Source organism: Mytilus edulis, chromosome 6 (assembly GCF_963676685.1).
Source record: "Mytilus edulis chromosome 6, xbMytEdul2.2, whole genome shotgun sequence".
Classification (NCBI taxonomy): Eukaryota; Metazoa; Mollusca; class Bivalvia; order Mytilida; family Mytilidae; genus Mytilus; species Mytilus edulis.
In genome coordinates, this window is record NC_092349.1 from 66,872,038 (window position 1) to 66,944,126 (window position 72,089).

At 32.8% G+C, this 72,089-nt stretch overlaps 2 protein-coding genes across 3 annotated transcripts in view; both read right to left on the reverse strand.

Annotated features, from left to right (window-relative positions):
• Nucleotides 1-3,370: 3,370 nt before the first annotated feature.
• LOC139526555 (uncharacterized) lies at nt 3,371-58,648 on the reverse strand. Its single transcript, XM_071321715.1, has 6 exons — nt 58,594-58,648; nt 46,707-48,826; nt 43,069-43,199; nt 26,726-26,822; nt 18,789-18,953; nt 3,371-3,603 (listed from the first exon to the last, which is right to left on the reverse strand). The coding sequence occupies exons 2-6, from the start codon at nt 48,820-48,822 to the stop codon at nt 3,371-3,373; spliced, it is 2,742 nt and encodes a 913-aa protein (XP_071177816.1). The 5' UTR covers nt 48,823-48,826; nt 58,594-58,648.
• A 4,397-nt stretch (nt 58,649-63,045) lies between these two features.
• The window catches only part of LOC139528204 (eukaryotic translation initiation factor 3 subunit C-like), a 25,206-nt gene continuing 16,162 nt past the window's right edge, over nt 63,046-72,089 (reverse strand). The window contains exons 18-24 of one of the 2 annotated variants that reach the window (XM_071324080.1): nt 71,167-71,320; nt 70,507-70,700; nt 69,507-69,710; nt 68,895-69,057; nt 65,217-65,330; nt 64,809-64,850; nt 63,046-63,868 (exon numbers count right to left, since the gene is read on the reverse strand). In XM_071324080.1, coding sequence (XP_071180181.1) covers nt 63,831-63,868; nt 64,809-64,850; nt 65,217-65,330; nt 68,895-69,057; nt 69,507-69,710; nt 70,507-70,700; nt 71,167-71,320 — 909 coding nt within the window. In that variant the 3' untranslated portion in view covers nt 63,046-63,830. The remainder of the gene's footprint in view (nt 63,869-64,808; nt 64,851-65,216; nt 65,331-68,894; nt 69,058-69,506; nt 69,711-70,506; nt 70,701-71,166; nt 71,321-72,089) is intronic. The other variant, XM_071324082.1, reaches the window with a different exon arrangement.

Consider the following 72,089-nt stretch of genomic DNA (forward strand, 5'->3'; position numbering starts at 1 on the left):
TGTCTTCTCTACCTTTTCATCAATGTCGATTTCTGCCTGAGGAAATGTCTGTACCAAGTAAAAAATATGACAGTTGTTTTCTATTCGTTAGTAAGGCGTTTGAAACATTGAAACAATAAATTGACATTAGTAATTTTTTTTCTATTTTTTTTTATGATAAAAATATTTTGAGAAAGTAATACCATGAATAATACTGACATTGACATGATTTTCTCGATAACACCTAATTAACAGAATTTTGCCAACCCGATTAACAGACCAACCGCCCATATAGCCGCATACTCAATATGGATTAACCGATCAATCTCTCGGTTAGCCGAGTGACGGCCGAGTTCCGTTTGTATTACGCAAAACCAAACTTATGAAATATAACGAACAATTTTATGAACGTTTCATCATGTGTGCTTCTTCCTTTGAATGTGATTTTTTTGTTTTACGTCACATTTTCATTCTTGTCGACCAAACAACATTAATAATAGGAATAGTTTATCTTATTTAATGCTAGAAACATGAATGCATAAAGGTATTTGACGTTTTATGCGTGCATTGGCACTCACACCACATCTTCCTATATCTATAACAGCATACCTGTAATGACCTTAAGTTGTCTAGTTTACTCGAAGACTTGAAACCTCAATAAGTTTAGGTGTTATGTAATTTCTATTTCTGTTTTTGTCCTCGATTAGCTGAGTCCAACAAATCTTACCCAAACAATAAGAAAATAATGTTTTTAACAAACGATTAGGAAATGTGGGGATTGGTGAAATAAATAATTTATTTCGGATTTTATTGTTTCGGGTACTATGCTATGTTTTCTTGATTTTCTGTATTATATTTTTAATAGAATGATTTGTCAACTAACTAAAAACATAGAGAAAAGAGAAAAGTCATCAATATTCAAAAGTAGTAAAAAATATGTGAAGCCACAAAAAGTAAAGGATACAGTTCCGTTAGTTTTACGACAAACCAAACCTGTGAAATATCATGAATGATTTTATAAGATTTTTATCATGTCTGCTACTTCCTTCTTATGTGACTTTTTCAATCTACGTCAAATTTGCATTCTGGTCGACCAAAGAACACGACTTACAGACGTTAAGAATAGGAACAGTTAAATATCTGATTTATTTGATAGAAAAACGAATGCGTAAAATTCAATATATATTTGATTTTGTATGTGTGCAAACCCACATACCTGCAATGACCTTTGAAAGTTGTCTCGTTTACTTGAAACATCAATAAGTAAAGGTTTTATTTAATTCCTTGTTTCTGTTTTAGCCCTGTTATTGCTGTGTCGATCGTCTGAATATGACATCGACGTTTTGGGACTAGGTTCCAAAAGAGCATACCCGGAACAATCAGAAAATAAAACATAAAACTAGAACATACCCGCGAAATCGCGGACTTTTACAGCTTGTAAACTGTTTTAGGATGAATTTTTGTGACAGATTTTATGTCTGGAGAATTTCAGAAAAGGTATCAAAGCCCTCCCCCGTTTTTCCCAAGTCCGTTATTTGTTTCCGTTCTATTAAATTACATTATTTTCGTATTTTTGGCGTCAGACCACAATTATTTTTCCCGTTTGCTACAATGCATTTTTTGATAAAAGTCAAATTAAATTTAAAAATTTGCTCCGCTTCAAACATGAAATAAATGTAACTGCTTATAGACCATTATTATTCTAAAAAAATATGCTGCTAGGAAAATCCATCAGTGTTTTTTTTCTTTCTTTTGAGAGCACTATTAACATGCCAATAGTAGGATTTGAATCTTGCATAAATGACTAAGGCTAATGTTTACCCTACTTTCATTTTGGCCAAATCACTACTTTCAATTTCATCAATTAATTTTTGTAAATATAATTAATGTTTTACATATTTCAATATATATGCAACTGATATGACCCCTTTGATAGTAAACATTTCAAAGAAAACAGTAGACAAAATACCTAAAATGCATAACCCTATATAATAATTGGGAACTATATTCCACGACCAAAGGGAATAAGTTGTGGTCTGAAGCCTTCTGTATACTATGAACAAAAAGTCTATTTGCTTTTAACTATCAATTCCAAGTGTCTTCTCCACGCCAATCACTGCTTCAATTATATAGAGAGTCTCTATAGATAATAGTAGTATTATCATGTAGATAAACGCGAAAATAATTGTTCTCTCCCTGAAAATCATGTGCAAGTTTAAACCGAGAGTCTTATCTATGACTAAAAGTCTGTCTGATGACGGAAACAATATCCGGGCGCCTTTTTTTTCGTTTTTTCTCCCAAAATAACTAAATTTGAATAATCGAAAGAATGGATGACAAATGCGACTATGCATGGTATATATTGGACACAGATGCATGATGATTAATTTATTGTAGAAGGAAGAGAAGCGACACACAAAATGAGGTCTTAATTCTCTTTTGATAGTAAAGATATATTTTTTAAACAAACTATTTTGAAATTTGTTAATTGGTGAAATAATAAATATATATTAGAAATGTAAACGATTTCGTTCAATATGCGTGACATTGTATTTCTATCCATCTTAATATGATTCAAACTGATACTAAGGGCCGTCTCAATTTTGCAGTGAGGTGAAAGTTGTTTAGGTCCGTTCTGAAGGCCTTACTGTGACTTTGAGATGAAATCCAGCAAAGAAAACGAAATTTCTTTGCAGTTTTCTGGTGTTGTTTTTTTCTGTGAATTTACTGATTTTGTGTCAATGATGGATACCCCATATCATTTGATTTTCTATTTTTCAAATCCGATTGATGTTTTCAAGTTAAAATGTACATGCACTTCGAATTTTGTTTGCAGGATATATGTGCTAAGATGTGATTCAGTATCCGAACGAAAGAAGAGTTAGTTCTCATGCGTATACCCCAGTTTTTGTTTTCTATGTTGTTTAGTGGGTACTATTATTTGTCTGTTATTCTTTTTCAGTTTTAGCCATGGCGTTGTTAGTTTATTTTCGATTAATGAGTTTGACTGTTCTTCTGGTATCTTTCGCCCCTCTTTTTTTAACCATAATTTTGAAAATATCTGGAGTTTTTTGTTGAAAGGCACTTTATCGCATAATTATGGCTTAATGAGTGATATATTGTTAAGTATATATAACTAAACTATGTAATTATATGTTGGTTTATTAGAGGCATTTCTGTAATTAATTTAAGTTCCTGTGTTTTGAGTAACTTTACTGGGTCATTAAACATTGAACATATACAAGTTTAAATTACACTCAATTGGGAATATTTTTTGGGCAATTATAAGCCTAGATATAAAAGTGTTTCAATGCATCTATTTTTAATTCCATATTTTGTTTAATAGAATAAAACAACTATAATAAGATAAAATAACCACTTTAAGGTAAATCTACAAGTTTCCTTTGCGAATCATCATGGTTGTTGTTTTAACATTGCCATAGAAATTCTTCCAGCTCACCCAAGATATTCCATATACACCGAATCCTTTAAATTTACCATTTAGGTTAGAATTATAACAATTATGATACCACCATCCTGCTCTGAGTGACAATGCACAGTTTTTGATATTGCTCTTATCCTTTGTATCGAATATCTTACCATTATGCTGGGACAGACTATCACCTAAATATTACAAAACTGAACATTAATCTACATGCGAAAAAATTAGGCAATGTCAGGAAATAAATAGCATATGACAAATGTAACACATACATTCACGATATCAACAAAGGTTTTAAAATTCAAACCAAGTCAAACGAATCTGATACACAAAATGTTTTATCTGAAATTTTATTAATATATTTGAAATAAATTATCAGATTTTTAGAGATCATTTACATTGTAACTGTCTGCCAAGGTCTTAGTAATAAATCACCCACGACTTAACAGAATGAGTAAATGTGAAGATCTTGACACATATGTATGATCTATCTATATATATTAAGTAGTTTATATGTTTAACACTTCTTCTGTTTTTTTTTTTTTTTTTCTCTATATACCGTAAACATTAATTTTATAGACTAGACTTGAGTTTAATCAAAAGAGAGCAACAAAAATTTGTTCTGTATATATAGCATAAACCTTTACAATTATTCTTGATTAAGAAGTTTGAAAATATCAAAAGGGAGTTTAATTTTCTGGGTACCACCTGCAATCTAAAGGTTTGTTAATTAGCACTTCAGAAACCCCTACTTGATATTTCTTCGCATAATAAAAAAGCATCCTTCGTTTGTGTACAAATATTTTGATATATGCCAAACTACTGAAAAAAGAAGGTCTGCTTCTTATTTTTGTTTTCGCAATATTAACACATATACACGATTCAAAACTAGATTTATGTCAAACGTGTTTATTTCGACTTTCCTATTGAAAACATATTCTCTTCCATATATCAACTAATACGTATACTTTACGCACAAGCATATTCACACTATATGGAAATTGTTGACAGGGATGTGATCTTTGCACAAATTTTGTTCGAAGGAGTAACACGGAAGAATGACTCAAATAAACACTAGATTTGTTTAAGTCACCTTCATGAATTGGTTAACCGATACGATATGTCTGTATTCACACACTACTAGTGACATGATTAGCGTCTTAAACAAGATAATCTTTAGATTTACGATTTTATTCTATTCCTTATTTATCTAATTTTATTATAACATTTTGACTGCATGGAGAGTCGAATGACAGGTGATGACACGAACCATGTACTGCCAACAATTCTCGCTCACTTTGGAGTTCACGTGATTTTCTCTCCTTCGTATATTTATTTTCGCTTGATTTGGATATTGTTTTGATGGATTTGATAATTGAATTTGTCAATCACTTGATGTCGAATTGCACTGTTTTATAATAACAATCTGTTTATCCTCACATTGAGGTAAATTGTGGCAATGTACATGAACCCATGTGCTAACATCAAATGTCAAATACACTTTGATACAAAGAAATCGACTGAGGTAGAAACTTCTATGTATCTTTTGACATAAATGCACATTAACATTTGACAGGACATCATAAATTCCTACTCAGACCTGTCTTTCTTTTTCGGAATAACCTGTAGTGGATAACAAACTAATATGAAGTCGTAGCCCTGCAAGAACCACTAACCTCAATAATTTGTAAACATAACAAAATCACATATGCGAAAGTTCATTTACATATTTAATTGGAATGATCACTTTAAGGACATCTGGTCAATCGTGAAATCTTTTCTTCTTTACCCTATGTTATTAGCGGTGCAATCAGATGAATCAACTCGCGAAGACAGTACGAAGGAAGCATGAACGTTTATCTAGCAATTTAAATAGCAATTTCAAGTTCGAACTCAAAATATCAAGTATAGAGAACAAGTCAAAAGCTACCAGTTTGATCAAATCATCCATTCTCCTAATGTCACTGACCCAATAGGACTGTAAAAGGCAATATTAAAAACTCCTTCTATCTCTTGCCTTCCGTAGTGTCACAGTTGTGTCTCGATACTGTATCCACTCCGTGCATGTTTGCATGATTCCTCCAAGGTCCAGGAGTCAGTTTGCGCTGAGTGTCTTCTCGGTAAAGGAGCCAAGCGACGTCTTTGCATAAGATAATGTAGAAACGCACTATATTCAATTAAATTTCGTATATAAATTATCAATTACAATCTACATAGCGGTCGTCAGAACTGGAAACCTCTGGGCAAAAATGCCAACAGCATTCTAAACAGTTTGTGTCTACATGTTTAACCCTTGAAACACTGTATATACATTGTTCAATTGTAAGGCTTTTCTGTTAATAAGGTGTCATTCGAAACGTGCACAGAAAAAGTATTATACCCAATACTAAAGTGTTTTTTGATTAATCATTTATTGCACCTTTGATGTCAATAGTTTACTAAATCAAAAGGTTCAATTAAGTATTCCTTTAGAATATTTATTGATTGTAGAAGGGGAAATATTCCATAAAGTTTATCATAACGTTAATTGTATTTATATTAACAGTTCTACTAGTACAATTTTATACCGGAATACGGTACCTTTCTCAACCTAAACTATACATGTTACAGTTACATGTCAGTTACATGTCAGTTACATGTCAGTTACATGTCAGTTAACTGCTAGTAGTCTGTTGTTATTTATGTATTATTGTCATTTTATTTATTTTCTTTTGTTACATCTTTTGACATCAGACTCGGACTTCTCTTGAACTGAATTTTAATGTACGTATTGTTATTCTTTTACTTTTCTACATTGGCTAGAGGTATAGGGGGAGGGTTGAGATCTCATAAACATGTTTAACCCCGCCGCAATTTTGCGCCTGTCCCAAGTCAGGAGCCTCTGGCCTTTGTTAGTCTTGTATGATTTTAAATTTTAGTTTCTTGTGTATAATTCGGAGTTTAGTATGACGTCCATTATCACTGTACTATTATGCATATTTTAGGGGCCAGCTGAAGGACACCTACGGGTGCGGGAATTCTCGCTACATTGAAGACCCATTGGTTGCCTTCGGCTGTTGTTTGCTCTATGGTCGGGTGGTTGTCGCTTTGACATATTCACCATTTCCTTTCTCAATTTTATATATGATTTTTTTTAACAGCTTCATTGAACCGCGAAATTGATGGTGATCGTTGCTACGTACTGATAGCATGACTCTTCATCCGATAATAAAAATTTGATATTTTGTTTTTTTTTACCCAACTAAATTATATAAGAAGTCTTAGATGATGAGGTAAGAATGTTTGTTTTTCACATATTACGAGTACAATCTCATTTTTTAACAGTAAATGTTAATTTTGATGGTCAAGCCAAAGATCGGAAGTTCATCGAAAGTACACGTGGTCTTCAAATTATACAGGTATGCCGTATAGCTGCATCTGTTCGATCTCCTGTTTGTAATAACTTTGCATTGTGAACAGTAATAAACATATTTAATAACAATACTAATTCAGTGTAGCAATACAAAAAACATGACAAAAAATTATAAAAGAGTAAAATTGCGAATTTCAGTTGCTGCACATCAACTGAATTCACACATGTGCAGTCATGAATTAACGAGGTTCCGCCTGCATTTCAATTAAAAGAATTCGAAATATTCCCATGTTTTAAGTATTATTCTCTTCTTGTTTTTGTTATGCCTCTGATGTTATCTACTAGTATGCTAATGATGTCCCTAATTGTAGTAATTCCACCAGTACTGTATGTTAGTAACCTGTAACCTAGAACTTCCAGTGATTGCTGAGAAAGACTGGCTGACAACCAAGAATAGAATGGTGACGTCTGGAGAGACAGGTGGCATTCAGGGAAGACTGAAACAATGTGTGAAGGGTTGGCAGCCCAACACACTGTTCCTGCGAACGAACACTATACCAAGATACAACACAGAATAACGAGCAATACCCCCAGAGTCTTCCGAGAGGGGGAGGATGAACATCCAATTGAGCAGGACAAAACTTTAAAACAACGGCAGACGCCAAGTGTCTTTGTAGGAAGGTTTACAAGAACTTAAAAAATTTGAAGATACACCAGGCAAGAACTAAGTGTGGATCTATGAAGCAGCAGAGGGAACGAACAGTTAACACTGATGAGACGAAGGAGGAGCACAGCCAGTAAGCACATCACATGTACAGTGCTGCGGACCTCTTACCAAATAAAGCTACTTAGATAAACAACGAGGAGGAGCACGGGAATCAAACCAACAGAAAACATCGACAGTACCTTCAACAGGCAGAAGGAAAAAAGCTACAATGACCACCAACAGATGATAGGAGATAGCAGATCTTTGATGAAGATCTAGACAGGATCTTAGATAACACACTAACTGGAAATGAACAGAGAAAGATGTCAGTATTGTCAACAATTGTTTATGCAGTATGACAAGAACGATTTGGAGTTAGTAAAACCAAAACAAGAGAAGGCACTCCAAAAATAAACGTCGTCAACAAGAAATAAAAACACTCAGAACCGAAATAAATGATGTCACAAAGCACAAAGCAGTAAAGAAGAGCAAACGAGGAGAAAATAAAATGGTGCATTGAGCTTAGATTAATATTGAGGGAGAGAAGAAACAACCTACAAAGATTAGAAAGAATCAGGAAAGCAAGCAGAGAAAGAAGGAAGAAAAGAGCACTGTTTGTTGCCAACCCATACAAGTTTACAAAAGCATCACTGGACGAAACATAGGCGGGATCAGTAAAATCACAAAAGAGGAAGTGGAAAAACCAATGAATATTAAGGAACCATCATGGAAAGAAGTGTCAGGTGTAATGAAGAAATCTAGGTATGCATCATCACCAGGACCATATGACATTCCGTATAAGTTAAATAAGAATTGCCCAATTATTTTGAAACACATGTGGAGGCTACTGAAAGTGGTGTGATGGAAAAGGAAGATACCATCAGATTGGTAGAAAGCAGAGGAGTGTTTAGTTCCAAAAAAAGAAAAATCAAAAGACATCACACAATTTCGAACAATATCTCTTCTAAATTAATGTAGAAGGAAAGATCTTTTTCTCTACTATCATGGCTCGTAGGATGACATCATATATAAAGGCAACAGTAGTATACCGCTGTTCAAAACTCAAAATTCCTTAGACAAATAACAAAATAGGGGTTACAAACTAAAACTGAGGGAAACGCATTAAATATAAGAGAACAACGACACAACATTAAAATGTAACACACACACAGAGAAACTGCAGACTAAGCATTAGAAAAAATCCTTTGAGAATAACAAATATAACATCAAAACCAAATACATGAATTTGGGATAGATAAGTACCGCGACACGTCTTATAGTAATGGGTATTCACACTCAAAGAAAGAGAAAACAAACGACACAACGGAAACCCAACGTTAAAATGTAACACACACAGAAACGAACTATAATATAACAATGGTCATATTCCTGACTTGGTACAGGACATTTGTAAAGGATAAAAATGGTTGGTTGAACCTGGTTTTGTGTCATGCCAAACCTCCCTCTTTTATAGCCATGTGAAATATAACATTAAAATGACAACACAACAGTACAGGACTACAATATAAATAAATAGAACACAATTGACAAAGAAACGCACGAATAATTGCTAACAAAAGGCAACAAGTTTAAAAAAATTTAATACGCCAGAAGTACATTTTGTCCACACAAGACTCACCAGTGACGGTGAGATACAAAAGTTCGAAAGCCGAAACAAGTACAAAGTTGAACAGCATCGAGGACCAAAAGTTAAAAAAAAAGCCGTGTCTTAAACGGCCAGGGTTTTCTGTTACGTACCAGAACATCCGTATTATTTAGAACAATTTATACTTTTGCAAACAGTAAATTTTATAAAATGCCCATACAAAAGATGTAAATGATAAAACTGAAGTATTAGCTAATTACAGGAAACAACCGAACTACATTACATAACCCGACAAAATGCAACACATCCTAATAAGTTTAAACCTCAACGCCAAGTGAAGTCATATTAGAAATTGTAAAAAATGACAAAAAAAATGACGTCACATTTGAATTAGTAAAACAGATCATATATGACAGATAACAACTATGAAAACACTTCAGTATCAAGATGTTCAGAGTGCATTGGACATACAAGCATCATTTCACAACTGATTCAAGGGGCAAAAGCTAACAAGAAAGATCGTACAGTAGTATGGCTAGATTTGGCCAATGCCTATGGTACTGTTCCTTACATGCTGATACATCAGTAGTCTGTTTCCCGACCGTTATTGAAATTATTGACAATATTTGTATATTCCGAAGGCATACTGAATGTTTTACGGAGGGGACCAACCTAAAACAGCAGTCACTAGATCTTTACCATTCCAGACCACTTTCAGAAAGTGATACGAGGTTATCTCGGTGGGATTGGGCTGCGGTTTACAACAAGTACATTTACAACAACATGGCAAAAACTACAAAAAGGAATAGTTACTGGATGAACCATCTCAGTTACCTTGTCACGGGAATGAATATGATAATTAATCTGAAGAGATAAAAACTAAAGGCCGTATAACGTCAACTAACATTAAGCAACCACCAAATAAAGGGTTCATGGACGATGTAATCATCACTACAGATACCTATGTCCGAAAAAGTCAGTAACATGGCCAAGGATGGCTTTCAAGCAAAATAAGTCGAGAGCTCTAATAATAAAAAAAGGGAACGAATCACATGATGCCTAGTGGTCTTCGTTGAGGACATTGATGGTGTTTGCAGTAAATCCACCAGTACTGTATGTAAGTAACTGATTTCATTTGTGAAGATTTTAAAAATATCAATGACCTTATCTTTCTTGTCAGACATGTAAAATGTTTTACAGATGGAAAGGAAAATTAAAGTTAAAAAAATTGAGAATGGAAATGGGGAATGTGCCAAAGAGACAACAACCCGACCATAGAAAAAAACAACAACAGAAGGTCACCAACAGGTCTTCAATGTAGCGAAAAATTCCCGCACCCGGAGGCGTCCTTCAGCTGGTCCCTAAACAAATATATACTAGTTCAGTGATAATGAACGCCATACTAATTTCCAAATTGTACACAAGAAACTAAAATTAAAATAATACAAGACTAACAAAGGCCAGAGGCTCCTGACTTGGGACAGGCGCAAAAATGAGGCGGGGTTAAACATGTTTGTGAGAATACACAATAGATTGTTCATATCAAAATAAGCTTCATCTTCAAATTGCCGCTTACTTAACTTTCAAGACTAAGTATATACTTATCAATTCTAAAGAAATGCTAAAAGCTGGTCAAGTTTATGTCAATAATGAATATGATATGAACAGGGGAAAAACGAAGTGTTTATTATCCTTATGCTGCTAACAATGGAAGAACAAACTGCTTGGTACTATTTGCCATTGATTAAGTAATTCATTAAAGGCTAATACATAATGTATTAATTTCCATTTAAACATCTTAAATTAGTTGTTGTTTTACATTGTCATTTCGGGGCCTTTTATAGCTGGCTTTGTGGTATGGGTTTTTCTCGTTGTTGAATGCCGTACGGTGACCTATAGTTGTTAATATCTGTGTCATTTGGTTGCATGTGGAGATTTGTCTCATTGGCAATCATGCCACATTCTTTTTGTTATGTACACAAAGTCTATGAAAACATGTTTTAAATACAAAACTGTATGTCATCATCAAACCCTTGTGTTTCAACTTTGCTTCATTTATATCACCATACTGTAAGGCAATTTTAACCTATGAATGTGAAGTCTGGTGTATGTTTTCTGTTAACTCAGTTGCATGCAAGAAAAATTATCAATATATTTTAGATGATACAATGATACATCTGAAAAATCAAATTTATGAAATATGGTCTAGAAATCCAGTTATCTTGCGTTGACTTTTGAACTAGGGAGATACCCAATGTATTTTTATATTATATTAGAAATGTTAAAATATTATCATCGACTAGATAATTCTCAGAACATGTTTTATATAATGTATATGTATGTAGAAAGTACGTCACAATAATAAAGTGAATACATGGTTCTCACGTATAAATCGTATTTTACAAAAGGTGGGCATACAAACATGTAAGTTAAAAACCAGTATATGTTCTTTCACAAAAGGAGTAGGTTCAGTAAGACCCCTTTTTGGCCCCAAAAAATAGCAGTTTTACAAAATTGTTAAAATGTAAACCTTTAGTTATTTATTGGACAGTAGAATGCTTCTGCTACATAAATATGGGCTGTTTTTGACAATACAATGCACATATATCCGGTACTAGCACCATTAAGTCATGCTAAATTACTGAAATCCTCATAATTCTAGCATTTTAGTTAAATTTTAGACGGTTTTCGTGTAAAACGAAAGTGGCCGCATTCGTGTTCATCCTTTATATTGAAATGTAAGTTGTATTTTATGATATTACATAACATATATAAAGGTTGAGGATGAACACGGATGCGGCCACTTTTATTTTTACCAAAAACCATCTGAAAAGTGACATTTTTCGGCATATTAGGTAGATTTTTCATATTTGAGCTTGAATCGGATCGTTTTTAATGACTAAATCTGTTAAAATCTTTCACATAAACTAATTAATTCAAATAAAATAGACACTTAAGTGTTTAAAAAGTGGTCAAAATCTTCCGTCAGATGAACCTGAAATTTGAGGCCAAAATCGGTCCTTACCGGACCTACTCCTTTATCAAAGATAAGCTATATAAAAATTATCTCCATTTCTGGAAGGAAATTAGAAATTAAGTATTGCAATCAAATCAAGGTAAACGTATTACATATTTTTTCTTTAAAACGCTATTTTGCTTTGAAAAATATTTGGATCTAAAAGATTTTAGATTAAAGCAATCAATCTGTTATATAGAATAAGCGTGCATCAATTAAGGATCGAGACTGATAGATATGTTAAAATTATATGTTGATAATAAAATGTGCTTTTTACTGAAATTTCTTTAATTTGATGTAATTTAGACAACTTTTGAAAGTTTTCATGGCTCTTTACACAAGAATAATTCAATGTATATTAATTTTAGGAAAGTATTTATCTCAGTATCTAGAGATAAGAAGTTCAAAGATAATAAATGCAATTAGCCAGAAATATACATATTTTGAGTAGTACTTAGTATATGATTTTGAATGGTATATTTTAAAGCTGTTCATTGTATTACCTGGTTCTGTCCTGAATTTTTAAAGCATTTTTAATAGTGTTAAACGGTGTTGTTTTCTTATATGTCTCTAATTTATGTCTAATCTCATGTACTTGTTGTAATGTGATGAAGGCTCTTTATATGAAGTCCTTGGTCCATTTAAAGGAAATTGAGGTCAAGGTCAAAGGTCAAGGTCATGTAATAATTTTTTTTAATTTTGGTTGTTATCGTTATTCCAAAGAAACTGTGACAGTAAATGATATGATGTGTATGCCAAATAACTGTTTACAAAAAGGCGCAACTTCAACCTATTTAAGTCGAAAAGTTTTAGTTAACCCTTATAGGAGTTTATCCCCTTTTGTATTTGAAATCAGTATTTCTCCACAACCATATAAGTGATTGACCTTGGGTCTTTTGATTTTAGATCACTGACCTATGACCTCAAAATTGAGATCAAGGTCAAAGGTCAATTTGACGTTTTAGATTTTGACCTTTGCTAAAAATTCTTTCTGGTTCATTATAAAACAATCAAGTCTTCTGCATAAACCTATTAATCTTATTTTTTCCATATCGGTTTGATTCACCACATTACATCAACACGGAGTGACATTTTCTAACATCATTTTTTCAATTTCTTTCTTATTATCGAGGTGGAAAGACCTTCAATTGTTCTCTGAAGAATTGGTTTTTAATTTGGTTTATAATTGTTTCGACAGCTGCATTTCATTGCTCGTTTGAAAAGTTCTTCTCTTAATGATCCATAACGACTTTCGGGTTTTTGTTTCTGTGTCTCGTAGAGAATTTTTTAGCTTAGCAGTCAGATAGCGTTCAGACCATAGCCGTTATAAAAGTCATTATTGAAATTATTTTGATAGATAACGCTGTCTTCTTCTTTCGATCAGTTTCGTTGGCAGTTCTTGTCTTACCAAAAATATTACTCTGGAATTAATTCAACACTTTTTATATATATGCAAAATTTGGTTTTGAACTTTTGAAAGTTTTTTACGGATTACTTAACATTACGGCTTCTCGAAAAAAGGAAATCTACAAGTCGGTTTTCACCGGATTCAATTGAAATCAGCAGACAAGAAAGTGACTGTTCGTCTTGGACAGTTAAGAAGTTCAAGGACAAACTGACAAATATTGGAATACACATTACTTCAAACTTAAGTAAAACAGTGTTACAACAAATTTATTTTGATAATCTCAAATCAATTTCCGAACCTGAACAATTGTCAAATGAAGACCAGGAAGTCTCGCCAATTTCACCAAATGTGACCAGTAATACGTCTAACGAACTTCCACTTCTGATCGGAAATTTAACAGAAGTTGTTATAGTATTAAGGGATTCAATGAATTATAACACCAATAGGAATAATTCTAATACTTCTTCATCAGCGGATTTTTTCCGGTAATATACAAGATACAAGACGAAATAGATTTCAACAAGTGCACACAGCAGATGATCATGTGTTTACATTATACAAATGGTACGGTGAAAGCGATTTCGGGATAAATCCCATCCTTAACACTTCTACAGCTACTATTAACGGAGTGACATCATCGTCTGTTCCCGTTTTGGATATCATTTCACCAGCACTTAAAAAGCAAATTATTGAAGGTAGGGACGTTAATCTAGCCGGATTACTTATGAAAGATTATGAATCCGTTCAGGCAGCTAGTACTTTGCTTACTAGCAGTGGTCTTGAAATTAATTTGCAAGGGAAAAAGGATATCTGGCTTCACAGAACGCTCACTATTAAAGAATTCGTATGCGCTTTTGGCAAATATAAGCGCGTCATGTGTAGGGTTTGTCCTCAACGCAGCGAAGAATTAAATTGTTACTTAGCTTACATTTTACAGATTGAATCTAGCTACGGTGAAAAAAAAAAATTACGAATAGCATAAGCTTTTTGCTGCCAAAGCTGCAAGTGCACTTCGCGATTTCAAAGTTAAATTTGACTGGGGAGTAAAAGACAATGACATTCTTACGCATTTAGCTCCTCATGCAAGGCCGGAAGTTTGTAGACTTTGTTACGCAATTGATCACGGAACAAATTGTTCGCCCTCTTTCTTCTCAATCAGTAGAACGTCGTACTTATCCTAAGAATAGACTATATTCCGATTGCGTCGATAGGAGGGTCAAAACACGAATTTTGCATGATGGGAAAGAGGTCTGCAATAACTATAACACGACAAGGTGTGCAAGACCGGGTTGTTCTTTGGCTCATATTTTCAGTTCTTGTTTCGGTTTTACATTCCGCCTTTAATTGTAACAAAGATAGTCAAAGGAATAAATCTTCCAAAGGGTCGACTTCAAGCAACGAAGATAAAAAATTACTAGTAACAATTCCTGTTATCGAAAATTCACCTATCAATGTTAATTTGTTACATGATTTATTGCAAACGCATCCAGATATAAATTTTGTTAATTATCTTTGTGGTGGGATTAACCAGGGTTTTGACACTATGATTAAATGTACTGATTTACCGACACTTGAATGTAAGAATAACTTTTCAGCTCTCTCTCAACGTTTATCCGTGCAGGAGCTTATTAACAAAGAATGTGAAAAAGGTTTCTTGTCAGGTCCGTATAAAATTCCACCGTTTAACTATTATCGAGTCAGCCCTTTGGGACTTGCTGTGGGAAAATACTACTGACAAAAGCGGCTTATATTGGATTTATCAGCCCCACATGACGATGATGATAATTGTAGTATTAACGACTAAATCAGTAAGGAAGATTGTTCAATGACGTATGTCAGAATAGACGATGTGATAAAAGTTATACGAAAATTAGGTCGTTTTTCATTGTGTTCAAAGTTTGATATAGAGGCCACTTTCAAACAATTAGGTATTAGAAAGGACCAGTGGCATTTATTTTGTATTAAATGGTGTAAAGAATTGTTTTCTTTAATAGACTAGCGTTTGGTTGTAGAAGCTCTCCAATTATTTTTGATAACTTATCCAGAGCGATTTATTGGATTGCTACTAATATCTACAAAATTAAATATATATATTTCATCTTTTAGACGATTTCTTGACTATAGATAAACCCGATTCTTGCGCAGAGAGAACTATGGCATTAATGACTTCTCTTTTTAAAAGACTTAATATTCCACTGGCTCAACACAAAAGGTTGTAGGCCCTTGTACAGTTATTGAATATTTGGGTATTATACTTGATAGGGAAAAGATGGAGACCCGCTTACCTTTAGATAAAACAAGTCGCATCAGTGAATTTTTCAAGAAGTTTTTAAACAGACAATCTTATTCTAAACGTGAACTTCTACAATTGTTAGGGCATTTAAATTTTGCTATGCGGGTTATAATTCCGGGTCGTTCTTTTGTCTCATACCTAATATATTTATCAACAACAGTCAAGGATCTTAAAGACAAGATATATTTGACCGATGAATATCGTACCGATTTGCTGGAATGGCATTAATATGTTATGATTCTGACTATACTAGTGTTAGGGAAATCGAACTATATACAGATGCGACTTTTACCATTGGTTATGGTGGCTATTTCTAGGGGAAATGAATTTGTTCTCCTTGGCCGGATGATTTAAATTCTCCATGCGAAAAGAAATTTTCCATGGCTTTTCTAGAACTCTATCCTATAGTCGTTGGTGAGGTCATGCATGGACAACTAAAATAATCTTATTTCGATGTGACAATGAAGCCACCGTACATATTGTTAATAAAGGTCGTTCCAGATGTTTATTGATAATGAAACTTATGAGAACTCTTACTTTTTATGCCTGTATAAATAATGTTTGTTTTCACACCGAACACGTTCCTGGAGTTCAGAATAATATCAGTGACTCTCTTTCTCGTTCACAGTTAGAACGTTAAAGATACTTAATTGCACCTTTAGCGGACAAAGTACATCACAAGTGCCCGCCAGTCTCACGAGTAATGTGGCATTAAAGTCTACAGTGTCGGATTTATGGCGACATGTGTTATCAACTAGACAATCTCAGACGTATAAAGTTTGATATCGAGCTTATACTGCATTTCTGGCTAATAACTGGGTTGTCTGGATAGGTAAACCCATGCCTCCGATTTCTGATGATATTTTGATTTATTTTGTCGCACATTGTTATTAAAACTTGAGACTTTTACATACAACCATTAAATTGTATTTATGTGGAATTCGGTTTTATTATATCCAAAGTAACTGTGACCATCCGTTTGATTAATACAAATGAATCGACACTCCATAGACTCAATACGATAATGCGCGCCGTCAAACGTATACAAGGAGAGCATAATCAAAAACCACGTCTTCCTATTACTTTTCAGGTACTTGGGAGCATTTGCAATTCTCTAAGAGCAGGTGTTTTCTCTACCTTTACTGATTGTATGTTAGAAACGATCTGTGCAGTAGCCTTTTTTGGATTTCTTAGATGTGGTGAATTTACAGTTTCAAAAAATTTTGATTCTACTGTAAATCTTAGTATAACGGATGTTGCGATTCTCGATTCTTATGCTATTTTACACCTTAAACCTCAAATAGATCCTTTCCGTAAAGGTGTCAGTATACAGCTTCACAAGTCCGATAATACCATTTGTCCTTTCCGTAAAGGTGTCAGTATACAGCTTCACAAGTCCGATAATACCATTTGTCCTTTCTCTGCTGTCCAAAAGTATATTGCAAGTAGGAAGGGTAGAGAAGCATTTTTTTATTTTTCAGAGCCATTGTTTTTCAAAGAGAATTGTAACGCTTTAGACCGGGACGTTTTTTTCTCAGAAGTCTAAGACATTTACTAGATATTTGTGGGTACAACTCAAGCTTATACAATTGTCATTCCTTTAGAATTGGCGCCAGTACATCGGCAGGATCTGTTTATATTCAAGATCATCTTATCAAAACACTTGATCGGTGGACATCAGACAGTTATTATCGTTATATTCGTATTTCCAAGGACACTATTGAAAAATACCTGAGTCATATTTGATATGTGAACATTATCGAACTTGAATGGATTACGAAGAACAATGAACTTTAATGTGAACTTGTTGACCATTTTTGAACTTTTATGCCAATTAACTTTACTTGTTATGAAGTATTCAGCCATACGAAGAGTTGCTGTTTTTTCTTGCGATACACTTGGACCTATCTTTATACAATATCGTTTAGCAGAAGAAACAATGTATTTAACTTTAAGCCCTATCTATAGTGACAATTATTTTAATTCAAATTTACCGATTTCATAGAATATTCAGCCGTTCGAAGAGTTACTGTTTTCGCCTAATACATGTGGATTTATATTTTACTGAATTTACAGAACTTGTGTTATTGAGTATTTTGCCCAAAAAAAACGCAATTCAGAGCCTGCTTGGAATGTGAAAAGAAACACTTGTGGTCCTTATAATTTAGACGTGTGACGAGTTGCTGTTTTAATTTTCTAGATACATTCAACCTTTACAATTATGTTTTGTGCATCATATTTGTATATATTCATTCTGTTTCTCTCTCTCTCTCTCTCTCTCTAATACTTTTTAAGCACATACGACTTGAAGGCAACCTTTATACCCCATTTTGAATTCCACCTCACTTAAAATCTTACCACTTGGGGGATTACTCAGCTCATATGTTTTTTTAATTTTTCATATATTCTGAGCAATGGCGATTCATTGCATTTTTTATCACTGGTAGTCTTTAAAATGAAAATTTTTTATCCCCCAAGTTCTATCAATTTACAACTCACATTTCATAAGTTATACTGCAGTTGATAGGACAGGTCACGTCGAATTTCCTGTCAACCACTGTTTCGCAAGCATCAATAGTTCGCGCAAACTACGCTTTACAACAGCTCAGGATTCAGGGAATTCGACGGGAAAATATTTTCATAATTAGCAACAAAAAAATATAAAATTAGCTGAAATGATTTCCAAAGGGCAATACTTATATAATTTTATTTTTGTAATAAATTTGATATTTCTGTTATATTTGTCAGTTTTCTCTGTTGAAATGTATTCGTTTTCAGTCAGGCACTTTGTCTCTATTATAACACCACCAGCCACTTAATTACAGACTACATTACTTAACTTGGTATAGGTCATTAAGGTAAATTACAAGTGTATACCAGTTGTAACCTACAGACGATAATCAATAAGTCCTTTACTATGTTACAACGTAGTTAATTTACAGTATACCTTCATGGAGAAACTGTGATTATAAATGTAAAATAATACCTGCATTTCCACTGTAACCACTGACTCTTAATTTGTAATGACTTGAAGTGTCGCCAATATTGAAGTGTTTGTATTTAGAATATGCATGGTTTTCATGAAAATCTCCTAAGTCAACACGCAGAGTATATTCCCCACTTGATGTTAGACGATGTAACATTTTGTTACCTGAAAAATAAAAGAAAAAGGATTATCAAAATGATGTTTGGTGTATTCAGATATAAGAAGACGCGTTATGAGTGCCAATAAAACGACTCTCCATCAAAGTCACAATTTGTAGAATTAACTTTTATATCGTTCCTTTTCGAAATATGATCTTTAAATCGTCCACAGATGCAGAGCTTATGAAATGTCACTACTGTACCCCAATTTTTATAATGTGGTAATAAGCTGTAATATATATATATATATATACAACTCGTCTAAACATCAACCCAACAATGTTAGATCTGTAAATTTGCTTTCGCAAATTTTTGGTTCTTCCCTCGCCGGGATTCGAACCCATGCTACTGTGATATCGTGACACCAAATCGCCTGCACTGCAGCCGTCCCGCTAGACCACACGACCACCTGGGCTCTCAAAAAAAAGAGCTTTCGGTGGGCATGTGTTACCTTTCCACGTCAGTTTTAATCTAGCGGCGTACTACAGTACATGATATATAAGGCATGAAGATGTTATTGTTACAGATCAGCTAAATTATCTATAGTAAAGGATCCTACAAGTTAATGTAAGATACAGTCACAGAAAATAATTATATTCATAAGTACGTCTGAGTCAGTGACAACCCTACAACAGATGTATCCATCGGATCGCCATCAATGATGGTGATACATGGCTGTGTACATAATGTATATACAACTCGTCTAAACATCAACCCAACAATGTTAGATCTGTAAATTTGCTTTCGCAAATTTTTGGTTCTTCCCTTGCCGGGATTCGAACCCATGCTACTGTGATATCGTGACACCAAATCGCCTGCACTGCAGCCGTCCCGCTAGACCACACGACCACCTGGGCTCTCAAAAAAAAGAGCTTTCGGTGGGCATGTGTTACCTTTCCACGTCAGTTTTAATCTAGCGGCGTACTACAGTACATGATATATAAGGCATGAAGATGTTATTGTTACAGATCAGCTAAATTATCTATAGTAAAGGATCCTACAAGTTAATGTAAGATACAGTCACAGAAAATAATTATATTCATAAGTACGTCTGAGTCAGTGACAACCCTACAACAGATGTATCCATCGGATCGCCATCAATGATGGTGATACATGGCTGTGTACATAATGTATATACAACTCGTCTAAACATCAACCCAACAATGTTAGATCTGTAAATTTGCTTTCGCAAATTTTTGGTTCTTCCCTCGCCGGGATTCGAACCCATGCTACTGTGATATCGTGACACCAAATCGCCTGCACTGCAGCCGTCCCGCTAGACCACACGACCACCTGGGCTCTCAAAAAAAAGAGCTTTCGGTGGGCATGTGTTACCTTTCCACGTCAGTTTTAATCTAGCGGCGTACTACAGTACATGATATATAAGGCATAAAGATGTTATTGTTACAGATCAGCTAAATTATCTATAGTAAAGGATCCTACAAGTTAATGTAAGATACAGTCACAGAAAATAATTATATTCATAAGTACGTCTGAGTCAGTGACAACCCTACAACAGATGTATCCATCGGATCGCCATCAATGATGGTGATACATGGCTGTGTACATAATGTATATACAACTCGTCTAAACATCAACCCAACAATGTTAGATCTGTAAATTTGCTTTCGCAAATTTTTGGTTCTTCCCTCGCCGGGATTCGAACCCATGCTACTGTGATATCGTGACACCAAATCGCCTGCACTGCAGCCGTCCCGCTAGACCACACGACCACCTGGGCTCTCAAAAAAAAGAGCTTTCGGTGGGCATGTGTTACCTTTCCACGTCAGTTTTAATCTAGCGGCGTACTACAGTACATGATATATAAGGCATGAAGATGTTATTGTTACAGATCAGCTAAATTATCTATAGTAAAGGATCCTACAAGTTAATGTAAGATACAGTCACAGAAAATAATTATATTCATAAGTACGTCTGAGTCAGTGACAACCCTACAACAGATGTATCCATCGGATCGCCATCAATGATGGTGATACATGGCTGTGTACATAATGTATATACAACTCGTCTAAACATCAACCCAACAATGTTAGATCTGTAAATTTGCTTTCGCAAATTTTTGGTTCTTCCCTCGCCGGGATTCGAACCCATGCTACTGTGATATCGTGACACCAAATCGCCTGCACTGCAGCCGTCCCGCTAGACCACACGACCACCTGGGCTCTCAAAAAAAAGAGCTTTCGGTGGGCATGTGTTACCTTTCCACGTCAGTTTTAATCTAGCGGCGTACTACAGTACATGATATATAAGGCATGAAGATGTTATTGTTACAGATCAGCTAAATTATCTATAGTAAAGGATCCTACAAGTTAATGTAAGATACAGTCACAGAAAATAATTATATTCATAAGTACGTCTATATATATATATATATATGATAATAACTTGACAGTTTTCATATTAGACCCCTTATCAGCCCTAGGACATGACATTATTCCGAGAGTTGACAGGCTCCAGGGATGATTTTGACCATGGGCTGATAAGGGGTATGATAAAGTAACTTTCTAAATTATGTTTGTAACTTTTAAAAAAAATATCATTTATTTGATAATTATTAAAATACTTTTTTTTTATTATTGTTATTTTACACAAAATACTTTCAAGTATTTAAATAATTGTTTTGTACACTACTTTGTGATGTTTTTCACTGAAAACGTAGCATTGAGGTGTATTTTTCCGGAATTTACCGAGTATAACCGGAATGCCATGCGATAACGTTACGAAAAGGCATGTGATAACAGTCGAAGCATGTGATAAACTTTTCATATCAGCCCGCTAAGCACCAATTGAAAAAATATGGAATTTACGTTAATTTAATGCTTTTATCAGACAGTAATAATCATGTGTTATTTGGTTCAAGAGGGTTGTCTTACCTCATATACATTTCTAGGAATATGATTGATTAACAGCGTTCTCGTGGAGACCGTGCATATTTGATATTAGATTAGTAGGAAGGCGGGGCTTATTTCATACACGGTTAGTGGTTGTGTTACGTCCCTTTATATTCCATATTAGTTAAAAGTGAGGCGAGGCTTATTTCATACACGATTAGTAGTGGTGTTACTTCCCTTTACACAAACAAAACGGTACTGAGAAAAAATCTTAAAAGTTTCAACAGACGAAGAAAATGATGATTAAGATGGAAATAAATTCATAAAACACATTTAAACCTAACAAGTTGTTATTGTTGACATCTTTTCTTGTAGGATGAATGGAAGTAGCTAGTTTCTTAATGCTAACAGTATCAAAGTCTTGCTCATTTTAATAGGTCACTAGTCTACATTTCACATGTAAAGTTAGTCGGTAAGATACATTCGTTAGATAGTGTGCTAGTGACGTAACTCGATATATATGGGGTTAGTAAACTCCATATGGGGATTCGAACTTTTCCGGAAGCGTGGTGGTTAACTCGCTACTGACATGAATTGTACTTGAATGTATTCACAAATTGTCACTCTCAAGTTTACAAAAGATATTTGTGTATGGTGCAGAGAAAATGAGTCAAACACTTCAGTATAATTTTTTTTGAAACTTTTTCTTTTCTTTTGCCATTTTACAGCCATTTGCTCAAAATGTAATAGACAAAAAATGAAATATTGAAAACAGTACAAACTTTCACTTGATAAACAACATTCTGTATAAAGTCAAATCACAAAAATACTAAACTCCGAGGACAATTCAAAACGGAAAGGTTTTTGGAATTTTATAGATTCCGCAAATGGTTTATATCACTACGCGAGTAAAATAATTTTGTCGTTCAAAGTATTTTCAAAATTATAAAAGAACAATAACATAATGGCATTATAATAGAACTCTTTCATAATGGCATTATGATAGAACAATAACATAATGACGAGATCTTAAAAAGTACAGAACCACGTCATAAGTATGTTATCCAATAAAAACACCAACTCAGTTCATAAAAATTCTGAAAAACTCATGTATTACTTAATTTTTTACGTTGTGTATCTATATAATGCATATATGATAAGTCTAAAAGAGTACATCACCAAATAATAATAAAATCATGAACAAATGTTTGATATTTCAGATAACTAATATCCTTTATCTGACAGTAAGATGTAGACAGTTAAGCAACACCTTAATCTTATCTTGATATGGTAGTCAAACTGAAACAATAATCTTGATCACTATAAAATACGCTGGTAAATATTTTTAGGATTTTTTTTTTACCAGCGTTCATTGGCCAATGAACATTGCAAAAAAATTAACGGTACAAATTTTCTTGCACCAGATGCGCATTTCGACAATACATGTCTCTTCAGTGAACAGCAAAATTTAATAACACAAACAATTCGTATTTTCATGCCAGTACCGAAGTACTGGCTACTGGGCTGGTGATACCCTCGGGGACTAATAGTCAACCAACAGAGGCATCGACCCAGTGGTAGTAATAAAATTAACGGTACAAATGTTCTTGCACAAGATGCGCATTTCGACAATACATGTCTCTTCAGTGATGCACGTGGTCAAAATATTTGAAATCCAAAGCTTATATAAAAGATGAAGAGCTATAATTCAAAAGGTCAAAAAAGTATAGCCAAATCCGTGAAAGGAATCAGAGCTTTGCATAAGGGAGATACATTCCTTAATTTATAATAATTTCTATCATTTTGTAACAGCAAATTTGAAAACAGTAAAAACTATTTTTTTAGTGCCTTGGTTTTCTTTAGTATCTCATCGATATCGTAGATGCTGGGATGGTCATGCTGGCGTTTTTTGTTGTGCCATCCTTCTTGGTGGCTGGTGGAACAGGTTCGTTCTGTGTAGTAGTGGTTCCATGAAAATCAGAGCTTTGCATAAGGGAGATACATTCCTTAATTTATAATAATTTCTATCATTTTGTAACAGCAAATTTGAAAACAGTAAAAACTTTTTTTTTTTAGTGCCTTGGTTTTCTTTAGTATCTCATCGATATCGTAGATGCTGGGATGGTCATGCTGGCGTTTTTTGTTGTGCCATCCTTCTTGGTGGCTGGTGGAACAGGTTCGTTCTGTGTAGTAGTGGTTCCATGAAAAGTCGTATTCTTCAAATGATGTTGTAGCAGGTACATGTATGTTGTCAGCTTCAACAATGTCTTCTAAAGTTTAAAGCCAAACTTCATCAACAAGGTGGGGTCGAGTGATGTCTTCCTTTTTATTTATAAAAACAACTGCAGTCCACATTTCTGTGCCTTTCGCCAAATACACAAAGTAAAGTGGTAGAAGCATGGTTCCCCTGAGTACACTGTCCGTGCTGCGTTGTTGGTTGCTTTCTCGTCGTCAATAAAAAATGTTTCTGCTTGAAATTGTAACTGATGTTGTTGTGTCAAATGTAAAGCTTGCATCGCCTACTGAACTGTTGCATTTATATTCTATTTGTTTGAATTAATTTGTGATCTTATATATTTACGGAGTAGGTCTGGTAAGGGCGGATGTTGGTCTCAAACTTCAGGTTCATCAGATAAAAGATTTCGGACACTTTGTTAAAACTTAAGTGTCTTCTTCAGTCGATTCAATTAGTTTATGAGAAAGATTTGAACTGATTTAGTCATTAAAGACAATCAATTCAAGCTTAAATATGAAAAGTTAATCAAATATGCCATTATAGTATGTCACTTTTCAGATGTTGTTTTGTCAAAAATTTAAGTTGACGCATCCGTTTTCACTCTCATTTTGTATATATGTTATGTATTATCATCAATTGCAACTCACTCACATTTAAATATTAGGAATTAACACAAATGCTGCCACTTCTATTTAAGACAAAAACCATCTAAAATTAACTCAAATGTTAAAATTGTGAAGATTTCAGTAAATTAGCATGAGTTAATGATGCTAGTACCCGGACCGTGTGCATTGTATTGTCAAAAATAGCCTATATTGATGTAACAGAAATATTATACTTTCCAAAAAATACAACTAACTCATGATGTAAACTTAAATTTTTTGTAAAAATGCTATATTTTTTGGCCAAAAAGGGGTCTTACTGAACCTATATATATATATATAGCTCAGGTGGCCGTGTGGTCTAGCGGGACGGCTGCAGTGCAGGCGATTTGGTGTCACGATATCACAGTAGCATGGGTTCGAATCCCGGCGAGGGAAGAACCAAAAATTGCGAAAGCAAATTTACAGATCTAACATTGTTGGGTTGATGTTTAGACGAGTTGTATATATATATATATATACTCCTTTCAGAATAGTATATATTTATTAGATTTTTTTTTTAAATAAGTTGAATAAATAAAAAGAAATTTAAATGACATTTATTCTAATCTTCAGTTTCATTATTTTACTTATTTCAAAATGAAATAACAAGTAAAACAATATATTGTTGAGATATTGTAAAAACGATAAATATATCATGTATATCATGTATATCTATTATATAGTCATTTTATAAAATTTACTGTTTGGAAAACTATGTATTTTTCTTTATAATAATGATGTTTTGTTGTTTTTGTCCCAGGCGGATAACCCTGGCCTCACAACTTTTTGGAACTTTTGGTCCTTGGCGATCTTCATCTTTGTAGTTGTTATGGCTATCAAACGTTTTACATCTGAGCATAGTTTTGTATGGACGTAGCGCGCGTCTGGCGTATAAAATAATGTTGAACCTGTTACCTTTGATGGCTATTATTCGTTTGTTTCTTTGTCCTATATTTTCTCTCATTTATCTGTTTATTTATTGTAGCCCTGTCGTGTAATGTTGTCATTTTAATGTTATAATTAACACTGCCATTAAACCGGTAGGTTTGGCATGCCCCAAAACCAGGTTCAAACCACCATCTTTTCATAAAATGCCCTGTACCAAGTCAGGAAAACGGCCATTGTTACATTATAGTTCGTTTCTGTATGTGTTACATTTCGGTGTTGTGTCTCTGGTGTGTCGTTCTCTTATATTTTATACGTTTCCCTCAATTTTAGTTTGTAACCAGGATTTGTTTTTTCTCTATCGATTTATGAATTTTGAACAGCGGTATACTACTGTTGCCTTTATTTTGTACACATATTTTTCTATTTTGTTTGTCTTTGTCAAGTTCAATACATTTGCTGCTGTTAAAACCCATTATATAACAAGTATAAAATATTTTTGCACATTTTTCATGATTTAATAGGAGAGTATTGGCACTTTTATAAAATCTTATAAGTACAATAAAGGTAAAAAAATAAGACTGTAATTCAGAAATAAACTATAATTGTTATAACAACAATTTCCCCTATGTTTACATATGCTTGTAATTAAAAGTTGGCAAACCAGGATGACACCGCCTTTGTGTGGTGACAACTGTACATTATAAACTGTCCATCATATTTCTTATGATTAAGAAATACTAAACGATATACTATGTATAAAGTGCTTATAAAACCAATCTAACGATGTTAGATAGATTTGATTATTTAATTCCTCCCGGGGCGGTGATGGAACCTACATATATTATAGCTGTGATGTAAATTAAGACCAGAAGTCTGCTAAGATTCTTGTCCATTATTTCATATTGGAATAAGTGTGGCTGATGACAGGGTATAATTTCTATGAAAACACACAATGAAAATACATATATCTACAAAATTATTAACATTCGTAATGTGGAAACACGCTGAAATGCAATGATGCATATAAGGTTTCAAGTAAGAAAAAATATGAGCATAGTAGGGTACAGGAAATTATAAAGTTACGAGACAAAGACTGTGAAATAATTAAGACACACCTCGATGTTCTAAGAAAGCAAAAAATGTAATATACCAATTATACCTAGCCAAAATTCTGTATTCAGGTTTCCAAAGCCATTTTCATACTCCGTCCAAACACGATCGAAATCTGTTTTTCCATTTATCCTACGCTGAAAAACCTGCAAAGATAATGGAAGGTTTATATCGAATAATATTTATATTATTCAATGTTCTATCGATCGTATTTCTCTCAAAATATTCAGAAATCTATAAATTAAGGAGATATGTTGCAAACATTGCATCATTCCCATCAACTCTTATTTACAAAGGAATGTATCTCCCTCGTGCATAGCCCTTATATAGAATCACCGGACTCGTGCTAGTTAGTCACATTTGCTCTTGTAAAATGTTTCAATTAATTTTAGATAGAGAACTGTATCCCCTAAATGCATAAGTCTTATTCATTGTTCTGGTTTGACGTTCATCTATTCCTTTCGAGACTTTTTTGTCGGAATAGGAAGCTGATGCACTACATTTGCTGCAATTATCCACAACTAGGTCGATAAATTTGAAGGGTGATTGTCATGCAGTCCATAAAGGTACAAGAAGCCCAGTAGCCTGATCAAATGACATGTAATAACCCCCAGTATGCCAGAAAATTATGAAAAATCACAAATGTTGTCCAATTGCAAAGTCTGAATTTTGAAATCTTTATATGTTTTCGAAACTTAGATATCATTTATATAAATGAAAACAACAAATACTTGCATACCATAGACTGTGTTGTCTATTCTTAGCAACAGTCCCATCTGCAAAATGCCCTTAAGGGAACACGATTTGGGGGACTATTTATCGGATTTGTTATCACATAAGCAACACGACGGATGCCACATGTGGAGCAGGATCTGCTTACCCTTCAGGAGAACCTGAAATCACCCTTAGTTTTTTGGGGGGTTGGTGTTGTTTATTCTTTAGTTTTCTATGTTGTGTCATGTGTGCTGTTTTTTGTTTGTCTTTTTCATTTTTAGCCACGACGTTGTCAGTTTGTTTTCGATTTATGAGTTTGACTGTGCCTTTGGTATCTTTCGTCCCTCTTTTATCGTCTTACGGAATCAAACAAATTGTGTGGCGGCTACAAGCATATTTCATATCGAATTGTGTACATCCTGCTACAAGCATGACATTTGGCATAGACCTTCCTCAACAATTTCTCTTTTATTTCAGATAGGGAGGCATTTGAAAAAACATGTCTCACTTCCGGTAAAATCCAAATTGGCGGATATCATACTTAATTGAGCCCTATATCGATGGTTTTTATCATGCTACTAACATAATATTTGGTCCAACCTTTGTTATATAATACTTTTGAATATATGACATAGATTAGATGTCTTCAAACAACCCTACTTCCGGTAAATTCCGACATGGCGGACATAGTACTAGCATAAGCTTATTTTTAGGGAGGGTAATTGAAATGTGTTTAAATGTATTGCTACTATCATTTCATTGTGCAGGATCCTTTTTTTTGTGTTTCTCATGGATACAATGTATAACACATATCTTTGTAAAAACCTTACTTCCGGTAATATTCAAAATGGTGGACATAGAAAACCACTCATTTTATTCTGTAGTAAATTAAAAAAAACACTTCCGGTGAACGAAAAAGAAAATATGGCGTCAATTTCAAAAATGAGTTCTCAATCCATATCTTTGATTTAAAGTTTTAGATAGATCGATTAAAACAAAATAAAATTACTTAAGTACTAAAACAATTTCCAAATTACTACTATATTTGGCTAAAAATACATGTTTATTCATAGTCACCACAACATGCAAACAAAGCAGTGCACGGGGGACCCGATTTTCCAAATATCACAACAACCGCGATATCCTCTGTATCTTTATCTGTATGAATACGTTGTCGATACCAATTCTGTCTTTAATATAACGGTTTGAGAGAGCGCTGCCGATTTATTGACGAGGCGTAAGAGCGGATGTGACGCTCTCTACGCTTGATGCGCGCACTACAGTGTCGTCTAGCTAGCTGATTCGACGCGATCACTGTCTTTACAAAGAATGAGTTTGAGTATTGTGGTGTTTTGATTCGTGGAATGTCAAAAAACTTAGAGTGATTCTTCACTTGCTTTTCCACAATATTTGTTGAGTGATATTCTTCGAACTTCTTGGCAGTTATGTTTCTCTTAGGACGTGCTTTTTCGAGAAATTCGTCTGGTTCAGTAGCGGGAATCAGCCCCTAAACCACTTTGTACATACATATCAACTTCTACACTGTTCGTCTTCAATTGTCTAGAGGTCTTGTAGTTTCAGTTGGGCAAGCATATTGGAGACACACCCGTCCTCTCTTGACGTTGTATACTTTCTAGCTTATCTATGTTTGTTACCGTGTAGGGGTCCCATACTATGACTCAATATTCCATCGTTGATCTGACGAGCGAGATGTAGGCTGTTTTTTTTTTAAATCTTGGGGCAATTTTTCAAGTTTCTACTTTGAAAGCCTAATTTGTTAGTCTTGTATTATTTTAAATTTTAGTTTCTTGTGTACAATTTGGAGTTTAGTATGGTGTTCATTATCACTGAACTAGTATATATTTGTTTAGGGGCCAGCTGAAGGAAGCCTCCGGCTGCGACAATTTCTCGTTACATTGAGGACCTGTTGGTGATCTTCTGCTGTTGTATGCCCTATGGTCGGGTTGTTGTCTCTTTGGCACATTCCCAATTTCAATTCTCAATTTCAATGTTAAATATGCTTTCTTTGCCACGTTTAATATGTGGGTGGTCCATTTGAGGCCTAGATACGGGTTATGCTTGACTTGTTGTAGTATGTGTCCATTTAAACTGTAGATTTTATGGCTTTTTTTTCTGATGCTGAGGATGTAGCATTTTTTTGGCATTGAACAGCATTCCCCAGTACATCCATAATGTACAAACTTCTGACAAAATGATGAGGCCTTAGAAAGAGTTATTTAAAACTGATCCTCGTTGTCCCTTCGCCATCCATTAGCGCCTGAACTGGGTAGCATAAGAGCCAATTCCAAGTTCGTCCCCCTAAACACCTGCCTTAGTATATTGCACGTTTTACATGCTGGAAAAGACTAAACCAAGTTGAGGGAATACCCTCAATTGGTCTTTTCTTTTGCGCAAATAGTTATTTTCTTGATTCGTTAACCATGTTACATGTAATAACCCCATCTGATAAGTTTATGTGATCTTACAATTATACCTCGGTGATTTAGGCTGATCAATTATCATTCTTTATGTTAAAGTAACATCTTCAAATGCCAGCAATATCTCTCACGCAGTTTTTCAAGCAATCAGAGAACCATATTACAACCGGTAAAGACATGGTTCACAATAAATGTGTGTAATCACTCATTGCCAGGTGCATTTGAAAGGTCATAGATATATATTTATCCAAAGCTTTTTGCCTTCCCAAACACAATCCATAGCACGTCGACCCATGTCATGGAATAGCGAAACAGTAATGACAGCATCAACAGTAACGACTATTCGAATCATGACCCGTGCAAGTTTGTGTTTCATTACATCAGACACATGCATCATGATTATATTGTCAGCCTCTTAATGTGAACATGGTGATAAACTTGAAATACATCACGAGGTAGATAAGATAGAATATCCTGCGCATTTGTTATAAGAAGCAAGAGCTATATTTAGGGGAAAGGGAATACACAGACGAATCCAGAGTCAAAACAAAATCCTCAAAATTGGCAATGTTTGCTGAGAGATGACGACAATAAGAAAGCACTTTTAAGTTTTCATTCGCAACAGCTTGCTCAATAGATTTTGAGGAAAAGGTAGTTGTAGCAACAATTGCTCAAAAATCGGTGTTGTGTTAGTGTAACTCACACGTAAACTAAACACAATTGCATTCCCATTGATAAAACTCAATGTTTACATGTAGTTTAAATGATGTTTTATCTACACACAGTCGATAGTCAATGTAGGCCTTGTGTAGGTTAAGTGTACACAAAACTAGGCATTTAGGACATTAGTTTTACCGTGTATATATTTAAGGAGGAAACTATTTTTGAGTAAAATTGATATTTTTGATAATTATTAGTATAGTTCTTTACAGAAATTGCTGTCTAAATTTTACAGTTTTTTTTGGTTTTTTTAAATAACGTACTTCATTAACCCCTGATCAAGACTCAAAGCAGCATCATTGCCGAACCCATAAGGCAGCTACCAATTGATTTTCGGGGGGAGGCTATTATTATTGTTGAGTATAAAACATAAAGGCAAGGGGGTGGGGTGGTGAGCTATGGATTTTGTTTTGGAAACAAAAAATGTTTCCAGTTTTTGGCCCTGAAAAAAAAAAATTGTTTGTTTCACCCTCAGCTGCCACTATTTATAATGCTAAAATTGATTTTGACTTGTCACCAAAATTTGTCCTGAAAAAAATCTATAGCTCACGTCCCCTGTCCTCCGCTCCCCCTCCCCTCCTGTATATGTACCTCAGACTACGGCAAAGTTCTTGACCTTAGGTGGTAAGAATGAAAGCTATTATCCATATCTTCCACTCGTATCAATTCCTGAGTGGGAAAGTGCACCTGAAGACTTCATTGGTCATCCAAAGTCTGAGGTACATATACAGTAATGGCAATGGGGTCATTTTTCCGATTTCTGTACAGTTCCCTACGGCAAAGTTTTTTCCCACACCTAGTGGGATTGAAACCTTGTCCAGGCTCTTTTATTCATAGAAATGCCCGGGTGGGAAAGTGCAAAGGAAGCTGACAACCACATACCCAATTTGTCATATTTGCCCATTACGGGTGGTGGCAGCGGTCGCTGCAATAATATGTATTATTTCATTACATTTTGCATAGGTGATTTAAGAGAGGCAGCTACATATATGATAAATAAATATATTTGAGCATCAGTTCCAAATATTTGCTAGCTAGTCCCCCCCCCTTTCCACCACCCAACCAACCCCTTCTCTCTCTCTCTCTTTCAAAATCCTAAATCTGCACCTGCTTTGTGAAATAGAAGATTTTGTAGCAATCAAGTCAAACCTTCAGCGGAGGTATCACACACCATGTTTTATTTTAACTTTTATAACATTTATTTACGCTTGTTTGTCCTTGTTGTGCTAGCATTTTTGGTTTGCAAGTCACATGAAACTTTTATTTTCCAAAATCGTCGTGCTGGTCACTGAAGTCAAGACCACCCAAAAAGGTGTACTTTAATAGGTCCATACTTTGTACTTTTAAACTTATATCATTATTTAAAAACCTGTTTCATGGAATGTGGCATTGCCTGCAGTAATATAATATACATTATGTATATAATTGATAAGTATAAGAATACGAGGAGACTGTAAGTGGATTTTTTTTATAAAATTTCCATATGGTTACATTGAAACATCAGAAGGAACAGAATCCTTATTTCGAATACAGACGTTTTATGATATTTAACTATTGATTTAAAACAACTTGAATTATATGAAATCAATTCTTTAACATGTTTTGTTTATACAAATGCCTAGAAGTTTAGTTCATCAGGTGGGATGCACGCGTGCCTGCAGTTGAAGCATAACTACCAGAGAGACGACGTGGAAGGAAGAGCTGCATAATTTTGCTCACGTTCAAGCACTTTTTTTGCTAAGCAAGTCCATTTGCCAATGCCATTTCAAGGACAACATCACATGTAAGGGCCTTGAGGACCAGCATTAAACGTACAAGTGTCACTTGCATATTCATTGACGTATCTCTACTTCTTTATCAAAATTTTGTCAGTCATATTGACATGCCCCTAAATTTGATAAACTATGATAACACCACCGGTTTACTTGTCAATTCGTCTTACAAAAATAGCAAAGTCAGATCCATTCAAAATATTAAGTCCTAGACCGATGTCTTTACTAATTATAGGAAGATGTTTTTGCAACAATTTCCAAATTTAACTATTGAGGTCATTTCTATAAGGTAAACAGGTCTGTTTTTTAGAAAATCTAACGTTATGATCAGCAATTTAGGAAAAGAATTGCAAACATTTTTAATATCTTGGTCTTCTATTGATGGTATTTTATGGTACACTGTCACAGTGAATGAGGATTAAAAACAAAAGAATTCAACAAAAGAGTATATTAACGCCGCCTTACTCTATATGTGACTGTGTCAAGTCAGGAGCCAATAATTCAGTGCATTGTAACGATGTCGTTTGCTGCTGTACATCATATTTATTTCTTGTTCATTGTTTGATGCATAAATCAGGCCGTTAATTTTCTCGTTTAAATTGTTTTACATTTAATCGTTTCGGAACCTTTTAGAGCTGACTATGTGGTATGGGTTTTGATCATTGTTGAAGGCTGTACGGTGAGCTATAGTTCTAAAATTAAATGCTATAAGGTCTCTGGTGAATAGTTGTCTCATTGGCAATCATACCACATTTTATTTTAAGATGTAATCGAACATGCTGGGATTATAACTTTATGGGTGCATGCTATTGCCAGAATTGTTTTATACCCATTCATGTTTAGAATGCAGATAAACACACATATTCGATTTCTGTTCTCGGCACTTTCCAACTGAAAACACGAGAACACATCAAATTACAGTGAGAACTGTTTGATGTTTTTCACCTAGGAAATAACCAACATATTTATATTTTCAAATAACAGATAACTCGACTCAAGGATTTAGTAGCCTTTGAAACAGATTTCACTGTTAAGAATGATTGTAGCACAAATATTTAACAATCATTTACTTTTATTTTCAGAATTTTTCGTTTAATAAAAATAAATGGAAGTATGGTGTCTTGGCGTTTAGCAATGTTACAGAGTTAAATAAGCTCTTTTCGTAACAAATTTGAGAGATTCAAAGTTTGGCATTATTCAACAGATGCACATTCAGCCACCATTCTGGGGAAATTTAGGAACATTTAAATTTTAAACAAGAAGCAGCAGTTCTGCATTTCAAATTACGTGTCTCGTCACAGCGTAGCCAAAACTTTTTATAATATATTTCTTTTAGGTATAAGATAAACATATTATTTTGCATCTGGTATAATGCATCATACCTGGAGTACCTAGTATACAATAGTTTCAACGACCAATCAGGATTTGCCATACACATAGTTCTGGATGAAAATGAATTATTTAGATCCATGTTTTTCATTATGTTTTTTTGAGAATCCGAAAAATTGCAATTAATAGAAATTCTCAGCATGGCATCAACAGAGTTGATGTAAAAAAAAAGGTCAAAAGGTTTGATTTACAACATTAACAGTAATAAGTTTATTCAACAAAATATTTGACCAGTTTATATGTTATTTAACTTTCTCTCAATCAGATACGAGACAAATGGACCCTATTTCTGTCCTTTTAACAAACCGGTGTAACAAGTAATTCATTTTAAAGTACCATTTAAGACCATATAATTTATTGGTTGTAATTTAAATGCGTACAACAAGCATTTGTTTCGAATAGATAGAGCAACACATGTTGCATTTGATAATTATACTGACTTAGGTCGGTAGAAACCTGCGTCCCTTAAACGTTATATAAAAACTGAGCTAACAAAATAAATTATATTTTCAGTTGCTCGTCCTAATGAAATATTAATAGTTAGTTTTTCAATAATCTGCCATGCTCTTGGTAACTCAGAGAACAGTCAATCGGGCAATAATGTCGATCTCTTTAAATGTACAATAAAATTCTGCGCTGGGCAGGCAAGTCTGATATGATATTGGATAATTTTGTTGGTATGTAAGGCAAAATAGTGTCCTGGGAAATTGTGTCCACATGGACACTATTTCCTAGAATTTAGGTATTCAATAATGTCCATTGCCATTGATTATTGTCCCCTAAATGGACAGATTGTAATAGCGATAGCTATGAAATAGTGTCCACTTGACTACAGAATGTTATGAAATAGAGGACATTATTTCATGGTGGACATTATTAAATTCTACTATTATTAACAAATTGTGTCCTCCAAGGGAAGTAGTACAATGGTCATTATAATGTTTTGTTATGCTTGAATTTTCAGGGCTGTAACTAGCCTCTTCAAATAGTGAGGCAAAATATATCGCCGAGCGGAGCGATGGGGAAATTTTTTGGCGAGGGACAGGGGGCCGCTCAAGGCCCCCAGAAGCTCTGAGAAAAATAACGCAAAATCGTGCATCCTGAGTGTTTCCCGGACTCTTTCTGACATTGAAACGCAATTAATTTTTAGCTTTTTTTCGACAATTTTCTGAACTGAAAGCAAACACATAGATTCATTGTAACTTAAGACTTTAAGGTTTTATGGACAACATTAAAAGACCGATTTATAGGACAAAGCAAAATTCGTAATTCTCATAATCATAAAAACCGGATTTGTCTGTCTGTTTTAGTCTTGTTTTGTGCTTAGACTTTGGTGATATTTTTATGACTAGATTGAAATATAGTGACAGTGTAGTATTATGCTTTAAATACTAGTACTGCTTAAGTCGACACTAGGGACCATCTTGACCCTGTTTTACGGCATTAATGATTATTTTATTGTTAAAGACCCTCCAGCAACTTTGACAAAATGATTGATCATTAGTAATTTTTTATGCATTGACTTTGTGTGCGATAAGGATTCGTTCACATTTACTCCATATTTCTTTATTTTCTGTAAAAGGGTCTGAACATGACTTAATGCAAGTTTAACACATCAATGGAAATGGTCATATGGCAATACAATATTTCTTTTTTTTCAAATTATTTGATACCGGGAAATTGGTGACCTTATTTTAACTTAAACCATGTCAGCTATCTAGTTTTATCAACCAAAAGGAGCCAGGTGTGAATTCTTAGATATCAAATTCAATTTTCCATGCAGAAACGACCATTTTTTTCTGTGTCTTGTATATTCTTAAAATATTTTCTCGCATAATATCTGGACATCGGTGGGCATGCAACATTGCAAAACCACACGTTTACAAATGAAAATCAACACGCAGACTATTGTCATAAAGTAGGACAATAAATGAGCAAAAGACAAACACGGGGCACAGAAGTTCAAACAATAGACCATCAACTCTGAAAACTAAAAGTAAAAAAGAAAAATAGATGACGAAAAACATGCAGAGGTGACACCAGAGAGTGAAGAGAACTTGCTTCTTGTTAGACACTTTCCGTGAAAACAATTTGATAAAAAGACAATCTTTTGTTTAATTTTTTTTTTTTTTTTTAATTTCAAACATGAGGCATTTTCCTCATTTGCCTCAATGTAGTTACGGCCCTGATTTTAATAAAATAAGAAAGTTTAATTAGAAATTGATTAATATAAACAAAATAAAAAATGGATGGAAAGGAATACAGAAAAATTTACAACTATATAAGTTATAAGAAATATCCTTATAATACAAATCTAAATAAAAGAAGAACATAGCTATAAGAAGGAAATGTGAAAAGTTTAAAATTAAATTTGAAGAACTGTACTATATGTACCATGACAAGAAGGCAAAAGAAAATGTGGAAAAACTAGCGGTACACTGTGACAAGCTAGATGCTGTTTTATGCATATGTCATGATGAAAGTGGATATACATATGTTGTGTACAAGTTCTCATTTTGTACTTATTATAATTTGTACAAAAATATTGTACAAATTGTAATTTGTATTTTGACTTTGTACAAATTATAATTTGTACAAAACGTGCCTGTACAAATTACAAATTACAATTTGTACACAATTTGACCAAAATTCACTTATAACTTGTACAACAGTTTTAAATATGAATTTTTGGTGAAAAATGCATTGATTCACACGATAGAACTGTAATTAACTGACCACACACTAAACCGTATTAACAAAATACACCGTTTTTACACAACTACTAAAGGCAGATTGATCTTCGAAATATTTAAAAGAAAAAAAAGTAAACAAACAGGATTTTTTTCAAATTTTTAATACATCAACTACTTTTTCTTTAAAAAAAATCATTCAATGGTACTGTTTGATTAGTTCTTATCGTTATTTTGAGGAACTTGTTTTATTCATAAACTTTGCAAAAACGATTATATTTGATAAGTTTGATATTTTGTTTTGTGAAAGATCGTGTACAGCATTTTGATGATTGTGAAAAGGATCTCAAAAGATTTGTTGCCACTTATTCGTTATTTCATAAAGTCATGAAAACAATCAAATCTTTCTTTAAACAAGTGATAATTTAAATTTGTAATTGGTACATCAAAAGATTGGATTTAGTTGAATAATTCCACTTCACTTTTGTTTGTGAAAAGATTGATGGTTCAATGCCGTTGGGTCTGATGATTTTATAATACTACACCAACTAGTTTTCTTATACAATAAAAGTCCGTCTGTCTGTTCTGCATAAGTTTTATGATGTTTTTAAAGTTTAGATTGTCTCAACTGATTTCTGTTAAGTTTTATGCACAGTCATAGATTTGAGAGTCAAAAGATGGTTTGCAATACCTGATTCCATAAATCACTAGATCACCTGCCCTAACTAATGATAAAGAACTAGGATTGAATTGTGTAACCTATGTGTCCTGTGTTACAGGTCATTTAATAGAAATTCAATAATGTGTATCAATGCTTTTTGCACCAAAATCCATATGATAAATTATTGTACAAGTTATAAGTGAATTTTTGCCCATTTTTGTACAAATTGTAATTTGTACAAGTACTTTTTGTACAAATTACAATTTGTACAAAGTCAAAGTACAAATTATAATTTGTACAATATTTTTGTACAAAATGATAACTTGCATACAACATATATATATTATAAGAACATCAGCATGGTATGAATGCCAATGACATAACTGAAGTATTTCCTGTCAAAGTAACAAAATTAGTGTATTAAAAATTAGAAAGTATAATAGAGTAGAATACAGTCAGTAATATAAATTAGCAATGAATGTTATTTAATCATATATATAAAAAAAAGTCCAGGAGGACACAAATGTCATGTGAAAAAATGTACAGGTGGACATCTTATCACTGAAGTATAGTATTTAATTATGTCCACTTTCAGGGACACTTTTTCATACCTGAGGACATTTTTTCATAGAAAAATGTGTCCAGGACACATATAAATAAGTAAATATTGTCCCGAGACCGTATTTACTAGGAAATAATGTCCGGTGGACACTTTTTTATTGGGGACATTATTAAATCCTACAGGTACAGTTTAAAACCTATACATCTTGTGCAACAAAATTCTTCACTATTGCATTGTGCCGGGAATGATATTGGATCGTTACCGTGTGATGCCCTTAAATTTAAAAAGCAATTTCATCTAATATGCTTCCAAAATGTTCACTTGTATGGTTATGCATTATTACTCAAGGTGCATGGTGTTACTAAAAAATGACCATACCATGGGAGTTAAACGGAGAATGATTGAGGTCTTAGGCTAACATACTATAAGATGGCGGCTATTCGATTATGTATCATGATTTTGACGAGTCTTATATTTTGACGACGGAATAATCCAACTTTTTCAGTACAGACTTGTTCTGAATGCTGTATTACATGCATCAAATGTGAATATATGGCCAATATTTCCAATACGGACTGGCAATGATGTGGAAAAAGGGCCAATATTTCCAATACGAACAGGCAATGAATCCTGAATTACATGCACAATATATGTTTACATGTAATTCAGGATTCATTGCCAGTTCGTATTAGAAATATTGGACCGAGCTGAAAAGCAATATAGATCACGTGATTTATATGACCAGGACGACGTCACCAGTATGAAAAATGCCGTTTTGGTAGTAATAGGGCTGTTTTAATCGTATCATTTAATAATCATGTTTATTAAAAAAACATTCATCAATAGATTTACTTATAAAGCATTCACTTTTTTTTAAATTTAAACAAGTGCAAATGCCAGCTATTAGATATAGGAAGATGTGGTGTGAGTGCCAATGAGACAACTCTCCATACAAATAACAATTTAAAAAGTAAACCATTATAGGTTAAAGTACGGCCTTCAACACGGAGCCTTGGCTCACACCGAACAACAAGCTATAAAGGGCCCCAAAATTACTAGTGTAAAACCATTCAAACGGGAAAACCAACGGTCTAATCTATATAAACAAAACGAGAAACGAGAAACATTGCTCACTAATGATACCCCCGCCCAAATATGCATTTGGTATATTTAAACAATGTTTTTATGTATTGATGAGTGATGAATCTGAAAACGCATCACACGGTCTCGCTGATTCATATAGACCGTGAAATAAAATTTCAGAAATCCTTGTAAAGAAGTTCCTTAGAAAAAATTGACGAAAAGTTCCAACTTGGATGTCATGTGAAAAATTGTGTAAGTGTTCGATGAACAAAAGTTGTTAAGTGATGAATCTGAAAACGCATACCACGGTATAGCTGACTTATATAAACCTTGGGCCTTAAACCAAATTTCAGAATTCCTTATGATGTAGTTCCTGAGAAAGGTGCGACGAAAAACATTCATCAGACGGGTGGACAGACTGACGGATAGACGGACGGACAGAGGTAAACTAATATTCCATCGCTTTTTTGTAAAGCGGGGGTATAAAAACCAAACATAATTTAAATTGACATTAAAAAACAAAACAACAATATATAGTCGGTAGTGAAATGGTGTTGCTGTAAAAATGATAAAAACAACGTTTAATTATTCTGATTGTTTGAAAAGTTGTTAAAACTGATATGACTTGAAATGCCATGTGTAAATTTTGTGGCGGATTATCATTCTTTACTTAAAGTTCGAATGAATATTTTGGCGTAATTTACTTAATTTTACACAGACTGTGGATATCCTAGCTTCTACTTGTGAAATATTGCTACCGCCATTCAGTACATCTGCTTTGGATCACACAGCTTGATACAATGATAAGTTCAATCGTCGTTAAGATTTTACTTTGACTGACAAATATTTTGTTGTGAGGTGTATGTTGTTGTTGTTGGAATTTGATTAAATGTTGCCATGACAATTCATTACCCAAACAAAATTAGCAAATCGGCCATCAGTGATATCAGTTCGTATAAATTTTGATATTATTTTATAAAAGGATATATTCAAAAACCAAACTTTACGACAAAGAGATGATTTCAGCTTTCCAATTGTGAAGTTTCAATTTCTAAGTAGCAACATTCCATCAGCACCTGCCTACGGGGTATATATCTCCCAATTGATACGATATTTGCATTTCCTATCATGATTTTCTTGATAGAGGGTTGCTGCTCACAAGGAAGCCTTTAAACCAAGAGTTCCAAATGGTGAAGTTGAAATCATCCCTTCGTTAATTTTACGGACGCCATCACGAGTTAGTTGACCGTTATTGAATAACCGTTTCACAAATGATTTCCGATATGTTCCTTACGTCGTAACTACAATCCCCTGCCGTTTCAGGAATGTGACCTACCGAATTAGACTATTTATCGGATTTGCTACCACATAAGCAACACGACGGGTGACACATGTGGATCAGGATCTGCTTACCCTTCCGGAGCACCTGAGATCACCCCTAGTTTTGGTGGGGTCCGTATTGCTTATTCTTTAGATTTCTATGTTGTATCATGTGTACTATTGTTTGTCGGTTTATCTTTTTCATTTTTAGCCATAACGTTGTCAGATTATTTTTGATTTATGAGTTTGACTGTCTCTCTGGTATCTTTCGTCCCTCTTCAATGATAACCCGTTATCCCTTAAAATTTTATAAATATTTTGCAAAGAAATCATAATCAAGGAAAACGAATTGATATGCGTAAACCCCAGTCACAACAGATCGTACGATTTTTTGTCTTGGAAGATCTATACATTAATTGTCGTGGCACTGTCGTGCAAAATGTCAAAAAAAATGTGTCGAATGTTCACATCAGCTATGACATGTCCACGATAGTTCCACGATGGGTACACGACAGAAACAAAAATTGTAATAATACTGTCGTAAGTCGGTCGCGCGACAGTCGTACGACAATCATGAGTTGTTTGGGACTATTTTTGCAGGTGTTTATGTCATGGGATGCGCGTGTCACTGTCGTGCCACTGTCGTATGACTGTCTTACAACTGTCGCACATCAGTCGTGGGTCACTCGCACGTTTGACTCCGGGACTACAAGTATATATAGAAGGCCCGACTTATTGCAAGTCATTTGCAATTTGCTTACAATATAGTTCGGTCCAAGTAAACGACGTTTTTCGTTTTAGTTTATATCATAATTGTTCAGCGAATTTAAACCAGGATGCTCCCGAGAAATAAATGGGTGATATTTTGCTCTTGTTGGAGTCCGGCAAGGCGCATTTTCAGCAGGCCCAAACGTAATCGTTCTGATGGAAAAGCCATCCTCCTTAAACAGCAGACGGTATGTTTTTTCAAACATTCATTCCCGCCAAATTGTATTCTTCTAAATAAAACGAAAAGATTTTGCACGACAAACGTACCACTCGTACGACAGACAATCAATGTTGTGCGAGCATCGTACGAAATTTGGTATTCGTGAGACAATCGTGCGACTGTATCACGAATGTATTGCGACAGTCTTGAGATTGTCGTACGACAGTCGTACGATTGTTTTTTTTTTCTTAAAATGGTTGATGTTGGTACCCACGACAATGTGTTAATCACACGACAGTCGCACGATTGTGGTAAGACACACTCACGACAGCCACAAGACAGTGACACGATAAAAAAATCGTAGAGCAAAAAAGGTGCATGTTAAATTTTCGTCCCACGACACACGACAGCGCCACGATGCTTAAAATATCGTGCGACTGTCGTACAACGGTCACAGATAACCCACGATTTGACCAAATTTCTTGTCGTGGCGCTGCATAGATGTGTCGTGGGTTCGTTGTGAGCAGGGCTTAAGTCGCAATGTCACAAGACATTTAAAAGAAAATACAAATAGATCATAGATTATAGTTTTTTCCGAAATAAAAACTTAAATATTTATCAGAATACAGATGTATATGGCACATTTCCGTCACAAAATATCACAGTTTTTGCAATTCATGATGAACGTTTTTACTCTTTTGTTTAAAAAAAAAATAATTGCATGGATGATTAATAACAGAATTATAAGATGGCGGACCGTTATGGTTACAAATATTCCTTTAACCATGTAACTGGTGTTATTTATTAAACTTGTATCGATAAATTATTCCTTCCCTAGCATGCATAGTTTTAAAAATAATTTTTGTGTTGCACTCAGATTGCTGTATATGGATTAGTGTGCGTATAAGACAAACCTGATATATATATTAATCATATACTTAGCATTGATATGATAGCTTTTGCATATGTGTAATGAGCGGAAGTACACAAGCCATAATTTCCCATCCGGGCTGATAACCCATATCAGGGGCGTCTGTGCAAAAAACCATAACAGTGCTTCTCGTGCAAGTTACTTCCGGTGTTTCTGGTATCGATTGTTTACTTTTTCATTGTGACGTCAGATATTTTTTATGACGATGTCAAAATTTACGGGAACTTTTGTGGGGATAGTTTAATACTTGCTAACACATGCCATTGACAATTAAGAATCCTTTTATAGTACAACAAACATGGAGTAATAATGATCATAAAACTCATTCAAATTTTCAATGTTTCAAAATGCCTCTATAGGAAATATTACCATACATATATATGGAGGTAGTGATGCTGTTGGACAATTATAGTATATTTGATTCATAATTTAACTTCTTTATAAATATTTTGACTGTTTAAGTGATTACATTTGTTTATTTGCCTTACATAAAACTATTGTCGGAAGTATATGATAAAGCGATTAATACATGGCCTTTTCCATATCAACCTGGGTATCATCCCTCGACCCATATCAGCACCTCGACTCCGTCTCGGGCTGATATGGGGGTCTCGGGATGATACCCAGGCTGATATGGAAAAGGCCATGTATTAATCTCTATATTAACATTTACAATAATAATCCGTTGTCACTTTTATAAGAATTATTCATAGAAATCATGATCATAGAAAATTGATTTAATATACGTAAGTCCCAATGTGAAAAAGAGTTAATCAATTATAATTTAAAAATAGTAGTTAATGATTTAGAGCAAAATCAGTATATTAAAAGTATCGGTAAGTCCATGACAAGTTATATACTATGAAATTTAGAGCGAGGGGCTTGCCTTTATCTCCCTTCACAAGGTTGTATGGTACATACATTTTATTCGTTTCTTTACAAATAAATAGCATGTGTGATAAATTACCACAATTATAAGATAGCGTTGTACTCTGATCAAGTAATTAAAGACTATATTTGATATTCATTTTTTTGAATGACAGAAACTTTTTGGTATGTGCTAAATGCATTGGAAATGTCATGCCAATACAAGATTCATTCATATATACTTATAGTTATTTATGAAATTTTTGTGAATATGAAAATATATTATAATGCAAGATACTTAAGCTGTAAAAGTTTACCGTCCAGTGACCACCATCAGTGTCCATGTCGCAATAAACTTTAAAGCCAGAACCACTATCCGGAAAGATCTTATAAACACCGCTCTTGTGAATCTTTTTGTCTAATCCAGAACAATCCTTTGGTAGTAATTCTACAGAGTTTGGGAGAGAAAAAAAACCAAGTTTATTTATAATGTAAAAACAAATCTCTCATATGTAAAAATTCGTATCTGGTAAAATAAGATTAAAACAAAAAGGTTTTTTTTTCCTTTAGCTGAATTAAGCTATTTAAAAATAATGATGTATATTATATATATTCTATATCAAACTGGACACAATATTATTGACAACTTGCATTGCAGTTCAATAATCATGCATTCCTTGTATCGACACGTGAATGAACTTCTTGATTAAGTTGAATCATACACACATTAAAATTTTTTTTTTATAAATGTTTGGGGGGGTCTTTCGTTAAGCAACGGAACATACGATTGTGTAGATTATTTAATTTATGTTCAATTATTCGAAACACTTCTTTTCAACCAGCTACAGAAAACTGTATCGGATATTTTTTTTCGAGTGCTAATGATGAGTTTTAAAATCAAAACCAGAATTACGTACCAAAGAATAAGTCTAGTATTTTTAATTAATAAGTGTATACATCCATAATGTCAAATCAATACAGCAAATTTTAATAGTTGTATTGGAAAGTTTCAATATCAGAACAGTAAGTAACAAACTACGATGTTTTTTCTAATCTGTTTTACAATGCACAATATTTCACTTAAAATAAAACAATAACCTTTAAAATAATGTTCAAAAACAAGTTCTCAATACGGTAACATACATGTATATTACAATATTCAAGATGTTTTTAGTATAATAAAAGGTATTATAACACATTTTGTTGGTTAAGGAACAAAATGACGCAGTTAACCTAATAACACTGCATGTTGAAAATACATCTATAAACTGCATTTCTTTTTCACAAATACGTCATAATAAAAAGAAAAATTTCAACATTCTTTGTTTGTGTTAGTTTCTAAAGAATTATTCATAAGTTGTATCTCCTGCATGTGATTTGACAAAAAAACACGGAAATGCTATGCAGCTATATACTTTTATACTTTTATCTTTGCAGTAAATAATCCAAATGCTTAGGATTTTCTACCGTAGGAATAGAGTACCTTAGTTACTTATTTTACTTTTTAGATTCGAGCGTTACGTATGAGACTTTTGTATGACGTACAAAATATTAATCCTGGTATCTCTGATGAGTTTTGTTTGCTTGTGATCCTTTCATTCGATTATGTGATTTTTTTTCAGAAAACCTCGCGTTTTCTATAAATTAGATTAATTATCGACTCCTAGTTATCGACTCCTAGGGGTCGATATTAAGAATTGAACGATGAACAGTCAGTGCGTGAAATTTTCGTGCTACCTGATTGGAAGATATTACGAGACGTGAATAATCAAGTTTATTGATTGGTTAGGACAATCCAAACCTAGTAAATGTCCTTCAATCCCGTAGAGTATCGGATTTGTCCTCTATTTTAGCAATTAGATTTTACCTGGTACACAGGTAACTTTTATCTATAAATAGTCGAATCTTCTGGAGCTTCGTAAACAACAACGTTAAGCGATATATACTACTTCATAACGTGTGACCTCACGTGTATGGTAAAATTTGTTGATTGATGCACGTGGCTATTCTAGTAAATGAATTAATCTACAAAGCGAGAGCACTTTCCATTTTCATCAACTAAGAGTCGACTAGCCCTTTTTGAAAGGCTAATGCTTGTAAAATATAACCCTAAGCAGCTATGACTGTAACACATACATACACACTTCTTCGATATTGGCATGATAATTTCGTTAATTGTTTGATAGAAATTTGTTGCTATTAAAAAATTTGAATTTAAGAATATATCTCCCTCATGCAAAGCTCTGATTTAGTATATGGATTTGAATTTACTGAACGTCCTCTCAGGTTTTATCTGCTCTTCAGTGTTTGTATTTGGTGTTTAATTTTCAAACATCTTATCGTCGAGTATCATTGAAGATACAATCATTGTCATAATGATCTTTTGGTGCAATACAATTGGTACCGTTATTGTTACAAATATTCCTTTAACCATTTTACTGTCTGTTATTTATTAACCTTTAATCGGTGAATTTACCTTCAATTGTTCGGAAAACACTTATTTTCACTTAGATAGCTGTATATAGGTAAGTTCGTATAAGAAAACAGTTTTACGTGAAACGTTGAGCAACCACATGTTCAGTACGGAACAAAATTAAGAGTGAATTTTCTCTAATTAGGTCTTTCCACTTTTCTGTGGAACATGTGGAAAGACCTATTGGTTTTCTTCTGATTATTTTTTTTTTCTTCCGCCACTTTCTGAAGGTGAATTTTTGTTTCGCAAGATGTCGCTTAGATTTTTTGCATATGATATCGAACAGTTATTGCAATTTTGAAACTGATCCTGTAAAGACGTACACTTTTTATTGAAATAATTATCTCCCCAAACACTGTTTTTCTTCTGTACAAATCTCCTTCGCAACCGTTAAAAATTACGACAAAATTATTTCACCAAATTGCTCGTTATATCGTAAGGATCCTAAAAATAATTAAGGCTGCAACTCGAGGCGGACCGCATATGAGAGTTATTTCCCCTTCTGTATTTAAAATGAGTAAAATGTAAATGTAACTTGTAATCCATAAGTGATAGAGACCTAGGGTCATTTGATTTGAGGTCCTTGGTGCAAACAAAAGGAAATATGGTCAAGGTCAAATGTCAAGGTCATTTCTTAAATTTGATTTTGGCTTATTTTCACCTCTTTTCAAACACCATATAAGATATCGACAACATATTTTTGACCTTGAAATTGAGCTCAAGGTTATATGTTAATTTGACGTTCTACATTTTGACCTTTGCTTTAACCTCATATTTATGCATGATAAAGCCATGGAATTATTTGCATTAAGTTGCAAGCCATGTGATCTTGTGTAAACCAGAAGTAGCTAATTTTTGTACTTTTTGAATGTAAAAGTATATAGAATCCTTTATTGGAATGAGTGTCAATTTAACAGTTAAATAATACCGGAAATATCATTTTTCAAACCGGAAGTAACAAATATCATTTTTCGAATTATGTATATTAATTGCAACTTGTAATTTTTCAGTGAAACATTTTTTGTTTTATTTTCTTGTAACTGAATATAAAAAATACTCCAATCGAAAGCTTTACTTTGTCACATTAATTTATAAAAAAATGACAACGAACGTTCCGTTATGTACCATTGTACCAATTTTTGTTGTAAATCGAAAATTTTAAAATCAATAAAAGAATGACAAAATGAACAAGGTAGGCGAATTGAATTTTTATTTTTGTTCTAGTATTTTTGAAAAATGTTTGATGAAAATATAAGATTATACTGTTGTTTTTTTAATCGATCCAAAGCTGAGAACTTATCTATTAAAATTTTCTTCTTGTTCTTTTATTATTTTCAGATAAAACTCAAATTTCATAACTAGAACATTTTGAATAAGCGTTTTAAGTAAACGTTCATTTGAAACATGCATTGTATTTGACTATTTCGAATAAAGTTTTTAAAAAACGTTAACATACATTTCTGTTTAAAATATAACAAATACCTTGACCATGTTGACAGCGCCTTCCATAAACTTTGGACGCTTTACAAGAACAGGCACCATTAATATGCTGACATCTACCAGATAAAGATCCCTCGTCGTCACAATTACAAGGTTGACATTTAATTCCCATTGAGCATATTGAACTGTCTTTACACTCAAATGTCCCATCACAACATCTATTGAAACATTGTTTGTTCTCAACCTTTTCACCTTGACATTTCTTTCCACTTCCCTTTTGTGGTAATATTATGTGTCTAGACCGTTTTTGTTTCCCTCCAATGCCACATGCCTTGCTACAGACAGACCAAGATGCCCAGTCACTCCATTTACAGTTTTGCTTCAATTCAACATCACATTTCTTTCCAAGAAAATGTTTTCTACATTTGCACTGCCCAGTTTCTGAATTACATATAGGTGATAGTGATCCTGTAGTGTTGCATGTACAGGGTAAACAATCAGATGTTATGTGTTTGCATCTGATATAGCGAGTGCCGTTGCGTGTATACCCTTTCATGCATCTATTTTCAATGTCCATATCCTTCATTAGATGAAATTTATCACAATGAACATTTGTAGAATGGGTTATTTCTGCACTACAAGTGGAATCCGTTAAAAACTGTATTTGCTCTTTTACACGCTGTTCAAATGAGCTAAGAACCTTAGGAGAATCTGTGTGTAAAACATGGCGAACTTGCAATAATACGGAAAACCCATTTGCCTGCGCAATATGAAATTGTCTCCAGAGGTTATCTATCTTTGTTTTGAAATCTGATGTGCAAGCTTCATTTTTATTGCGTTTGATGACTCTAGCATGCAACGATTCTGGCTGAAATGTATCTTCATCCCGTCGATAATTGAGGTATGAGTCTATTTTGTACAATGCTTTTTGCAAATGAAACACAATTCGCGATAACTTAGACTTCTTGTATTCGTGTGTTTCTATTTTATCACACTTTATTATCTTTCTCGCACTTGTAATCAGGTAGTTCATGCTAAGATATGTATTATAAAATGATCCGAGATCAGAGGTCGTTAAAACATGTGTCTGTATAGCTTCAGTGTGTACTTTTTTAATAGTTTCATAAGTAAACGAAATACACTTCATGGATGCAATTAATAAATTAGTTGCTAATTTAAGATCAATGATATCCCCTGCTTTAGGGACTTGATTCAAGGTTGACATCACTGCTACTGTGTTCATTGCTAATATAACTTGATTATGTATTTGACACTCTGTTCCATCATAATACTGTGGACAACAACACATATCACGGTTTTCCATTGAAAGGTGAACACATTTGCCATTTTTGCATTTAGCTTTACAAACCTTCTTTGATGAACATTCTTGCACAACTCTTTGTAAGGAGCTTCTGAATGCATACATTTCCTTAGTCCAACTAGTTATCTGTGATATGGAGTTAGTGTTTGTTTTAGCAAGTTTACCGTACACAACCATGATTTGTTCAGCTTTAAATAGTTTCAAAAGTAAATTTGTACCAAACTTCAGAATTGTATTTTCATTGCAACCTGATGTTTCCTTCACTTGTTGGAGTAAAGATTTCTTTGAAAACCTTGTTCCATTTAAAGTTGCAATAACGATCTGCCTATAGTTATCTACAATGTCAAAATCATTCTTGAACAATTTGATAGTCCACTGCAATCCTGCCTCACATTCATCTTGGCTTGTACATTTTAACTCTTCAAGTTTCTCTAGGAATCGATTAAGGATTAAAAAACTAAATTCAATGTTTCTGAGTTCGAAGTAAATTTCTCTCAAATCTCTACCAAACCCCCTGTCGGTTGTTAACTCCAGTTTTCTGTTGATATCAGTGAATGTCTTTTTCAATTCTTTAAAGGCTTTTTGTTCTGTTTTAGGATTATACTCCTGGATGAAAGCAGCAAGACTATCAACAGTACCAATAAAATTTGTCAACAAGTTGATTTGGTTGAAAACTTTTGACCTCGGTTCGGTGCTAAATATATCAACAAGATGCATCCCATCCGCTAACCCAACTTTGATTTGACTCTTCCATTTCTCTCTTAAAGATATTTCTTCTCCAAAGACAAAACATCCTATTAGACTCAACCAACAACTGATGACAATGACTAGTTGCATCTTGCTAGAATACAATGTATATTTTAAAAATAAGTATCATAGGTTTACACATGAACACATTCTATACTGCTGTGTAGCAATATTCAAGCAGTACCTGCATATGGGATAATTTTAAGTATAGAATACCTTCAATATTCACGTGATGTCACGGAACTTGAATTTACTTAAAATCTATTATACCATTAGGCTATCAAAGTTTCGTTACTTATTTGATGAACATAAAAATAAGATTCGGACAGTGCTGAAATCTCACGAGGCTAGTTTATAGTGGTTAAGTTCAGTTTCATTTTTCAGTCCATTTATATTGTACTTAATGTTATCGGTTTTTGTACTAAAAATGTTAATACATTCACTATGAGTAAAATTCATAAAAGATCAAAAGTGTTTTATGTTTTTTCATGTGTCATTCTGTCCCGTAGACAATAATCCAATATCAACCTTTAAATAAGCAAACCTTTAACCATCACTGCCTAAGCAAATGATGTAGTCATAACAAAAAATGTTAGTAAGAGAATACTACTAAAGTAAAACATTCTCTGACCATACACTTAGAAACAAAAGACGAAATTGTTGCAGTTTAATTAAGCTTTGAAATTTAAACCAAATAATTTTATTGTGTTTGTCGACTCTTTATCAGCTCTCCAAGCCTTAAAGAGTAAATAATTTAAGGTAAACAATTATTTATTGTACGATATTATATTTTTTTACAACCAGTTGTCAAACCAGCAAGATTTAAGATGAAAGAAAAGCTCACCCGAATATAAATCATTTCCTTTTTTTAATATCCTTAGAATAATGATAAGCAAGTCACAAGTGCAATGCACAACTCACCTTTGTGCCAGTCCATTGAGAATAATCAAACAAACTTTTTTTCTACCCAGTCAGGATCCTACTTCGTCAAAATTATCTCCCCATTACGCCAGTTCATTTTCACAATCGTAAAAATGGAAGCCATTGTAGCGATGACGCGCTACCAATTTTGCTCTTGGAAACCGATAAATTTATCCACATTGCACCAATACGATCCTTATATGTCAGTTATATTTTAAAAGACAAATGTATCAACTAGCTAATGAGCATCAGTTAATGATATTGTCTGCATTGATTCAACTTAAAACTATTGTCTGATCGGTTGTTAGGTGGAATTTTCGAAAAATCATAAACATTTAAAAAAAAACTAATTAAATATTTCGTGGAAGGGCAGACTAGATTTTTTTAGTGGTTGAAGACTATAAACCCTAGTTATCACACACACAAAATTAGAATTTTTCGAAGATATGCATTTTCATCATCCAACTTGTAAGACTGTCGTCAAGTACTTTCAGTAAAAAAATAGCTATTCGAACACACCTTCCCTGTTTTTGTGACTCATTAGATAGGTATTTCACTTGACCCATATATTTCATCTTTTAGTACTGTTATTTTTTTGTGTTATAAAGTCAACCTGTAGCTTTAATATATAAAAATGATAGAATCTGAAGCGAGACGATGTATGAAATATTCTTACTTTGAACGATATCAAGACAAAATACTCAACTCAAACACGCCCTAACATAAAAAGGTGCACTCGATTTTCTCTTTTCGATACAATTGTTACCTATTTTTTGGAATTTTTTCTTCAGTCACATAATGGAAGGGCAGACACGAAAATTACTGAACTAATAGATTGATATCTTTTCCGTCCGTGGTAATTTTTTCAAAAAAATCGGAGGTTATGCATTTTTGTCATCCAACTTGAAAGATACCCATGTCGTCGACTTGATATCTAATTGTTCTGCTTAACTATGTACTAGATAAATTGAAAACTTATGCAAATGGTGTTTTTGAAATAAAACACCTCGTAATTGAGAAGAAAATTGCAGTTTTGTTTGTTTCTATTAACTTTTTAAAAATTTGTCACTATAGTAAACAATACAGTAAACATTTATCGCCTTCTCTAATAGAGAGCTTCGATTCTTTTGTTCTATTTCAACCTGGTTTCCGACTGTACCTGTGTCATACATCAGTAAATAATTCACCTTTCAAACACCAGTACTAATTGACCATGAAATGCACGCATTTAATTTTAACAAGTATCAATATTCAATTTAAACACTCTGATCTATTGAAGATTAGTACACTACATAAGCTAATAGTACATATCAAGGGAAACTAGGAGTTAGACAAGGTGAAAATCTATCTCCTGTACTTTTTTCATTGTATCTTAATGATCTTCAATCATACTTAGAAGAACATAATATAAAAGGGTTAGAATCTATCAGTTGCGATATTGAAAATGAGTTAACGATCTATCTTAAAATTCTATTGTTTTTATATGCAGACGATACAATTTTGTTATCAGAATCAAGCAAGGATTTACAGTTTATGTTGGATACGTTTTCAAATTATTGTGAAAATTGGAAACTGAAAGTTAATATTGAAAAAACAAAAATTCTTATATTTTCTAGAGGAAGAATTTCAGAAAAAGAAAAATTTTATTTTTGTAATAAAGAAATAGAAATTGTCAATGACTACAAGTATCTTGGTGTATTTTTTGCTAGAAGTGGATCTTTTTTAACCACAAGAAAATATTTAAGAGACCAGGGAACAAAAGCAATGTATAGTTTATTAAAAAAATGTCGAAGACATAATTTATCAATTGAATGTCAATTAGATATGTTCGATAAAGCCATTTTACCAGTATTACTTTACAGTTCAGAGATCTGGGGTTTTGAAAATTTAGATGTTTTAGAAAAAGTACACTTGCGTTTTTTCAAGATCATATTAAACCTAAAGCAGACAACGCCAAATAGCATTATAGAGAACTCGGACGATTTCCGATCTCGCTTACAGTTAAAATGCGAATGATAACATTTTGGTGTAGATTAGTAAATGGTGAAGAGGAAAAAATCTCCTCAATTCTTTACAAATTGCTGTTTGTATATTTTTAGAATTATGGCTTTGAAAGCAAATGGTCGAAATTTGTTAAAAGCATTTTTGATAATTGTGGTCAATCAAATGTATGGAGATCCCAGTCTCTTTTTTCTACAGATTGGATAGAAAACTGTGTAGAACTTAGACTAAAAGACCAATTTAAGCAAGAATGGTCGTCTGACATTTTTAATTTAAGTAAAACAATTTGTTATAGAATATTTAAGAATGAATTCTGTTTTGAACGTTATTTGTCGTTATTACCCTCATATCTTATGTATTATTTATGTAAATTCAGATGTGGCTGTCATCGTTTGCCAATTGAATCGGGCAGATGGCATAAAATTCAAAGAGACGAAAGAACCTGCATTATATGTAACTCAAATGAAATAGGTGATGAGTACCATTATATTTTAGTTTGTAACTTTTTTTGTTCAGAAAGAAAGAAATTGTTACCGAAATATTGTCAAAAAAATGCAAATACTGCAAAATTTAATCAATTATTCTCATCAACTGATATTATTGTATTAGAAAAACTAGCAAGATTCATTAAACATGTATTATCAATTGTCGTCCCTCCTGGTTAGTTAAATTGTGTTTAACATACACAATTAAATGAACTGTCTTTTTCCATATTTATTTGCGCATGCACTATTATTGTATTATAATTGTATACTAATTTCTCTGTAACTATGTATGTTTATGAGAATAAAATATTCGTATTCGTATTCGGAAAATACATCACTTTAAGATTCTCTATAATGGACAATTACAGTCATATTTTTAGAAATTAAGAAATGAAAACAACAAACACAACACACTATGCTCATATATTTAACAATACAAGCATTTGGTACAGGCTTTTTTTATGAAAGTGCCACTAACATGTATCTTAATTATTTAACGTTATAATGTTAAAAGAAAAGTAAGAACAAAGGAAAATACAATATGTCTTTTCAGATCTTCATAAACTGACAACTATAGTCATATTAAAAGAAAATAAAAAAATAAACAAACAATCGTTACGCTCATACAATTTTAAGAATAGAAACAAGAGTTAAATCCTTTTCTATGACAATAAAATGATAAAATATAAAATTTGTACTAGAGGATGTCAGTTAGACAAACACACACAGATTATTGTATATATATATGCACATTCCAGCACTTCTGTTTCGCTTACATATCTCTGTACTTACAACAAATTCAAACAATATCATTGTTTTAATTATATACTGGTATCAATTTTTTTCATATTTTCTATTTTTGCTCCATTGATATATTGCACATATATCTATACCTAAATAGGCGATTAAGGGTGTAGGTAGGGGTGATTCCTCATTTAATGAGGGAAGTTTTTTTTTCTCGTCACGGAAGCAGGAATCACTAAATACCAGTATGTCTTTGAAAATTTATTTGGAAAAATTGACGCAACTTGCCGTTATGGAAAAGGAAAAACTACAACCAATCCTTACTTAAGATATACCAAAAAAATAGTATGTGATCTCGAGCTTCAATTGTATGTACTTTCAATAATGCAAATGGGCAACTGATTAATTTCTAATGCAAAAATAACAAAACAATTAGGAAATATCGAGTTTTTGTGGAACATGTAATTCGACTTTTAAAGATATTTCGGATAGTTTAAACTGTTTACAGTAACGTGCATGATCATGATGATAGGAGTGAATACGGTAAAATCGTTTGATTGTAACTTGTGCTCACGTAGAACCAAATTGTTTTTTTACAAATAGAGTGATACTCAGTACATTTTTTTTCAAATATATGTATATGACATCTGAAGACAAATCGTGTTTCTGTAATCTTTTTATGATACAATTGCAAATGAACAATATTCAAAGTTCCTTACATGTATATGAGTAGTACATTTGATATTTTTTGTTTATTTATGTAAGATTTTAAATTATTTTTCAAGTAGATTATTAAAGGATTGTGTAGGATATTCGGGTGTCTGGCCTACATTGGCTCCTTTTAAGAGCATGTAAAAGTAGTTGATAGACCCCCCATTTTTTTTTTTACAAAACACCACTTTCGCAAATATTGAAAGTGAATGTTTGATTGTTTCGAAGAAATTCCCATTAGGTTTTTTTTTAAATGAAGCAAAGCGTATAATGGTCTTAAGCTCGGGATCACATAATATTTTTTTATTTATATGCAGATGCGGATACGTCAACGTATATGATACGGTTGATACGTTTTTAAATGACCGACCTCTAGTAGGAATTACCATTTGCTCTTTTTTTTCATTACATGTACCTTCTGTTATTTTATTTTCTCTCTACATATAAATACTTCTTTGTAACTCAGTCAACCATGTTCGTCAAAGTTTCATATAACTACTCGCCAAAACGTAATACAAAAAATAAATTAAGAACTGAAAGTATATATATGTTGTGTACAAGTTATCATTTTGTACAAATTATAATTTGTACAAAAATATTGTACACATTATAATTTGTATTTTGACTTTGTACAAAACGTGCTTGTACAAATTACAATTTGTGCAAAAACGGGCAAAACATCACTTATAACTTGTACATTAATTTATCATATGGACTTTTGTGAAAAAAGCATTGATACACATTATTAATTTACTATTAAATGACCTCACAGTACATCTAAGTTACAAAATTCAAAAGTAATTCTTTATCATTCGTTTAAGCAGGTGATGTAGTGATTTATGGAATCGGGTATTGCACAACATTTTTTGACTCTCAAATCGATGACTACCTGTTTTACAGGCAAATTTTAACTGCTTTACATAGCAAGCGTTGAAGTTCATGAACCGTTGCTGTGAATAAAAATGAGTATTTCACTGCCTCAGTTAGGCGTTTAGACAAATAAATATCCCAGAAAGAAAGCGAGATTAAACCCACGATTTGGTTAGGAATATGTCAGTTGTTTTTCTGTCGTTTTTTATCAATGTTTTTTTTTCAACAATGATCTTTGTTTGATAAATATCTATGACTGTGCATAAAACTTAACGGAAATCAGTTGAGGCAATACAAACTTTAAAACCAAAATATAACTTATGCAGAACAGACAGACGGACTTTTATTTTTATTATAAAACTAGTTGGTGTAGTATTATAAAATCATCAGACCCAATGGTATTGAACCATTTATCTTTTCACAAACAAAATTGAAGTGGAATAAGTCATGTAAATCCAATCTCTTGATGTACCAATTACAAATATAAATCATCACTTGTTTAAAGAAATATTTGATTGTTTCCTTGGACTTTATGAAATAACTATTAAGTGGCAACAAATCTTTCGAGATCCTTTTCACGATCTTTCACGATCCATAATATCAAATTTTACAAATATACTCGTTTTTGCAAAGTTTCTGAATTAGAAAAAAATTAATCCAAATAGCGACAAGAACTAATTATGCAGAACTATTGAATGATACTCTTCCTAAATTCAATCTGCCTTTTGTAGAACTTTGTGTGAAAACTGTATATTTATGTTATATGAATTTAAGGAGCAATTACTGCATAAGTAAGCCGCCTACCAAAAACCAATAACAATAACAATATCGACATTTTAAAAGTATTAAAAATTAACGTGCAACAGAGTGTTTTAAATTACTCTGTCCATATGTGTATATATCCATATGGTCATGATCATACGCGTATGGTGGTTCGGAACATATACTTATAATTGACTATATAAGAGGTATAAAAGGAGATCCCTAAAAGATTTCTAGAGGTTTTTTTATCTGAAAGATCGACGAGCAATAGCTATTTCTGTTTCGACAAACAGTACAGGAAAAAATTACATAATAAGCATGTCGCAATCGGCCTTCATAGATGCTAAGTGCGTCATCATTGAATTTGAGCATTAGCCAGTAGACACATTATATAGATTGATAATTGTCTCGAAGTACTATTTTCAATTGTATGACCTTGATATGTGCGAAAGACTTGAAGTGTCTGCTACATGCTCAAACTTTATTCCCCCAAAAAATGATAGTGATGAATGAAATTGTTCACATATTTGTCATTTTGTCTGAGTGTATAGGAAGTTGGGTCATAAATTTAGTAATGGCATCTATTTGATCTGTAAAAATAATGTCAATTAAAACATGGCAATGCAGTAAGAAAAACTACTTTCCTGAATAATGGGTCTCGTTATTTTTATATATTCAGCTGAAATATTACTTTCAAACGACAGGAAACAGATGATATAACTCATTAACGTTATATGCGTAAAATGTCTTAGTATTGGCAATTCCTTCTTTGAATGTTCGTCTATAGCTATCTGGACAGGGGACATATAACCTGACAAGTTTTCTTGATCAATCTGTATGAAGGATCTACAGTTCGGAATATCATTAAATAGTTCCAATATATTTTGTATTTGAACAAAATATTCATTACAATTGTCTATTTATGTGATATACTGCAAACCAATTAATGTTCGCGACTTTCGCGAGAAGAAAATTAAAGCGAATATAAATCCTCGCAAAAATTTAAAACTTGTCTAGGTAAATTTAAAATCGCAGAATAAAATCGCGCAGAATTGGAATACAAAGGGCTAAACGCGAAATAAAGTATCCGCGATAATAAATTGGTTTACAGTAATTATGATAATAATTTTCACCTGTTAGTTTGTAAGCTAGGCTTTTTACTAATACATTAAAATATAAGATGGTATCCAGCCTTTGATTTTGCACAATTGTTTTTTTCTCCTAACCATACAAAAGTAAAAAAGAGCATTTTATTTAATAAAATGTGTTTTATTTAATGTATCCATATATATATATATATATGTTCCGGACCATATGAGTATTTGGACCATACGCGTATGTTCATGGCCATATGGGTGTATACACATATGGTCGGGATAATTTAAAACACTCTGTTGCACATTTACGTTTCATACTTTTAAAATCTCAACTGACCCGTATATTGCGGGTCACAGCCGAGAATTTCACTCGATACCCGTGATTTTTTGAATACCCGCAGGGTCGTCAAACAACCCGTGAATTCGGAAAATGACCCGTTTCACCCGGATTATTGAGCTTTTCATAGTGATTTTCCTGTGAAATACCGGCAAATTCGTAATTCTTCCTGTACAAGAAGTTCAAATAGCTGTTGTAACTGTCAAATTGGTTACACTGAAGTGCCTAGCTTTACTTGACAACTTAGGTGTCAAAATAATGCTAATTAACACCAGTAGCTTAAGGTCATAAAAAATTTGTCTATTTCAGAATTGTTTGACAATAAAATTGAGTTACTTCCCCTTTTGTCAATTCCAAAAATATATTGAAAATCAATTTTTATATCTTTACTTCCATTGAATGCTTTTAAAATAATTTTTTATCATTACAATAATTAATTTTGCAATTGTTTTGCAGAGAATGGTACATACTGAGAAAAAAGATCAAGTACTACATTAAATAATGATATTAAAGTATCAAGTACAGTAACTTGAGAGTTGAAATGATACTGTGAATGAAACAAGGAGACGGCTTGAATGACGCAGTATATTAAACAAATTAAGATGGAGTATGGCAAGGCTTGAATTGATGCAGTATATAAAACATATTGAGATGGAGTATGGCTAGGCTTGAAATGACGCAGTATATATATTAAACATATTAAGATGGAGTTTGGCTAGGCTTGAAATGACGAAGTATATTAAGGATATTAAGATGAAGTATGGCTTGAAATGAGGCCGTATATTGAACATATTAAGATGGAGTATAGCTAGGCTTGAAATGACGCAGTATGTTTACATTGTTTTTTTTTAGATAAAGTTATTGTATTATTGACACGTGTGTAATTCATATTGAAAAAAATACCTACATGGTCCAAATACGCAAATGGTCCGGCCCCTTTATAACCAAACGAGTATATACTCGTATGGTCCGACCATTGGAGTATACATGGTATACGCATATGACCATACGCGTATGGTCCAAATACTCATATGGTCCGGAACATATACATAAAAACATGGTTAAGTTTCCTTTCATTTAAAACCCAATTTGACATTTTCTTTCTGACTTTCCAGACATTTAACTAATAGTGTGGTTTGCGTGGTAGATGATGCGTGCATAGATTAGACCGACATGCTTAACCTGTCGACGCACCTCTTTCGCTCCTATTTTATAATTTAGTTCATACGACAGACTCTCCTTTTGATTGATTTATGAAATTAAATCATTGGTAAAGTATTGTTGCTTATATATACATATAGTTGTTCATGTATTAAAATATACATCATTTTACTTGGTATGAAATTTACAGGAAAGGATGCATTGAATGTTATTTGTACGTATTATTAAAGATGAATGTTTAATAGTGACGTCGGTCATTTCATATGACACTTCTTTAAAAGCTTTATGGGGAAATTTAAGATACTGTTTGCAAAACTTTTTTTCTCAATACCATTTCAAATTTTAAGGGTCAAAACAAAACCGCCAAGACTGGTCATATTCATATATCATTTATTGCATGTACAAAGTCAGAATTATCACAGTTGATTTCTATTTGTTCCGTAGGTTGATAAGGGTCCCATTTGACTATGTCAGTTGTTATGGACTCTCCCCTTTTTTAAATTTTCCTCTGTATTTTCGTTACGTTTTTTATTTTGAAGTCATAAAACTTATTAAATGATACTTTATTTCTTTGCAAACAGCTATAAGTCTTTATCAAGATGTGAATTTACAGCAACTTATGGCGTACGCGTACTTCAAAGCATGCTATTGATATCCTCAATTTCTTCCTAATTTTAGGAAATACTACGAGTGTAGTGGTTTGAACATGTTGAATTGCTGTTATATCATAAAACTATATTTATTTGTCTAGTAAAAAATGTAAAATACTCACCAATTATTGTTGTTTGTCTTTTTTCAAAACATTGGATGTTTTCTGGATGTTGCCACGTAACGTTTCGTGATGATAGTAATTAGTATTTATTTTAACTTTTCCAAAGAGATAAAATTTCAAAAACATAAATATCAATACGTTAGTTTGTATATGTAACATTATTATTGTTGGTACTAGTATGTGGAGGAATACAAAGAGATACAAATTTTGATAGTTATAAAAATATTGATTCTTCGATAATAAATATCCCAAATTAAAAACTGTGACAAAGTGTATCTCTCTTGTGTATAGTCACTAATGGTGCAATATGCATAAATACTTTAATATGTTGATGTTTGTGAAGTGTTCAAAGCTTCTCCCATTTAAAAAAATATATAATATTACTACACAAAGTTTATGTCAAGTCCTTTTTGCCTTCACAATAATAAAACTGAATCTTAACATATATGTCTGGTACTATTTGTAAGAAAGTGTGAAAAACAGGCATCTTTACGTCAACATATAACTTTTATTCCAAATTTAGACTCAATGCTCTTCCACTTTATACTTGCTTTGTTTTTTAACTAGTTTGATCTGAGCGTCACTAATGAGTCGTATGTAGACGAAACGCGCGTCTGGCGTATCAAAATTATAAGCCCTTGTACCTTTGATTTACACTGTTTACACTACTGGGTCGATGCCACTGTCGGTGGTCGTTTCATCCCCGAGGGAATCGCCAGCCCAGTAGTCAGCACTTCCGTGTTGAAATGAATATCAATTATATGGTCATTTTTTTATATATATATAAATTAACTGTTTGCAAAAGTAACAATTACCGTACTCGAAATACTAAGGATGTTCTTATCCCAGGCATAGATTACATAAGCCGTATTTGGCACAACGTTTTGGAATTTTTGGTCCTCAATGCTCTTCAACTTTAAACTGGTTTGGCTTTTTTATATATTTTGATCCGAGTCATTAATGAGTTGTGAAGATGAAACGCGCGTCTGGCGTATCAAAATTATAAGCCTCGTAACATTGATAACTTCTTTAACAATAGACAGATATCTTAAAAATATAGCAATCTACAAATACATTTCCAGTGTTCAGTTTGTACTTTTTCTAGATAAAGTCAACCTCTAAACCAATTGTCATGGAATATTAAGAGGGATTATGCTTTATTTCATTTAATCTAATACAAGTAGGGGTATGGGACTGACCAATACAGTTTTGACACCCAAACTGATAATATTATTTGACAATCATGTATTCCAACACGAATGGCTTTACAACCAGTGATAGACTATTTTTTCAAACATCCTGTATCATTTATTCTTCAGATAACAAGTGCCATATTTTAGTTATGGGAAAGACCCGTAAGATTTGATAGACAATAATCTTGATTGTTAATATAATAAACAGACCTTCTATTTCTTATTTAGAAAGAATAAAATGCTTCGCTGAGCACAGCTTGATACCACAGCAAAGGTCAAACCCTGAACAATTGGGGCAAATGTGGACACAATATTCAAGCTTGATACTGTCTGAATTTGAATTGTGATCAAATTTTTGACATAATATAGGTTTCTGTCACAAAACAAATGTAGTCAAAGATCTTTTAAAAAATCTATTGCATAACACTGTGCAATTGAAAATTTCTTCTATAACCTTTTCAATAATTTGAAATTTGTAAAATTTTGCAAAAAACAAAATAGGAATCCCTTAAAAAAATTGTAAAAATATCCCCCCCCCCCCCCCTTTTGAGCAATTATTCCCAAACTCAATCCCAGTCTTTCCTTTGTTGTCCCAATTTTAGAGAGATCTATACACTTAAACACAAGTTATTGTCTGAAAACTAGATAAAATGTTGTTGTCAGCCCCTTTTTCCTGCATGTTTGGGGCAATTAACCCCAAATTCAATCCAAGCCTTCCCTTTGTGATATGGATTCTTAGTACAATGTCAGAGAGATCCATAAACTTACACACAAGTTATTGTCTGGCAACTACATAAATGCTTGTTTTCAGCCCCTTTTATCTGCATGTTTAATTACCCCCAAACTCAATCCCATCCTTCCCTTTGTGATATGGAACCTTGTGGTACAATATCAGAGAGATTCATACACTTACACACAAGTTATTGTCTAGAAACTACAAAAATGCTCGTCTTTGGCCTGTTTATCCTCAACTGTTACAACAAATAACCCCCAAATTCAATCCTAATCTTCCTTTTGTGGTATTCTAACTTCTTGTAAAATTCATAGAGATCCATTTACTTAAACTTAAGTTATTTTCCGGACATCAAATGCGTCTTTGGACCACAGCGACATGATAGCATTATACTAGCCAAAAAAAGTTTTGCAGTCGTATTAAAACAAATCAATGTGTCAGATGGAGGACGTTAAAAATTTATCAATGGTAAAAGTTTTATATTTTATATTGCTGGTTTCTTCTACAAAGACTCAAGACTACCAAAGGTTGAAGCAGCATATAGTTTTGATAGCAACTGAAAAATGTGGAACTATTGGAGAAAGTAAAACATTGAGCTTTTCTCTAGAGTGCAAATGAAATTTTTTGTTTATTTTACTTTGTAGTTTTTGTGTGGTAGTTTGAACTATATAATTGATGGTCTATTTGTTTTTGTTTTTTTATATTTAATTTTGTTTTTCTCTCACTTATCTTATTGATGGACTCTTCTGTTCTTCTTTTACCTTTTTTGTTTTGTTGACATGTTCTTTTACCTTTAAAAAGGAGTGAACTCTCCAACCACCTATCTATGAATTTTAAGACAACCTATGTTGTATAAAACGAATATATGGCCAGTAAAAAAAAACTATCTTTGAAGAAAATATGTGAACTAAACAGATGTCTTGGGTTCCTGTCTTAATAACTGTTCAAAATATAATTGTAAAGGGCCTTTCGACCAGCCACTATACAATAAATTCGTGAAAACATCAATTAAGCAATTGGTTTTCTTGTTTGAATTGTTTAAAATTTTGTCATGTATCAAAGGGCCTTTTATAGCCGACTACCATGGATTCATTTTTATTTGTTAAATACCAATTTTCATATATCATGGGCACAGGTGAACCACAAAATTAAATGTTCATGGAATAATCATTTTCTGTAGTCTTTTATGTAGATACCAGGGGTGTGGAAATATTTGTTGTGAGCACTTGTACACGGGCAAGTGAAACCCAAAACTTTACTTGTCCGGAAAAAACTTACTTGCCCTGATGATCCCAATACATATTGAAGTATTTCTTGTTAGCTAATATATGATTCTTACTTAGCACTGTTGTGCATCACAAACAAATGAAATCTATTTGTTTATATGTGTAAAAAATTAGGAAAGTAGGAAATGGGTTGACATCAATGGGACAGAAACCTAACAGCAAACCAACCAATGAAATGACATGTAAAGGACAATTTTGCAGCAGTTTTTTTATAAAAATTGTAGCCAGTAGGTACATATACTAAATTTGAGGACAGTGATTGAAGAAATGCAAACTAAATAATAGATAAACTATTGATTTTGTGGTGTTTCTCTCAACTGACACACTTGTTTTTTCCTTGATTATTTATTATTGTCTTGATGGGCAATTAAAGCGTTCCTTTTATTTTCCACTTTGACAACAAATAATGTTGACCTTTCATCTATAAATAAGACTTCATCTATAAATAAGACAAAAACTTATTTATTTTCCGAATTTCCATAGATAGCTTCCGGTTTTTTTTTTAAATACTCTGTGTCCTCCATTTGCATTCAAGGTTTTTTACTCGACTCATGACTCTTTTTGTCTTGCTTGCCAACCTTTTTATTTATCAATCTGAATTTCGATACAAAATTTAAAGACATGACACTTCCGGTAAATGATGGATAAAACCTAATTGACAATCCCGGGTCAATGGACAAAGCCAATGCAATGTTGCGCGACTCGGGTTCGCATACTTATTTTTATTTATTTTGGTAGTCAATCTATTTCCGGTATCATGTAATATTTATCGTCATGAACATTGATGTTTTTACTTGCTGAACATTGGTTTCTTTTACATAAATTAAACATCTTTATGTGTTTTGAAATTAATTTTATGTTTTTGTTGGATTTGAACTTTGTCTTGTTTATCTTTTTACTTGTCCACGGGCAACCAAGACAAAAATAATTACTTGTCCGGTTGTTCAAATGTACTAGTCGGGCGAGTCGGGCATAGCATTTCCACACCCCTGGATACCACAAACACGTGATCCACAAAAATTGGTACCCACGAAAATAAAAATCCACAGTATATGGTATTGGTGATGCTCATTGACATATAGTTGCTCACATCCACATCAATAGAATTCTGGAAAATATTTGTCTAATTGGTACATACCTTGTCTCTAGGGTTTAACATAAAAACTTACGACTGCAATCAATAATTGTCATAGGATTATTACAAGAATCAAGGCCATTAAAAGCAACTAGAAATAAACAATATCACCAACACAATTTTATTTTTTTCAAGAAATTCAATAACTTTTGTCTAAATTTTCACAATGCATACTTTTTTTAATTCTCAAAATCTAATTCATGTATAAAACAAATATCATTAATTTTACAAAACAAATAGTGACCATATATCACTTTCCCTAATAATTTTTTATTTAAATTTTCATTGAAGCATATTAAAACCATGATTATTTTTAGACTATCCAGCACTATAATACAATGATTGAGCACTCTCATAAATATTCTAAAATTCATTTAATGTTTTTGGCCATTCCAACTATTTTAAATTCATTATATGTCAAATGTATTATGTTATATCAGGAAGGGTTAGCTTTTTTTTTTTAATTTGTTCTAAAAAAAAGCTGTTCCAAAAGCAATATAATTTTAAAGTTATTTGTTTAATTGCATTCAAAAAGATTAATTAAGAAAAAATAATTGTGCAAATGAGTTTTCCAATATGAAAACAATGTAGCTGATTTCCAAATGTTCTGCTAACAGAAGGTGAAATTTAACACAGGTTTTAGGGCATTTTGTAAAATTGATTAAAATCTGATAATTAAATTTCCAAACACTTTCACGTTATAACATGAGTCAATATCTTAACACTTGACATGCTATGGATTTAATACAGCTGGAATGGCCATATACAGACAATTTACACAATTTTATACAATAGTAAGCAGCATGTGTACTGTCACACATACTAGAAATAAATTATTCCTCCAAAACAATGTGACTGAGATTTTGTTTAAACGTTTATATGACTTGTAACTAATATGCTCTTTGTTGTCTGTTTTGGTTTCTTCTATCTGAAAGTAAACAAACAGATACACATTATATTACTTTACTCTTTATGTTAACATGCCAGATTTTCAATTGGTTAATACATGGGAGATATTTTACTATATTATCTAACCTTCACCTGATGCATGATCAATTGTGCACTTTTTTAAATACAGATAGTTGTAATATGAAGCAATCATTAATAATTATTTTGAATTTGAAACTCAAGACAGTAGTAATAGAACATTCAATTTGATATATTAAACAACCCATAGCTGAGAGGATGGTAGAGCAGATTGTTACTTCTTAAAAAAACATTGTCAACCATAACTGATCCTTAGTTGATTATTTTTTTCTAGAGGTAATAATCTGCTCTATCACTCTCTCGGCTATATGGGTTTTATATATATATATATATATATATATATATTGTGATATACCAGCTGTGAAACAAGGCAAATGTAAAGATAATTGGATAGCTGAAAAACAAAATGTACTTGCTAATCTGAACTATGATGAAGTTTAGACAAATGTAACTTTAAAGATCAAACAGACGATTTTTAACAAGACATGTTTCATCTCCTCAATCTACATGTAGAAACACAGGTGTTTTACAGCGGAATCTGTAATAAGGTGGTACCAAACACCTTGACTAAAATTAATTTGGCTCTCTTATTTCATAACATTATGAACAGGATTAAAACGTTCAGATGATTTTTACAGAGATATCTCCCTGTAGTGTTTGGTATCACCTTAATTCTTCAATATAAGTCGTTCACTATTGAATATATATTGGTAAAAAAAATAAACTTGCATACACATTAGAACAATGTAGAATATTCAGAATATATTTGATCAATGTATACAAGTCCATTCAGTCATCCTTGACTCTCTATCATGTGTGTTTCTAAAATATTGAGGGTGTTGCTAGGTCATTATGTTTTATCTTAACATTTATACACTTACTGCCTCCTGTCCAATTATCTTTATTCTGTTGATACTTATTACCTGAAAAACAAATCACAGGATGAAATTGCTATCAAAAGTTGAACCTCCAATAATGAATTTACATAAAATGGTAACATTATCATTTTTAATATCTTAATCCAATACATATATTGAATTGTATTGTATATTCATTTTTTAATATGAATTTGCTCATTGTTGCTTTCTTTTTGCATAACTTGGTCTCTGGTGGGGATTTGTGTCAATTGTAATCATACCACATCTTTCAAATGCTACAACCTGTTTTTAAAGGGATAAGATTTTATATGTTTGATTAACATGTGTCTCATACCTTTTGAAACATCCCTTAATAAACATGTGTCTCATACCTTTTGAAACATTTATATATAAGTAAGTATAATATTTTACCTTGCCAAGTGTCTTTATTCTGATACTTACTACCACCAGTCCAATTATCTTTATTTTGATACTTGTTGCCTTGCCAATTGTCTTTGTTCTGTTGATATCCCCCATAATTCTGGTCTGAAAATAGATAAATAAACAATAAACAATTGATTTACAATAAAATTTTATTGGACTTCCAACTTCATCCAAAACTACCTCACCAAAAATTGTAACCTGAAGCGGGACAGACGGATAGACAAACAAACGGCAAAGGAACGGGCGCACAGACCAGAAAACATAATTCCCATAAATGGGGCATAAAAATATTTAATGTGCATCAACCACCTAAACGAATTGTGAAGCAATGCATTCCTATATCAGAAACATAAAACAAATATATACAATGATATATACCTACTTGCTTATACTAAATTATAGTGATAAACATTTTTGAAACATTTCTATAATGGCAAAATTTTTCAAAAAAAACAGTGGATGATGCAATTCTTTTTGTTTTCATATAATATCTTGTTATTGTAATTAAACTTAGGGTTCAGCTCTGTCATCCAGAGCTTAAAAAAAGAAGATAGCTGTTTCTGTTAAAATTTAAACAAGGAAATTTATAACTCTATGCCTTCTTTTTTGTTGTGATGTTATTCAATTAATACTTTGTTTTTGGCTTCCCATTCTTTTTAGAAGAAAAAAATCAATGAAACATGTCATGTACACTGTAATAGGTACCATACAATTTAATCATATAATGCATGCCTCTTGCAACAGATGAAATTGAGAATGAAATGGAAAATTTGCCAGAGACAATAACCCATACAAAGGTCAGAAAACAGCACTAGGCCACTTATGGGTCAACACAGCAAGAAAATCCTGCACCACTGGGCAGGCTTCAGATTATGATAATAGTCGAGTAATAACTTAGTTATCTTGGAATCAGCTCATACTTATTACACAATAGCTTTTCAATAAAATATCCATTGTATATAGGGAAGACACATAAAAATCTCAACTATGAGTGGGTGTAAACTGTTTTTGAACAGTTAAAACGTAAGTTAAATTCTGAATTTGCCTGTATAGGTGTTTATACCATTTTAAAATTACCTTCCTTTACTACAAAGTAAATTTAAATGGAACAGCCCTGAATGTATATTAAAATTTGCTTAATATTTAATATTTAACAATAACAGGATTGTCACAAAAAATATTTATACATGTTCATTGTATTTCATATTTCTAGGAGTGTATTATATCTGATGTATCATTTATTTGAAGTTTATTTAATTCATAAATTATAATTCCCTAGACAATTAGCTCTGTCAGAATGGTTTTCTGTATCAATGAACAATTGCTTTCAACAAATTAATTGTCAGTTTTATCTATGAAAATCCTTGCAATTATTTTTTTGTCTCCATTCCACCTAAAATTGTTCACTCACGATCATATATATATACAGTATTTTTATTCTCTGAAAAATATACATATAACATGCCAATTACCACCCGTGTCCGTCACCTGTTAATGACAAATCAACTCACCTGTGTTGTGTTAGTATAGGTACACCATAACCTAGGTCAAGTAAAGCATTGTGGGTAAAGTGTTGGTTAAAAGAAAGATTTTAAAACTGATGTATATGGGATAAATTAACATAAAATTGGTTATACAAAGAATGTCTTAAACTGATTTGGAATAAATTAACATAAAATTGGTTATACCAATAATGTCTAAAACTGATATGGGATAAATTATCATAAAATTGGTAATACCAAGAATGTCTAAAACTGATATGGGATAAATTAACATAAAATTGGTTATACCAAAAATGTCTAAAACTGATTATATCAAATGCCATCTGGCATAATTGTTATGAATTATGTGCTTATCAATTAATTTGCTAAAACAGCTAAATCTAAACTTTTCATTTTTCTTTTTTAGAATTCTTTTTTGTCAAAAATGTTTGTAGATCTTGGAAGGTGGCCATATCTTCTTTTTTAAATAGATGCATTATATTTTGTTACACAGTTACATGAGTAAGGAAGTTTAGTCTAACCTAGATGTGTCAAAACGACACAAATGGTCTGGTTCCAAAAATTTGAAAAATCTGCAATTTCAACAACAAATGCGGACACAAACAAGATGGTAGTCACACATATACTAAATCTGCTCAAAATCTTAAGGTCTTAAAAAAACCCATATAACTGAGATTTTCAACAATTTATCAAAGTCCAAAGCCTGTAATTTCGACAAAAATTACTAACTCATCATGGTTAACTCACATACTAAAAATCAGTCCAATATCTTAGCCGTTTAGAAAAAAAAACGTATAATGGTTTGTTGCGGAATGACAGAATTACAGAATTTAAGAATTACAGGATTTTGGAGAACTTTACGGAATTCAGACGAGGGTAAAACTATATGTCCCCGACAACTTTGTTGCGAGGCCATAAAAATAATAATTAGTAATCTATAATAAAGTAATGTCAGAGCTGATTAGACATGCAAAAAATAAATACATATTAAAACCATTGACAAAATAATGTTATTATTCAAAATTAATTTTCTGAGTGCAGGGAATAAGCTCAAAACAGTCTTTTAAAGGAAAGATTGGTTTTGCTATAAATGAGAAACCATAATCAGTCAGAGCTCAGACATAAATAAGTCTGAATCTGCTTTTGACTCATAGAGGTCTAAACTTGTAAGTTTTAGGATTTGTCTCCCTTTAATGCAAGACAAAATACGACTTTATTAAGTCAAATATTGTTAAGCAAGAAATAATTGACCAGATTCAAAATGTTGCAAATATCGACTCCTACAAGTCCATAAGTTACCAAAATTGGTTAACTTCAAGACCCACGCATATTTATAAAAAGGTCATGCATCTAAATCAAATAATGACAACATTGAAAGCCAATGCTTTGTCTTCTAAAGAAAAATATGAATGAGAGTCTAAAAAATCGGAGATAATGTTAATTAACCTTACAATGCAAGCACCTGGAACCACACTTAATGAGGTATAACATCTGTGTTTAGTAAGGATGTTCAATTAGATAATTAAATATACATGGCTCAAGTCCTTGTGAACTCTCAGACAGGTTTTTGCTGTCATAGGTGGTGTACTTTGGCCACCAAGTCAAATTAGGTTTTTTCATCAACATAAATAGACCTAAACAAGTCTGTCATTTTGTGACTTAGATAAGTCTAAAATTGAAAACACATTTTTATAATAAATACATGTTTTGACTTCTTTATATATATAATAAGTCAAAAACAGAAATCGACTTGTTTATGTCTGAGCTCTGACTGATAATCATAAAATAGTTGAAATCAATTCACTGGTTTAAAAGCAATTGAGTGCAAATTAATAGCTAGATGCTGTGATCAATTATAAAAACATTGTCCGAAGATTAGGGAATTAAACCTTTACAGATACAAGACTACATGCAGGCACTATCTTAATCTAGAAATATACTATTTTTTTCTACTAAATGATAGCTAACCTATGTATGTTAAATGCCTGCCTTAAACCCCCATGCTTTTGAACAAGCTTGTAAAATAATAACAAGTGACTTCAAATATCTTTTTAAATATAAGCCTTCATTCATTAATTCAAAAGATTGTGTGAATGTGAAGTAAAATTAATGCCCCTCGGCTACGGCCTGGGCATACGAACATTTTTTTTGTTTTTTAACTTACTTGTTTTCTGGAAGCCGAAATTTCCTTGTTTGAATTCCATGATCTTTTCATTATTGTCCACTAGAGATGAGACCTTTTCTGACAACTGTAATGCCAGGGACTGTAGACGTGTTGGTTCTGTACGATGCATCACAACTGTACGGGTAGGTTCATCTAGTGAAGCCTGAGCAAGATAACAAAAAGTTTGTGGTTAAATGATGAATCAATTACATAAGTTGAAAAAATTACTAAAACTGCTGAGTTAAAAAAAAACCTGTGTTGTCTGTTTGGTCTTTCTTTTACTAACTGTTTTTCATTGCTAACCTTTGAACTTTTTTACTTTTCATTGTGATAAAATTTATATTTTCAATTTGATGATAGCACATGCATATGCTACTTCAACAACATATACATGTATAGCCTTTATTATCGTAATAAAAAGTTATCAAAGACTACATGAATGTTCAAATCTGAGCCTCCAGTAATTTTGCTCTTATGTCCCACCAAAAAACACGAGGATACAGAGCAGCAATAAAACACTGTTCTTTAAAAATACACTACGGGTGTTGGCCATCTCATGTAAAAACACTTAATTTTCTGTCGAAAACAAAATACTCCTGTTTATACACTTACCATTAATTCTTCATTGATGATCATCTTACTGATGATAGAATGGACTACACTGATCTCTAATTCAAACATCTCTGCCAATGAGACCAGACTAAGAGAATCGTACACACTACTGTAGGTAAATAAATAGGTACGTAAGCTCTCCTCCTGGATTTTTCTGGTCACCATGTCTCGTACTCTATCTTTCTGATAAAATAGATCCCAAACCTACAAAACAAAAAAAGTTTTCCTTTTAATTGAAATTCCCACCAGAAAAATGACCAGGAAAGATAAATGCATGCAACCATTCTGTAGTTAACTCTATGGTCATTGCTCAGAACCTATGTTTGACAAGTATGCAACTTCTCAAAATGCCCATGTGGCTCTTACAGTTTTAAAAACCTTCAAGGAGGCCTTCAAATGTATCTTAATGTTGTTTTTTGGCTTCTTCATACTTTTTAAAGCCTATAGCCATTATAAAATTAACAGTTTTGTTTTAAATTGTGGACAAAATTGCTCTTATAAAATTTCCATTTGGGAGCTTTCAAGGGGGAAATCCCCTGCAAATAGTGACAGTTGGCAATGATATATGCAAGGATATGATCATAAGACATTTAAAATTTGTACACCTACATTTTTATTTATTTTGTATATAAGCATAGAATAAACTTTAATTGCCAAAATCCAAACTTTTTTGTTGTATCTAGTAAAAATTTACAATTTGTCTGTCAGAAGAAATTTTGAAGCCTTTAATTCAGAAATTTTATAGGATGTATCTATATCAAAACATACTTTTTTACATTAGACATCTTAGTGAGATGTTTTGCAGATATTATGATTATAAAAAATGAAATTCAGGTATAAAAAAAATATGGTTATGAAAAAAACATAGCATACAATAAAATCAAATTAATCAGATTAAAACTGTCCCAAGAATGGATATGAAATGTTTACTTCAATCAAAACAAGGATTTTCAGTTTTATAATATAAATTAACATTTCAAATTTTTTACATGTTTCGTACCTTAGTATTCATCTTATCATTAATGATAAAGTTTTGGCATTCCTTCCAGTTTCCTTTCTTCATAGCTTTGGAAGCTGCTACAACATGCTCTCTCATACTCTCTGGTGGACCTGGTAAAGTCTGTCGCTCACTCAGTCTTAGAACGTGATGGAAATTCTTACTGATCATCCTTCGTCTAGCATCAAATTCATGAGCTGTAAAAAAAAATTGATTTTGTTTTGTTATTAACTTGCTGTCCTTCATCTTCTTTTAATATTAACTGTTTTACAACTTCAATTTGTTTAACACTAAAAATTCATGACCATAACATCTGATCATAAAGTGATATTCTTTTAAATTTCTTGATTTCTATCTTTCAAGGGTATATGAAAAATAGGCTTGTATGTTTCTAAATGCCAACTACAGTTGTTATTTCAAAATTTTGATATACAACCCCTTGGTACATCAACTTTTAAAAAATAAATAAAATAGCTGATATCAATTCCTTGAACAATAGAAAGTTAAGAGTCAACATGATTAAATATTTCAGCTTCCAAAAAGTCATAATTCTATTCTAGATGATTATATAACTGGCACATGTGGCATTGTTCAAATGATTAAGCTTCCCAACAGTAAAATTCCAGTACACAAATTGGGGTTATTAAAAGAAACTCTACATACCAGCCATATAAGGGATTTCCATTAACATAGCAGACACAAGATAAACACATTCTAATAATTCCAAGTTTATATGCATGTGATAAGGTAGCAGACGACGCTTCTCAATCTTCTCCTGCTCTGGTGTTCTCTCATGTTGTCTTTGTAGTAACAGACCCTGAAAATAAATTTCTCCCTTTGATATCAATACACCTTCAAATTTTAAAATAGTATCTAAAGGTCCCTAAAAACTCATCAACATCAACAATCAATTTTTGACAGTTCCAGATTTATAACAGTGTTCTCCCCAGGATTTTTGGATAGCACCAGGGTAACGCGTGACGAAATGAATTTTACAGTATTTTGTGTCGCTTTGCGTCGCTTATTTTTTTTCTTGTTACTTTTTGTCATTACCTGTTTGCCTTTGTTTTGTTTACTGTGGAACTGTGTTGTAGGACTTTGGGTCAGAAAATTATTGGTAGAAAAAGTAAATTAATAAACAGTTTGTATACTTTAATATCTTTGAAGAATAAATAAAAGAAAGCACAATTAGTCTTTAAGCTAAAGTCACTTCTTATATTTTGATCAAGCCATTTTGTCCCGATACTTGTAGTTACACTACACATTCCCCATAACAATGAACTTTGAACAAGATTTTTGATACAGAACCTTCAGTAAATTAAAAGCTATTTTCCATAGTTTTAGATCTGATTCTTTTAGACAACAACAAATTTGTTTTTATGATTAATACTTTGTTACAGACATGGAGAGTACTTTAAGAGAGATTTCTATTCACAAGGTTCATCCCTAGCTTTAGTCCTGCGTGGGAATGTATTAGAGTTGTGGCAGTAGGCTTTTCAGACCTGTTACAGTTAAATAATTTTAACATCGTATAAATTACCTATTTATTATAATATGTCTGTGCATCAATAATGGTATGATTCTCA

Bases quoted from the DNA above. Each gene is read 5' to 3' on its own strand.
- LOC139526555 (XM_071321715.1), bottom strand. From the start codon at position 48,822: ATGCAACTAGTCATTGTCATCAGTTGTTGGTTGAGTCTAATAGGATGT. The intron at 43,200-46,706 runs GTATTTGTTATA...CAAACTCTGTAG, and splicing joins GCGCTGTCAACATGGTCAAG to AATTACTACCAAAGGATTGT. The intron at 26,823-43,068 runs GTAAACTTTTAC...TTATCTTTGCAG, and splicing joins CTGATGGTGGTCACTGGACG to GTTTTTCAGCGTAGGATAAA.